The following is a 72,089-nucleotide window of genomic DNA, read 5'->3' on the forward strand; positions in this document are numbered from 1 at the left end:
GTGATCCATTTATAGATGAGTGAAGGAGGTTGGGTCATCAATGATGATGATGAATGCCTTTCAATTTTTTAGGAATTGGTTCCATGAAAGAGGGAGATAGGAGGTGGATGTTTCCTAATTCCTTTTGTCATCATTAGGGGGACTCAGAGGAGCAGGTGGCACTTGAGAAGCTTCTAGAGGTTTCCATGAATAACAAACTCTCCCAGAACATTGCCCAAGCTCTATCATCGCAGGCTAAAGAGGTCCTAAGTGCAATGCATAGCACTTAGTCAGTGTGGTCACCTGCAATCCATCGCACCCTAGTGAAGGGCTTCTTTCAATGATCTCTTTAGAAACACTTTCTGGATGCTTTCTTTAATGGAACTTTTTGGGAGTAAGGCATCTTGATGACTAAGTTCTTTTAGGGTATGAAAAAACTATATTAGGGGTTGATGAACCCTAATAACATCAACATTTAAGTTTGGGGTTGATGTGCCCAAATAAATCTGTAACATTGTTGCTTCACGGTGACCTAGGAAACATGATCCAACTTTTTAGGGATTTTGGGGGAAAACAATCCTCTCCTGAAGGAGGTTTCCCCTACACATTTTTTGTAAATAGAGGTATTTAGTATCCTAGTAGGGATAGTAGAAGAAATATAATAACAACGTAAAGCATTAGGAAGTTTATACTTTAAGTTTTGTAACATTTTCCCATATATAAGTAATTCTTTAGTTAATGAGAGTAATCTTTGGTTTCAATTCTTAGTATTCTTCTCTTGAGGGTTATGAGCTTCCTTGGGTTAGGGTCAATCACATGTACAAAATATCCCTCTTGTAATAGTACTATTTATGCATATGTTTATCTCCAAGTCTTATTTCTAAATATTGCTTTTATGTACAATTACTTAACTAGTTTCTAAATAGACCTTTCTTGCACAATATCTAAGAATTAAATGATAAAATTTGTAGTGGTTATGTGGTCAAATATAATTATTTTTACGACTTTAAGTTCACTTTGATGACTATTATTTATTGTTGCCCATCATTTATTTTTTTACCGTGTCTACATAGTCCCCTATTTCACAGCGACAGGAAACCCTAAAACCATGTATCTTGCTAAATAAATCATACTTCCACTGATGTGATGACTTGAACATGTTTGCCTTATCATTTATTATCCTTTTCTTTCCAACCTTTCCTTTAGAATATTTTTATGTATGTTTAACTATCTCATATAGCAAAATAGAGGCTATTGTAGCAGTTTGCAACTTACTTCCAAAACTTGCCCAAATTTTCATCCAATTCATTATTCACCTTCTTGGATGTGTTAAAACACCCATATTACCCTAAGAATAGAATTTAGAAGTATATAGACCAAGAATATGCCTTGACCTAGATTGTTGTAGAAATTTCTCCTTTTCTGCATAATTAGGGCTTACTATTTGCAAGATTTTACTTCAACACTGTATTTTCTTTCCTTGCAAAATAGAATAGGTATGCTTTCATTTCTTTATAGTTAAGATGTTTTTCTTTCCTTTATTGAAATTAGCATTGTTTTACTTCTTTTCTTTCATTCCCTGTGATTTCAAGTTTTTCCTGTAGTGTAAAATAATTAGAATGGTTTTTCTATAACTAGATTCCATATCAGTTCTTCCACCTATATAAAAGTCAACAAGAAAAGAGATATTTCTTCTTGCACATATATTTCTAACCCCTCTTAAGTTTGTACGAACCCAAAAAATGTGCAAAAATGACTTAATGTAGATATTGAAAAAGTTGAAACTCATTATTAGAAGCGAATAGTTGAATCCAAAGGAGTTGTTATTGTTTCCAAAATGGAGGATGATATGAAGAGAATGAGAGAATAAATGGCACTCTTGAGGTTGGATGAAGTAAAGTTGGATGAAATAAGTAGGAGGGAACAAATTGAAAAAGAGAAAAAACAGCTGAAAAACTAGTTGAAGCATAAACAAGGGTTATTACAAGGGACACTCAGGTTGGAAACTTGGAAATAACACAAGGCACCATGGCACACATCTCTCTATAGGAAATAAATTTTCGAAAGTCTTTAAAGGAATATTCTTTATTCCTGAAAGAATAGTGGTTTTGATTCCAGATAAACATGATTATACAGAAGGGAACCATCTCTCTATGGGAGACTAGGGACTTCATTGAATTCTTCCTATGATGCAGCATAGAAGAAAAAGAAAGGTTATTGAATTTTACCTTCATAACCTTGTGATTCTAGATATGACGATATGGGACCTGAACCCATATTTGGGAGATGCACATTTATTGGCCCTAGCATCTTGGTTAAGGCATAAGGAGATCAAAGTTGAAGAAGTAAAAAATACCATGGATGTAGAGTTAAAAGAACCACATTGGATTAGACCTTAAAATCCAAGTCCATCTATTCTCACATCCACTCATCCAATCATGGAAAAAGATCCTAAAATAGAGGAAAGTGTAGGCCATCCTCCACCTTGAACATACTTTCAATTTATTGGGAGAAGAGAGATCACTTTATTTCCAAAGAAGATGGAAAGAATTGCCTCACTATTATCACAAAAAAATGATCACCTAGTTAGATGATAAACATGATTATACAGAAGGGAACCATCTCTCTATGGGAGACTAGGGACTTCATTGAATTCTTCCTATGATGCAGCATAGAAGAAAAAGAAAGGTTATTGAATTTTACCTTCATAACCTTGTGATTCTAGATATGACGATATGGGACCTGAACCCATATTTGGGAGATGCACATTTATTGGCCCTAGCATCTTGGTTAAGGCATAAGGAGATCAAAGTTGAAGAAGTAAAAAATACCATGGATGTAGAGTTAAAAGAACCACATTGGATTAGACCTTAAAATCCAAGTCCATCTATTCTCACATCCACTCATCCAATCATGGAAAAAGATCCTAAAATAGAGGAAAGTGTAGGCCATCCTCCACCTTGAACATACTTTCAATTTATTGGGAGAAGAGAGATCACTATATTTCCAAAGAAGATGGAAAGAATTGCCTCACTATTATCACAAAAAAATGATCACCTAGTCATTTCTAACTAGGTGGATCTAAATACACCATGTGGATTTAATTTTACCATAGTAAAATCACTTTCACTATGAAAATACTTTAGTAAACCACTTTCATTAAATTATTTTCTGATTTAAATAAAAAACCCCATGAGAATGATTAGATAAATCATTATTTATTTAATTTTCTCTAGGAATTATTATTAAATCATTATTTAATAATTATTCCTTGTCCGATTTGACTAAATCCCTTAGGAATATTTAAATAAATCATTATTTATTTGAATTTCGTTATTTCTATTATTAGAATAATTATTAAATCACTATTTAATAATTATTTTGATTTCACACCTTTCTTGTTTCTCGCGAAATAGTTAATAAATCATTTTATTTGATAATTATTTCTAAATAAAGGAATTTAACCATTTAAAATTCATTTTCCCTCTCCAATAAATACAATAAAGTATTTGAAGTAGTTAGATCTAAATTTGGTCAATAATATTTTATTATTCTCCATTTTCGAGATTAACTCCATACTTTGCTATATAAAGGAGGGTTTTTCATCCATTCTTCACCATGATCATTATCATTGTCAATATTATCGTCATTTTCTTGAGCTCCCATTTGATTTCTTCACTTTGTTTAGGTTTTTCACATGATTGAGAGAGGGAATTCTATTTCTAAAGCATCAAGGATATCAAAGGACCCATCCCACAGAGGGGGACTTACAGACCAATTTGTAGATCTCCTTCATCAGGTGTTATCAATAAAGATTTATTTGTTTAAAATCGTCTTTCCACTGGGTTATTATTCTGGATACATCATTTTGCTGCTATTTGTTTTAGATCTTGTTTTCTTTTACTGCAGATTTTCCATTTGTGTTGCAGATCTAGAATGACAACAACCATCAACTTGTTGTTAGGGTCACTTGTCACCTAGTGACTTAAGTGAGGATTTTTGGTACATCTTCTAGGAATTTTCATACTAACACTCACAACATGAAAATTATAGAAGATCATTCTCTTGAAAAATTACATGTTTCACTTTCCAAGACTCATTTATATAAGAGGATCATTCAAAGGCTTGGGGTCCAATGGATTAGACCTATATTCAGTCCACCCCTACTACTAGGACTTTGGGAACATTAGATTCAAGAAGAGCGGTCCAGGGAATGGAAGTACATTGAAGAGAATGCATGTTTCCATCCAACAAACACAACCACCTCTAGCTAAACATGGAGTGTTAGACAAGTTGTCAAGGAAATGAATGAGGAAGAAAAAAGGAAGGGGGAAGAGTAGGTTGCTCAAAGGGTGAGAAGCAATATTAGTAGGGGGGTATGATGGGCCTCCCAAATAGGTAAAACAAAAGACCTATATAAACCTTTTTAAGAACATAAAGGCTACATTAAACCTCCCTTTTTGCATTTAATAACACTTTCCTAGATTAATGAGTTCTTAGGAGAGTCAAGGAGATTTTTCATGCTTTATGTGCCTAACATGACTATTGTTCTTGATATTAAGGGGATTTTTTACATATTTCAAGGATATCTATCCACACATATTCATGGGGCATATTTCCTACTACATAATACTTCTAACTCGACTAGCTAAGGACGATAAAAACTCCTTACTACTACATGGTGGCCCAAGAAACATGATCTAGGTTTTTCTAGATTTTGGAGGGAAAGAAGATTTCTCCTCAAGGAGGATTCCCCATACCCATTTTGTATAGATAGATGGCTCTAATATCCTATTATAGGTAGTAGAAGAAAGCGAATAAGGATGTAAAGTGTTAGGAAGTTTATACTTCATGTTATGTTACTTTTTTCCACGTACAATCAATTCTCTAGTTAATGAAAGTAATCTTTGGTTTCAGTTCTTTGTTTGCCTCTCCTTAAGGGTTTTTAGCTTCCTTGGGTTATGGCCCACCCCAATCATTCAATAGCCCTCTTGTGCCATTACTATTTATACATTTTTTTATCTCTGCAACTTATTTTTGAATATTACTTGTATGCATGTTTACTTAGCTAGGTTTTGAACACTCCTTTTTTGCACAATATATGAGCATTAGATGATAACATTGGTAGTGGTTATGTTGTTAAAATAACCTTATTTTTATGAAATTACGTTCACTTTGATTTCTACAATTTACTTTTTGTCTATCATTTACCATTTTAATGTGTTTACATAGTCCCCTATTTTACAGCTACATGAAACCCTACAGTCATGTATATTACTGAATAAATCCTACTACCACTGATGTGATGACTTGGATATGTGTTCCTTATAATTTATTAGCCCTTCCTTAGTTTCTATTGATTTCCAACCTTTCCTTTAGCATATTTTTCTGCTTGTTGGCCTGTTTGTTGTAGCCAAAAAAAAACTTTTATAGCAGTTTGCCACTTGCTTATGAAATTTGCCCAAATTTGCATCTCATTCATGATTCACCTAATTTAATGTGTTGCAATTCCCCTGGGACCCTCAAAATGGAATTTATAAGAAGAGGCACCAAGTAGATTCCTTGATCTAGATTGTTGTAGAAGTTTCTCCTTTCTCACTGAAATAGAGTTTACTATTTGCAAGCTTTTACTTCAACAATGTGTTTTCTTTCCTTGCACAGTAGAATAGGTATGCTTTCATTTCATTACAATTAATATGGTTTTCCTTCCTTCATTTCAATTAACGTAGTTTTTCTTGTTGTCTTTCATTCCCTACAATTTCAAGTTTTCCTTGTAGCATAAAATAGTTAGAATGGTCTTTGTATAACCAAATTTCATCTCAGTACTTCCACCTATATAAAAGTCAACAAAGGAAAGAGATAGTTATTTTTGCACATATAGTGCTAACCCATCTTAAGTTTGTACAAATACTAGGTTGATAATTAAAGTAGGGTGATATGGAGTAGGCCTTCAGTGTCAGATGTGGTGTTGCTTCTTTATCCCCTCGATTAGATTGGAGGTGAACTAGGAGCCTTGGTTCAGGGAAAATTTTAGGGGCTAATATTCGCAGGTGGGCTAATTTTCCATGCTTTTTCCAAAGAAAATATTCGTGGATTTCCATTTTTTCTAAGCGCATTCACCCAAAATTTATAGTACACCATTATTTTACTGTAAAATTTGTTGAAATATTATATCGACTAATATAAAATAATTGGAAATCTAAATATTTCTACAAAAATATAACCAAAATTTTTACAATTTGGATATTAGGGTCTAGTGAGATTCGCTAATATTTCTAAACTTTAAGATAGACTTCCATCCTTAAAATTTTCCCTTCTTGGTTTGTTACCAATTCTCTTGGCAAATCAAACTCGTAGAAGATATTTTCCCTAAAAAAACTCAGCCACTTTCCTTTCTATTATTATTGAATTCATTGCCTTCACTTCAATTCACTTGGTCAGGTAGTCTAAGAAAATAATGATGTACTTGTTTTATTTGGATGGGGGGTCAACAGGGCCAATGAATTCCATGCCCCAATTATCAAATGGATCAAAAGGCACCTGAATTTGGAGGGTCATCTCATCCTTCTGTGTAGGTTTCCCCATCCTTTGGCATTCAGTACACTGGGAATTATAACTCTAGGCATCCTTATGAAGAGTTGACCAAATATATCCTACTTACAAGATTTTTTAGGTTGTCCTCTTTGCAGTAAAATGCCCCCCATAGTGTCCATGATGGAAACCTAAGAGGATGTCATAATAGTCATCCTCCCTCACACATATTCTCAGAATATTATTAGGCTCTAACTTGAAGAGGTTTCCCTTAATCCAAGTATAAGAAGCACTCTTGCTGACAATCTTGCTTTTCTCCTTGAAATATAGGTGAGGAGGAAATGGACCAGTGGCTAGGAAGTTTGCTATGTCAACGAACCATGGAGATAGGAGTGTTATGGAAAATATATTATCGTTATGGAGATGGTCATCTACCACTTCTTCGTTTGCAGACAAGTTTATCCTGATTGAAAATTTGCAACAATATGCTCCTACCCAAGTTTGTCAACAATAATCAAATCAAAATGTTGCAATAGTTATAACCACCTAATTATGTGAGCATTCACATATGTTTAATTCATTAAGTATTTGATCATTGCATGGTCAAGGTGCATGAAGACTTGATAAATAGTGATGTAATGTCTAAATTTGTTTAAATAATTTACAACGACGAGAAATTCCTTTTTAGTTACTATGTAATTGAGCTCATCTTTGGACATATTTTTTCATATAAAATAAATTTCATAGGGGATTTTACCTTCAAGTTGTCCGAGAATTTCCCCAGTTGCCTAATCTGAACCATCTACATGGATATGGAAGGGCAAAGTCCAATTCAGACCTCTAAGGATAGGTGTTGTCATTACTTTTCCGTTAATTTCCTCAAACTTATTTTAACATAAATCTATCCAACAAAATTTGGCATTTTTTTTTAGTAATGATAAAGGAGAAGCAATTTTGTTAAAATCTTTGATGAATCTTCGATAATATATGGAAAGGCTTATAAAAATTATAACATATTTCTTCTTTTAAGAAACAATAACCTTTTTTTATGATGGTTATTTTGTTAGGGTCCACTTGGATTCATTTTGAAGAGAGGAAATTCCATAAGACAATCCCCTCATTCATAAAAAATAAGTATTTCTCATGGCTTAGGAAGATTTTCATCTATTTACATTTTTGCAATACTTTGCATAGGTTTGAGAGAGCCTCTTGGAAATCATCCCCATACGATGTAAACTCATCCATGTATATTTCCACCGAATAATGCACAAGATTATAGAATATTCTCAGGACAACCATTTCGAAGTTGGAAGTGGCATTACATATGTCAAATGGAAGAACTCTATAAGAAAAAATCCCCCATGGAAATGTGAAGGTAGTCTGGTCCTAATCCTTCGGATTGATTTGGATTTGGTTGTACCCATTATATCCATCCAGAAAGGAGAAGACATTTCTTCCAGCTAGGACATCAAGAACTCAGCTAATGAAAGCTAAGGGAAAATTATATTTCTTAGTGGATTTGTTAGTATCCCTAAATTGCAATAGGAAAGTCCTGTAATGCTACCGGAAAGCCTAGTTTCGAGGAAAAGTTATAGGTTTAAGGATTTCTTTGCATTTGAGTTAGAGACAATCACCAGGGACATCCCAACCTCTCGCTACTCCATTTCCATGTGTCATAAGTTGAATTTCCATTCACTATTTGTCATTTCTAAACCCTACAAGAACTCAATTACTTGTATTTTCTACCACAACTGCAATAAAACCCTTCTCTGTCACCACCATTAGCTCCTCCATGTATTTTCAAGTCCTCATGCAATTTAAAAAACGAATTGTGATGAGCATGAGGCACCTATGTGATTTCTACAAGAGAATGCATAATCCTATTGTAGTTTGTAGAGAACCCATAGGCTCAATCTGTAAAGAAAAAAACACTCTTGAAGAAGGTTGCAACCTCCAGAAGAAACAAAAAAATCAATAGCTTTAGCAGCATCAACGCAATAACTTTCTCTAATTTTGAAGAGGGAGCTTGAGTAGCTACAAAATTTCCTATAAACTACTATAAGATGGTTTGATCGCCAGCAACACCCTGCACACACCTACAACTACACAAAAAATAGCCTCCAACATCATGAAAAGGTGAGAAATCAAGTATGAAAACCATATAATACTCATCCCATGAATTCATTTAGAGCATAAGGAAACACAATTTATACAAAAGTTATTGGTTTTAAAGACAAATAAACTAGCAGAGGACTAAGAAAAATTTGGAAAGAAATCTCCACTTTGTCTAAAACTTCATTCCACATATGGGAGGGTGAATGAGACAAACTCGATGATTGTTTGAAAAGGTCATAATTATCGTGTCTTGACGGAAAGAAAAAGTGGAGTACAATCCATAAAGGTCGATAGGGGTAGGTGGGACTGGTTCAAATGATGTTGGTTGAGCACTCTTTCATCCACCATTTGGAACCATCTCCACTTAGCTTAGATATCAACCCAAAATTCATCACATATTCTCACTCAAATGTCTAACATGCAAAAATCAGAGATATCCTCTAGGATATGGAGTTTGGAAAATGGTGATAAATTCTTTTGATGATAAACCTTTTTCACAACAAGATCAACCATTGGATGCAATTTATGATAATCTTCACGATTGGGACATCGAGAAAATCACAGATCTCAATACTGCAAGGGAGATTTTGGATAGGTTGCATGCACTGCAAGAAATATGGAGAAATGATTATGGAAAGGAAAAGTAAGTTAAATATCAAGCTCAACTTAGCTCAGTGTTGGCAAAGATAGAGAAAATCTCAGCAGAACATAGAGATCTAAAAAAAATTCTCCAAATAATTGAAGAAAGAGATTACAATTTGAAGAAATAAGATCTAAAGAGGAGAATGGCAGTCAATATCAAAGATCACATCAACCATTGTGAAAAATTAAACGCTGAGGTGGTTCCATCAAGCGAAGATTGTGAAAAGAGTAGATCCAGTTCAAAAGAATCTAATGAATCAATAATTGAAAAGCCTAAAGGATAAGCTTGTAGCAACAATAAAGGGAACCAACATCAAAATTGAGAGCCAAAGAATATGTCAAGTAAAAGTGTTATATGCTTCAGTTGTCAAAAAATTGGACACATTTCAGCTAATTGTAGAGGTCAAAAGATCAAATCTTCCCAACAAAACAAGCTATCGAATAAGGATCATTTTCATAGATCGGTCTCTTCAGCTTTCAGGTATAAAAATATCGTTTATGGCTATTTTTTTTTATAACGATTTTAGGCATAAAGTTGTAGAATGGAGGGTTGATGTAAAGAAGATGAAGAAGATTAGAAGGAAGGTCAACAAAATATCTAAGCCTTTTCCTCAATTTTTTAGGCACATAAGATGTTTTAGATGTGACGGGCTAGGCCACATGGCTAAATATTGCAATATGCCCACAACTCTTAAGGAATCTAGTCAACAAAGAACAATTTGGAGAAGAAATGTAAAATCGAAATGAGATAAAACCAAAAAGCAACATATTAGGGTTTGGAAAAATAAGGAGCATCAATAGGCTTCAAAGAGAAATTGAAGCCAACTCGGTCTTTGGGGTGCATGTAGCAAAAGGAACATAAGTTTAAGGGGATCTTGTCTAACAAAAATAATATTTTCTTATCAGTTCACCATTTTAGTGTAAAGGAATTGTCTTTGTCCTGATATATATTGAAAGGTGTTGTTTATATTATCATCTTTTCATTATGTGTTTTGAATTAAGAGTTGAATTAAACCCTAGATCTTCGTGTGCACCTGTAGTAGACAAAGGTTAAATCAATTCCTAAATATTTAATGCATAAATTAGATACATAACCATTTGGGCAGCAATGTAAAACGAAAACATGAGGCCAATCCCCTAAATGTCAATCGAATACCAGAAAATTGGTGATGGATTGAAGTTTCTCTGTGTTTGCTATCAATCATTGTGTTAATCAAATTATTTATTTTTTCTATTTATCATAGATCAAGTTCAATGAGGTGTTGGGAAAATGTATTAAATAAACAAGAAATGGATCTTGGCAGAGGTAGGATGGAGAGAAGTTTGGCACCTAGAGAAAAGTATTCTTGAAGTATTGCCATGTTCCTCCACGTTTGCATTGGATTTATTTATCCAGAGGATTACCATTAAATAATTTATTTGATCCATGAAAGTTGATTTGGTCCCTCATCGAATTTTTGGGAATTATTGTTATTTGTCCATTAGTGAATGCGTTGAGATATGTGTAAGTTAAATTAATTCCTCAACATTTACAATGTTTGGTGTTCAATGGTCTAAATGCATTAATCAATCTGGTAGTGGACTGATTTGGTATGATTTTTTCGATTGGGTCGACTTATCATGTAAACTCATTTATACCCAAATTGTTCATTTGATCTGGTCTATTGTGGCCATGGAAATAAGTGCATGCATTGAGATATGCCTTTGTGCGGCACATGTTATATACCTTTTGGTCTAGATCATGTAAAAGATTTTTAAAAAGTGGGATTCACGCAATGTCAGGGTGTGCTCTTGAAGAACATTTCTATGCAATTAAATAGTGAGCACGATTGTCTGTTAGACAATGTGAAGGAGAGTATTCAATTAAATGATTTCACTAAGGCCAAGGATAATGACTATTAAAACTAGGTACGAATCATGGTAAATTAATAAAAATAATAATGATAATAATAATTTTGAAGCCCAACAAATGAAGAAAATGTATGGAGGAATTATCCTAAGCGTCTCAAAAATATTGCGTTGAGTCTTTCTGTGGTGTATATGATCAATTACCCGACGACTTCTATGATCTTGGGTGAGATCACCCATTTAATCCGTTGATAAAACTTGAAAATAAAACCTTTCTTAGACTCTTGGAATATTATTTTGGTTGCTATAAAAAGATATGAGGATTTGAATGCAATAATTTTTTCCACCCAAAATCGTTTTCCTGGTTTGAATAACTACAGACAGTGGAATGAAGAAGAAAATAGGTCTATAGTTGATGAATTCCGTAGAGTGTTACTTTGTTAGATTGCTTCGCTGAAAGTGATAAATATTAGAATATCACAACCATGTAAAGAGTTGTTTGTGTGTTCCTGTAGCCATGTTTTATTGTAGAAACTGAAGGGGGCCGACTATTACTTGTGCAATTTTACCAATAGCCCATACACATACACCAAAAATAGAAAATAAAAGTTCAATACATGTGGTGATTTGTATATAGTTATGGCTCCTATCATCTTGTTGTTTGCAAATTGTAGCATGGTTAGGAAGAAATATATGAGATGATTGTAAACATTATATGAGATTGATTTTGGTATTGCCAGTGCATTCAATAACTATGCTCGTCGAGGCATCAACCTAGAATTTTGGGTTAATTGGCAATGGTTGGAAGCATGTGCTAGGACTTCTTCCCATTGGGATCGTCTAGGTATTGAATTTTATTCAATAGATGGGTTTTATGATTGTACATGGTATGAAGCTAATGAAAATTTAGTTTTTTTCATCATGTGGTGATGACAACTTTAAAATTTTTTATATAACACTTCCACCTGTAGCAAATTCTATTGGTAGCTTGGAATACGCAGAGCTCAAATAATTTAATTTCTATTTACAGAGAAGTGGAAGATGCATGGAACAACAATTGTGAAGGTTTAATCACATTCGAAATTCATTTCTCATTATGTTCCTCTTAATGAGGAATGCAGTCGCTGCCACTGTTAATAAGATGAAACCAAATTTTGAATGGGAGGGCATCCGAGCCATGGAAAAAGTACTATCTATTTACATTCATAACTATGAAGAACTGAATTCCGAAGGGGTGGATGTGCCATTTATGGACAAATTGCCACCGAATTTCCATCTGGTCAATAAATTTGAAGGGTTCACCATAATGTTGTTCTGGAAGTGATGGGATCATTTATTTTTTCACTTACATCATTTGTTGCAGTGTTGGATTTATTAGTTGGAGGAAGTTTTTTCTTGATGCTCAGAAGGTTTCCACTCGATGAGAGAAGGTGCAGGAAGAAGCTTTGTGAGGTTAGATTTTGTTCAGAAGAAAAAAAATAGATTTTCATTCTAGATAGAGAAATTTACATTTTCATAGGGTTATATTAGATCATGTTCATCTGAAAAACATGATTGTTCACATGACAAAGTTGTCACTAAAGAAGTACAAGAAAACATAAAAACAGGGGAGTTTGCAGGGATCCCTTCCCAAAAAGGTACTGGCAATAAAATGAGACAAAAATACCGCAACAGAGATGTAAGTTAATACTCAAATGATCCCATACCACAACCTCTACCGACTAAGAACTTTTCAAAGAACATGAAGCCCGGGATCTGAAAAACATGATTGTTCACATGACAAAGTTGTCACTGAAGAAGTACAAGAAAACATAAAAACAGGGGAGTTTGCAGGGATCCCTTCCCAAAAAGGTACTGGCAATAAAATGAGACAAAAATACCGCAACAGAGATGTAAGTTAATACTCAAATGATCCCATACCACAACCTCTAACGACTAAGAACTTTTCAAAGAACATGAAGCCCGGGTGGAGGGAGAGACCAAATCTAGAGAGTGCATCAGCCTCCATGTTCTACTCCTTAAATACATGTTGAAAGGAGACAACAGAGAAAGAGGGGAGAATGTTTTGTATCAACTCAATCGAATTGAAAAGAGCAGGAACCTCAAGAGAGCAACGACCCTGAATCTAGTTGATTAAGACAAGGGAGTCACCAATTATAAGAAGGTTGTCAATTACCAACCAAGAAGAGCACTGGAGAGCCCCCCACAATGCAATCATCTCAGCTCTGCAATTATCCCCCCAACCACCATGCTAAGATAAATGATAGTAGACAACAGGGTCCAAATGAAGTGAGACTCTACATCCGCAAGTCCCATCAAAGGGGGTACCATCAAAGGAACATATAGGGAAAATTCCAGACAAATCAACATATGAGATAGTCCGAAGAGAGTACCTCGGAGTCTAGGGACCAATTTCCTTGAAAAAAACAACAATATCAATAGTAACAGTCATAGTCACAAGCATAATACCTTTGAAAATCAGAGCATCCTTGGCGTGCCAAATCCCCCAAAGGACATAGAGGGGAAGAGTTATATGGAATTTGGATCTAGAATTACATAATCTAAAACATTCGAGAATGGAGAGCGCATCATTGATTTGAGGGACACCCAATATTGTGGCCACCCCAGCCCAAATCTCAACATCAAAGGGGCAATGAATAAAAATGTGGAGGTAGTCCTCGGAGTCCTGTCTACACAAGCAAAACTAGCTAGGACCAAAGAAGCCTCTTCTATGTAGATTTTCTCATGTTAGTATGTGATTATGAATGGGCATCCACCAGAAACACTTTATCTTCAAGGGGGATTCCCACTTCCAAGTCATAGAGGTAATGTTAGAGAAGGGAAACGCTTGGGAAGTGGAGGTAATGTGATTATAAGCTTCCTTTACTAAAATCCGTTCATTCTTATTATGTCCGCTGCACACAAGCACATTAGTCCTCTATGAGATGTTTATTCCCACCATGCAAAGCATGCTACAATACATTTCCCATTTAGCCACCAATTCCTCTGAAAGTCCAATCTGCCAGGTATGTGTCCATGAATGTGTAACCACACGCTGCCTGGACCACTCCCACAAGCTAGCAAGAGTATCTAGCCCCTTTGAGTTAAGGTCATTGATGATTGAAATAGGGAGAAAGTGGCTTCCATTGAGGCCTTTGATGGCATCTAGGCCCACTTTTATTCTCATCCCATTACCTACCCTCTAACATAAATTGATGCAAAGCCAAGGGATGGCTAGCCTGAGGTTGCTCTAGATTTTTGAATGTCTACCAGTTGGAGGAACCCCCGCTACAATCAACTCCTCCATGCTTTCCTACTTGATATATTTCCTGAACATGATATTTTTCCAAAGCCCCTTCATGAAGAATCACATCCATATGCTTTCCACCAGGAAATCCAAATTAAAACTATGGAATTCAATGATACCCCATCCTCCTTTCTGAATAGAACTGACAATGTTCTTTAGTCCCATTTGATGATACTTCTGCACAACACCAACTCCAGACCAAAGGAACATGGCAATTATGGAGTCTATTTTTTTAATGATAGTTTGTAAAATATGGAAGAGGTGCATCTAGTAAGCTAAAATGCTTATCAAAATAACCTTGATCATAATCACTCTTCTACCCAAAGAGAGCCATCTCTTATCCCAACTTGACAACCTTTTCTAGAATTTGGAAATAAGCCAAGCCCAGTCCAAAATGGAGTACTTGTTAGGATTTAATCTACAACCAAGATATTCAAAGCCCCCATACATGGATCTAATTTTGACCCCAAACATATCAGCAATTTCAATCATCACCAAGGAATCTACTGAGTTGGATATCAACTTTTTTTTTCTTAGTTAATTATGAGACTAGAAGCTTTGTTGAATTCCCTAAGAATCTTTTGGAAAGATATCGACACAGAGAGCTTGGCCTCTCCAGTGCACAACACATCGTTAAAAAACATTAGGTGGGATATGTTGCAGCCTCTAGCAAGGTTAACTTGGCATCATGAAGATTCATCCAATTCTAGATCTTGTATACTACGCGTTGGTGGAGATTATTCCTTCAGGATTTCTCCTTTTCATACTCTATGAGTTTCCTCCAAGAATTCCAAGTTTGTACCATCCTTTACTAGGTCCATAATCAACTATTCAACAAGTTATTCAACAATTCAACAAGTAGGAGAAATCTAGGGTGAAAGTTCAAAAGAGTGCAGAAGTAACTGAACCACAAATGCAAGATTTTGAATGAAGTAAATATTTATGTCTCTTTTGCTATTCTGTAGTGGAATGAACAACAGGTTCTACATCTACCAGGACAAGAAATAGATCATGGATTGAAGATGTGCTTGACCTAAATGAGCATCAGGAAAATTGATTCACGCCCATTATCATTGTCTTCTATTTGATATCGCTATTGGGAAATATGGGCAGAAGGAAAAAATTCATCTTCTTACCTTTTATCACCAACAGTGATGGTTTTTTTATTTGGGGGAGGGGGAGGAGGAGGGGGTATTTCGCATGCTTGGGACATGGGTGATAATTTCCATATATTTGGTGCCAACATAGAGAATGAGTTCGCCTGTTGCAAGTACTAATGCAAAAGCGAAGAAGAATTTGAATGATTTACAGGATTTTGAAGGCAACCAAGGATACATACCGAACAAAGCTATCGAAAGGGTTTATCAAACTGATAAAAAAAATAATAAAAAAATAAAAGGGGGTATTCATAAGTGTGTTTTTGAATGCGAAAATATATACATGTGCTTGAGTGTGTTTGAAGAGAGATGAATCTAGCTGAGACTATGTGCACAATCTGAAGCAGATCGAGGTTTGGTGGTGCATATAGAGATAATATGTGTGCATAATTTGTATGGAATTGAGAGTATTTGTCATGTAATAGAGAGCACACAACCTGCACAATCAAATAAACAATTAATTGATCTAGTCTCCATAATAATTGAATGTACTAATTGTTAGAATGTGGCTGATTTGGTGAAGAACATGAAATGATGGCGTTCTGTTTAAATGCATGGCTGTGGAATTTTATAGATACTTTATATAGAGAAAAATAAAATAATTTAAATTGAGAATTTTCTTATATTTTCACTTTAGCGAGAAAGATTGAGAGAATTTGTATTCCCTCAATAGTTGCTTTCTAATTCAATGTATGAGGCATATTTGTAAAAATTTCAATGTTTAATATGGATTTGATATGTAATACTAATTTAAAAAATATTAATAATTAAATGTATACATACAGGAAAAAAAATATGAGGGGGCATATTTTAACATTTAATACGAGAACGTGAATTATAAATAAAATATTTCAATGTCAACTACACATAAATTAATATACCAGTTGCCTAGATCCACCAAGCCCCTCGAGGGATCAAATCTCTTTTTAGTCAAAAATATGTTTGCATCTCAGGAGATTTGATCCCTCTGGGGGCTTGGTAGATCCAGAGTTAAGATGGATCTAGATTGCAGGTTGTAAAAAAGTTACGACTTAAGTTTTTTAAATAACAATAGATTGAATTTTATAAACCAATATTGAATTAGTTAAATTGTATTTTTGAATAATTTATTATTAATAATAGTTTATATTAAAAATTGAATGAGCTACACATTTTCGTAATTTTAAGAACTAACTAAATTATGTTACCTTTAATTATTTTATAGTTGTGAATATTGAAATATTTTACTAATTAAATTAGATTTAATATCAATGAACTATCTAAGCAATAGAAAAATATTTATCGTAATTTTATAATCATAGTTTCAACTATACTAAACTTTGTAATTTATAAAAATATATTTGCATTTTTTTAAGTAAGTTGTTTTGCATGCAATTTTATATATAGAAGTTTGATATAAATTTACCAAACATAATGTATAATAAACATTATTTCATAAAAATAAACATCATGACGATAATCATCTAACAAAGATAAACATCATCTAAGATACACATTCGAATTCACTACCATCATCTAATTATATACACTTTTAGTAGCACATATAAATGTCATTAGCTAGCACACAAATCTAATAATCTAACAGGGCATCATCATCGTGATCACATCTAACAAAACAAAAAAAAATTAATCTAACGTCATCACCACAAACATCATCAAATTAATATAAATCTCATGTCAAATAACTGCTATCATGTACACATCTATCCGCAAGCATATTAAAAGAACATATCTAACATGACCTAACAATATACACATCAACACCAACATATAAATTAAGTACATAAACATGAACAAAAAAAAATGCACCATATATATATATATATATAGATATAGAGAGAGAGAGAGAGAAGTCAAATAACTACATCATGAAGTCAAATAAGTGCAATCAAATATCTGATACAACAAACATAGTAGTGCATGTAGCCTGGTCTACAGTAGAAGACGATGGATGATAAACTACTGCCTGATCAAGTATGTTTGTCGAACTTAGCTAAGGTGGAGGTTGACTAAGAGGTGGTTGGTCTGTAGTAGAAGGACGTGGCTAGTTTGCAGGAGAAGGTGGTTGGTCTTCTCTGTCAGGAGAAACATATGGCACATCCTCTAGCTCTGGAATCTCGACATCATTAGGCGACTAGTGAGCAATTGTACTACTAGAACGATCACCAACACCCTGATAGCCATGATCCGATGGGGTGGCACAAACACTAGAAGAATCATCATCACCATCCTCATCATCATGATCATGATCATCACCCTCATCATCATGATCATCATCATCACCCTCATCATCATCATGACCACCCTCATCATCTGATGGATGTGTTGTTGCATGATGCCCTACAGCCCTCATCGCTTCCAGTGCCCTACTAGCTTCGATGACATGTTGCATAAGAGACATCAAATCCCATAGACAGGTCTTATAGAGATCCAAGAACCTTGGATCTACACTGATATCTCGAGGAATCACAAGGTGGACACTCTGCCAAACCAAAACTATGACCAATCTATCATAGTAGTCCATTTGACATTGCATAGTAGGCCTCCACCCCCGGATGCCCATGCCCCCCTAAGCATATGCCTAACCCTCTTGGGCCTCTCCCATCTCCTCATCTCCTTCAACATCCAGTGGGGAGGAGGCATGTCCGCATTGAATGTGTCAATGTATACAAAATATATAGTAGAGAAACATAATTAGACAATTTCATTAAAAAATTTAATGAAACAAGTTAAAGAATGTGCTAGAATAATAATTCATTAAAATAAGAAAATGAAACTAGATTAATTTAAAGAAAACACTAATATTACCTCTATCATTTGGAGGCTCATTTGTTATGAAGAATATGTTCGTACACCCTCTCAAATCAATCCCTGTGTATGGATATCCCAACACAACAAATGCATGGTCATCCACACTTGCAAGTAGACCCAGTGTATCATCTGAAATCTTGGCCAAAAACTCCAACATGCCCCTCGTGGGTATCATCTTCCCCCGCATGTGCATTTGGGCCTCAATGATCAGCCTAAGAGGGCGAAGATCAAATGTAGGCCTCGTCTCTGGAAACCACTCAAAAAATAAACAAAAAAACTAAGAAGCGAAAGGGAAGGTCTCCCTCCCCTATCTTGACAACGTGCGACATCTACCTAAAGTCGTGCAAAACTACCTCAAAAAAATGGCAGACCATCTGATGCAACATGGCACCTAAATCAAAGAATCAACATAATACAAAAGAGGGAAACTAATGCATTTCCCATCACCACAAGAATGTGAAATGGTGTTGGCTAAAAATGGGAGGCACCTAGCCTCCTCTGTAGCAAAAGAAGATATTTGTAGCTTTCCACCACAAACCTAAAAATCTAATGGATGGACTGCATGAGGCCCAACATATCTTAGAGTGTATGCAAGTTGACTCTAAGATGAAACACCATAGGGGACATCAAGGAACTGGGGAAAATCTTCCTCTCTCATGTATAGGCTAGTGATAAATTATATATCCTCCTCAGTGGTCCTATACCACAACTCAAGATTGTAATGGAAATCTTGTCACTATACATTCCATCGGCAGATGAGATGTGCAAATAAGACCGAGTGCACCTTCATGGATGTACCCTCCTCGTAGTACTTGAGGAGGCCTACATTTCTCAAGAGCACTCGGGTCGTTGCAGTAATGGGGTGAGGGTATAAATCCCTCTCCCTCTCTTTGGTATTCCATGGTCAGACCATATTGTATGGGTCTATTTCCTGCTCATGTTGTTGGTGTTGCTCCCTCTGCTAAAGTCTTTGCTACAGGGAAAATTTTAAAGGCTAATATTCGCAAGTGGGCTAATGTTTAAAAAAAAAAAATTGTTAATTTCCATTTTTTCTAAAAATTATTTTCCCAAATTTTATAGTATAAAATTGTTTTACCTTAAAAATCATGAAAATTGTACATAAAGAATGTATAAAATTATTAGAAATTTTAATATGGTCTAGTGAGATTCACCAAGGTTTCTAAACATTAAAATAAATATCCATCCTTAACATTTTCTTTTCTTTGCTACATGATTGACATATAAAATACATCAGCCTCATACATAAAATACAATTTTTTTAATTAAATGAAACATGTAGTTATAACTATGGAAGCATAACTTTGAATCTAAAAAACAAAAACAAATTGCGAGTGCGCTCAAAACACAATAATGCACTAGCTACGATGCGCTTTCAACTTTAACCACACTGATAACGGTGCACACATAAGTATGACGCACTGCATGTGTTTCAGAAATTTAATTTTTCATAGCGGTGTGGCATAATTGTTCACTGGTGTTCACGTCGCATCTTTCCCAATGTGTTTATATTTAAAAAACACACCACCACAATGGTGGTATGTTATGTTCAAGCACTGAAACACGGTACACCCTGTAAATTTACAGGGTGCACCACTGTCGTTGCAAGCCGAACACATCAAACACACCACGCGTTGAAAAAAGAATTGCAAAAATAATGATGAATTCAACCTGATTTGCAATTCTAATCCATTAAAAACTTAAATTAGAAAGAAACATAGAGATTGCCTAGACATTTGGTTGTCGGGAAGGCATTGTGGACATGTAATGCAGAAAAATAAATAAATAATAATTAATAATTAAAATAAAAATAAAATAAAATAAAATAATAAAATAAAAATAAAATAAATGTAGGTTTTAACCCTGTACAGAAATTACCTGCATACGAATTCTAGAACACAGGAAATAAACAATGTGAGAGCATAACACATAAAACACATAGACACAGAGATTTTCCCCTTGATCCCAAAACCGAGACTACCAGCTTGATGTTTCATATTTTCCTTTCAATGTTACAATACATATTTATATATGCTAAGGCATCCAATACCATGGACCGAAAAACATTGCGTCCAAAACCATGGATCGAAAACCATCGCGTCCAAAACCATGTGCGAAAAATCATGCACAAAACCATAGATAGGTCCACCCAACCTAATATAGGGACCAAAAACAAAATTTTCCAGGGTGCTACCCCAGACCCCATAGAGTGGGGTTACCTGCACCCTTCAAACCCCATGTGACTCCCCCCACTACGTAATCGGCGCAACGAAGGGCGGGGGCTCCGCCGCCCTTCTAACCCCCCGATTAACTACGTGGGCTAGTCATGGAAAGAATATAGCACAACCAAACATTCTCCCACTTGTTGTTTTATTTCCACAAGGGGCCACAAGAGAGCTTAGTCATTTATCCAGCCCTGCAATGCCCATTGTTTCTCTACACCAAGAGAACTTCTCAGAGTTCACAGATTTTGTCAATGCATCTGCAATATTCTTCAAAGTGTCCACCTTTACCGGAAACACCTTTTTGTCTTCTATCTTATCCCTCACAAAGTGAAACTAAACATCAATGTGCTTTGTCTTTGAATGATATGCACGGTTCTTCACCAAGAAAATTGCACTTTGGTTGTCATAGCCTATCCTTATAGCTCCCTGTACTAACCCCATACTTGAACACAATCTCTGCAACCAAACTGCTTCCTAGCTTGCATGAGTGGTTGCCATGTATTCTACCTCTGTAGTTGATAATGCCACTACAGATTGTTTCTTACTCATCCAACTGACTGCACCTCCAAATAGGTTAAAAACATACCCACTTGTAGATCTTCTCTGATCCAGATCTCCATCCCAGTATGCATCAACAAAGCCATGAATATCCAACACTCTGTCCAATCCTGGTCTTCCTTGGTAGCACAAACCATAATCACTTGTGCCACGCAAATACCTGAAAACTTGCTTCACTGTTGTCCAGTGCTCCTTCCCTGGTTTTGACATAAACCTGCTCAATACTCCCACTACATGTGCAATGTCTGATCTAGTACAAACCATCGCATACATCAAGCTACGGACTACACTTGCATATGGAACATGAGACATGTCCTCTTCCTCTTCTTGTGTCTTGGGACACTGTTCAACAGATAACTTTACACCTACAAGAATAGGAACCTTCACCAGTTTACTATCCTGCATATTAAACCTCTGCAATATTGTCTCAACATACTTCCTCTAGTTTAACCAGAGCTTCCTCTTTGTCTGATCTCTTTTAATTTCCATGCCCAAAATATAGTTTGCAGCACCAAGATCTTTCATGTGGAATTTGGAGGACAAATGGGTCTTCAAATCCTGGATAATTTCTTTGTTATTTCCAACCAGCAACATATCATCCACATACAAGATTAGATAAATAACACGGTCACCAGTTAATTTAAAATACACATAGTGATCTTCTTTGCTTCTGGTGAAGCCAAGTCCCCATATAAATGTATCAAATTTCTGATACCACATCCTTGGTGACTATTTTAACCCATACATAGACTTCCTTAACTTTCACACCAATTCTTTCTTACCCTTCACCGCAAAGCCTTCAGGTTGCTTCATGTAGATCTCCTCTTCCAGATCCCTGTGAAGAAATGTTGTCTTCACATCCATCTGTTCTACCTCAAAATCAAAAGCAATAGCAACAGATAAAAGTAATCTAATATAAGTTACCTTGGAAATAGGAGAAAAAATATCACCAAAATCAATTCTCGACACCTGGGAATAACCTTTTGCTACCAACCAAGCTTTGCATTTCTCCACCTTTCCTTCTGCAGTTTTCTTCTTGAACACCCATTTGTTGTCAATGGGTTTCCTTCTAGCCAGCAACTCCACCAGATCCCAAACCTCATTTTTGTGCAAAGATTCCATTTCATCAACCATGGCCTCTTTCCAGAGATTTCCATCCTCTAAATCTACTACTTCGTTCACATCATCAATGATAGATAAAGAAAAATTTGAACAGAAAGCAGATGGACTATACCTTTCTGGCTACCTTCTTTCTCGAACTGATCTTCTCACACCTGGAGTTTGTGGCTCTTCATCTTCTGATTCCTCCTCTGCTGTAGAGTCTGATTCTTCCTCCTTTAGCTCAAACTCTATCTTCTCAGGTTCCTTTGGTTGGACTTCATGTTTAATAACATCTTTCACCTCTTTGAACACCACATCTCAGTTGTACACAACCTTCCTTGTTACTGGGTTCCAAAGCTTATAACCCTTTAAACCATCCTTATACCCAATAAAGATGAATTTTTCAGATTTACTATCCAACTTGGTTCATTTCTCCTTTGGAACATGTACATATGCATCACATCCAAATACCCTCAAATGTGAAAGAGAGGGTTTCTTACCAGTCCATACCTCTTGTGGAGTCTTATCCTCCAATGCTGATGAAGGTGATCTATTGACCAAGTAACATGCTGTCTCCACCACCTTTGCCCATAATTCCTGTCCTAACTCGGCACCACTGAGAATGCTTCTTGCCCTTTCCGTCAATGTCTTGTTCATTATTTCTGAAACTCCATTTCGCTGAGGTGTATATGGAGTAGTCTGGTGCCATGCTATACCACACTTCTTACATAATTCTTCAAATTTCTTACTGCAAAACTCTCTATCATTATCTGTCCTCAGCACCTTTATCTTCTTCTTTGTCTAGTTTTCTGCTAGAACCTTAAATTCTTTAAACCTGTCAAAGACTTCAGATTTCTTCTTAAGGAAATATATCCATGTATTCCTTGAGAAGTCATCTATAATAATACATAGTACACAGACTTACCCAGTGATGGAACCTTCACAGGTCCAAACACATAACTATGCAGAAGCTCTAATATTTGTTTCGCCCTCTTACCACCAGAGGGGAAACTCACCCGATTCTGCTACCCATATACACAATTTTCACAGAAATCAAAATCCAGAGAGTTATTACTCATACCTTATACCATACCTTTACCATGAAGTATTCGAAGGCCCTTATCTCCAAGATGTCCAAGCCTTTGATGACACAGCATGGTCTTCTCTCCAAAGACCACTAGATTTTCTGCTCCACTTTCAGGAACCATAGAACTGTTGCACCCATCAACAATAGTGCTACCTTACAGCTTGTACAGAGTTCCAATCCGAACTCCCCGCATCAATACCAGTGCTCCCCAAACCATCTTGCAGGTATCCTTCTCGAACACTATTTTTACGCCTGCATCATCCATATTTCTTACAGAAATCAGATTTCTGGCCAATGCAGGAATATGTATAACACCCAGAAGTGTTCTAACCCTTCCACCTTGCAATTTCAATTTTACTTTTCTACGACCAACGATTCTAGCCCTCCTATCATCCCCTAAAAAGACATCACCACCATCGTATTTCTCATACTCGCAGAACCACTCTCTGTGGGGAGTGAAGTGAAATGATGCACTTGAGTCAATCAACCATGCCTCATGATCTACATGTCTACTTGAAGAAGCCAAGTACACATCCCCACCTTCATCTGAGGTGATTTTCGCCTCTGCAGAAGGAGCATCATCAAATCCCTTTCCTTTGTCAGGGACTTTAGATTTACAGTCCCTTTTGTAGTGCCCTTCCTTTCCGCATTTCCAACACACCACCTTTACAGGTTTTCCTGGAGATTTAGATCTCCCACTCAATGACTTATTTTTGTTTATGTTCTGGGAACGTCCTCGTACAGACAAGGCATCACCATTCTGGCTCTCCATATTTTTCCATCTCATCTCCTCCGTCAACAAGGATGAGACTATTTCATCAAACTGCAAGGTAGTTGCATTGCTACCTATTGCAATAACCAGACTATCCTATGAATCTGGTAGAGAACACAACAAACTAATGAACTTATCTTCATTTGAAATTTTGATATCAACAGACAATAACTGACTTACCACCATATTAAATACATTCAAATGCTCTGTCACTGAGTCTCCATCTTTCATCCTCAGGTTATACAGTTTTTTCTGTAGGAATAGTTTATTCACCAGAGACTTAGATTGGTACAAAGTCCCTAACTTATCCCACAAAGCATTCATCGTAGCTTCCCCTGATACATTCAGAAATACTGAATCTGAGACACACAATCGTATTGTGCTCTTTGCCTTCCGATCCAACTTCTTCCATTCTTCATCAAACACTCCCGTTGGTTTAGTACCCGGATCTACCGTGATCCATTGATATTTATCCACCAACAGATCCTCCATATTGATTTTCCACAACTCAAAACTCTGACCATTAAATTTTTCGATCTCTATCTTTCCACTACTCGCCATCTTCTTTCACTACTAGAATCGATCCCACAGATCTCCCACTAAACAAGGTCTACCACAGGCCCAAGCGAAACCCCTCAGGCAAAAAGGCGTCCCCTTGAAGCCAAAACAGCTCTGATACCAAATGTACGTTTTAACCCTATACAGAAATTACCTGCATACAAATTCTAGAACACAGAAAATAAACAATGCGAGAGCATAACACATAAAACACATATACACAAAGATTTTCCCATGGATCCCAAAACTGGGACTACCAGCTTGATTTTTCATTATGTTGCTTTCAATGTTACAATACATATTTATACATGCCGAAGCATCCAATACCATGGACCGAAAACCATCGCGTGCAAAACCATGTGCGAAAAATCATGCACAAAACCATAGGTAGGTCCGCCCAACCTAATATAGGGTCCAAAAACAAAATATTCCGGGGCGCTGCGCCAGACCGCATAGAGTGGGGTTACCTACACCCCTCAAACCCCATGTGACTCCCCCCACTATGCAATCAGCGCAACGAAGGGAGGGGCTCTGCCGCCCTTCTAAACCCCCGGTTAACTACGTGGGCTAGTCATGGAAATAATATAACACAACCCAACATTAAAAATAAATAAAAATAAAAATAAAAAATTGCACCGTTTGAAAAAATTGGAAACTCAAATAGTGAACACAGTATTGAAAGGTGGTGAGCAAGAGAAGAACCGGTGTCAGGGCACTTGCACATGGAAATAGTGGCACTGGTGCTTCAGAGCTCTCTCGTACTATAGATGGTAAAATTGAAAATTATGGCTGGGAGGGTTTTTTTTATTTAACCTTCCTCTGGTGTGCGTCTCAAAGTGCATCGGGGCAGGCTATATCCAAAAGCACCATGTTTTTTCAAATTTAAACTTATCGTGGTGCTTTATCGAGATGCACCAAGGTTTTGTATTACTTGTAATGCACTGGTTCTTGGTTTTACAATAGTACAGATCTTTTTTAGAAATTAGAAACAGTCTATCGCTACGCTTTATATGATGCCCCTGGGGCGTTGTTATACATTTTCCGCTCCAGGATGTCAATTTTGAATAGCACCTGTATGTTTTACTATATGGAGTCTGGTGCTAGCGAATATTCAAGTGCCAATGTGTTAGGGTATTTAACGCACCGTGGTTTTTGGTTTTTCAAAAAAAAACATCTACAGTGCACCATGTTATATGGAGCTCTGGTGCATGTATTAATAAGAAATCATTGGTGCACTTTAGTAATATAGATGCATTGTCAAAGAAACATATGCTAAAATATCTGCCTGCCCACCTTCGCTAGTGACCTCTATTACAAATGTATTTTTGGCATATTTTTATAGGGGCCTCTAAAAAAACCTTTGCTAGAAGGTATTTTCCTTGTAGTGGCTTCTCTTCCCTACCACACTTTAAAACCCTATCAGACATAAGTTCTAGCCATTGTATCAACTACACATCCAATTGTTGAGGTGACACTGGGTGACTAGATGTAAGAGATAGCCCTCTCTGGGTTGGAAGGGCTAGCCTCCAATCTAAAAGTTTTAAAGTCTGGTTCAATGGTTACCTCAATAATTTCCCTTCATATGCAGGGTAATTTTTTATTGATAACATTTTGGCGTTGTTTCTGGGGAGGCAAAGGCATCAAGTCAATTTTCTTGGAAGAATGGCCATGTTCAGATTTGATTTTTAATAGTGAGCATAAGTTAGACATAAAAGAGGTTGTGGATCTTTCACCAGGTGACTCCATTAGGAGTGAGATCAAGAGGTCAAAGTGTTAATGGTGACTCCATTTTCCAAAGAAGATCCTGGTCACTCCACTGGCCTTAATAATCAAGGTGATTTCACTGGGAAGTTTTGGCTTCTAGAAGAATCTACACTAGAAGGAATCCAAACCCTAATCCACCAAAAATACTTTCAATCTAGAAAAAAATATTTTGTAAATGAAAATATAAAGTTGAAGTAAGTAATGTTAAATATGAAAAATCTATTTCATTACCTAAAGAGGTCAAAAGTATAGAAGATATCACTTTTGATATTAAATTAGAGTTTGATCTATCAGAAGCACTATTTGATGAAAGAAGGTTTAGGTCTTATATTCCAAAGTATTTTTTCAAGAGCCTAGATTGTCATAGCAAGAAAAATATATTTTCTAGAGTAGCCTGATCTCCAAGCTCAAGGAACAATTGGATTATATAAGAACCCTTAGTCTGGTTCAATGGTTACCTCAATAATTTCCCTTCACAAGCAGGGTAATTTTTGAGTATAGGTAATAGTATGAATCATTGGTAAAAACACTACATAACTTGTCCTCACATAGTCCATGCATTTCAAATTATCCATTATGTAGTAGAGTTATAAAATATATATTTTGCATTAACTTAGGGTTTTGATTTGAAATGAGTTTATTCAATTAATAAGAATAAAATAAAAATCTACATGTCTCTAAATTTCTATAAGATATCAACTTAATTTCACATTTTCTTAACCATCACTATATGTCATTGCCAATAAGACATCCCACCAAGACATATTTTTGTATCTCTTCACTATTACAATGAGCACATATTTTGTATCTAAATAAAAGGTATACTTCAATAATATACAAAAGAATATAAATCATATTTTTTTGCAAGGCATGATATTTGTCATAGAGCTAAGGTCCTTTGTCTCTATATCCTACTCTTGGAAATATGTTACTTCTACATATGTTCATTTATTATTTTTCTTTGTAACTAAATAAAGATTGATTTCATAAATGCATCAACAAGAGCCTTGTAATTAATATTGTACTCCATATTATTATTGTAATATTCTCAAGAAATGAGGATTTATTTCATAAATTGATCATCAAGAAATTTATAATTTTTGTTGGAAATAATAGCATCTCTAATGCATTCTAATTATAGTATTATTATATCTTGTTGTCATATGAAGCTTTTTAAGGGTATCACTTTGCATTACCATTACATCAATGTTTTCATTTAGAAACCAAGGTATTGACTATTGGGAATCACTTTTTGCTAAGTCACTAGGCCTAGGCAATATCACACATTTTGAAATAGGGTTTTACTCTTCTGAGCCAAGTTGCAATGGAGTCAACATGATTATAGATTCAACAACCGTTAACTTTTAATATCTTGTAAGGATGTTTCTAATTGACATTTTTTATGTAAATAATGGACAATGCTAAACTTGATTTATGGTTTAAGATATATTAAATGACTTATCATGAATCATATAATATCCCATCATAAGCTATAAATATTCCATGTATTGTATCCTAAGCATTAATGAAAAAGAAGTATTATTGTAACATTGCATTGTAAGAATCATGATAAGAAAAATTGTCTCCTAAAATAGAACCATGCATCCATATTCATCAAACAATTGGCCAACTTATACATTAATTAATAGAGATATGTCCACTCGTAGTATACTAATCATTGGAAAAGTTTCTATATGAGTTGTCTTCACATAGTCCATGTATTTCGTATTCTCTATTATGTGGCAGAGTTGTGAAATATATTACTTGCATTAAGTCACACAAATTTTAAATGAAGTTTTTGAATTATTCATAGAAATAAGGACTACGTATTTCATATTCTCTATTATGTAACAGAGTTGTGAAATATATTATTTGCATTAAGTCACCCAAATTTTAAATGAAGTTTTTGAATCGTTCATAGAAATAAAATAAACATTTGCATGTTATTGGCTTTACAACCCACCATATAAATATTTGTTCATTTAGTCAACTAGTATATTTGCAACACAATTGTGAAAGGACTTTTTTCAAAAGCGGAGTTTGAAATTTGCATTGTAATAGTTTCCATAAGATATCATCTTAATTTTGTATTTTCTTATTTTATTTTTATATACTATTATTTTGAATTGCTTGAGCCAAAAAGAGGTTGAACAAGGTTATCACTAACTCTACTTGGATCAATGATTATTTTCTTAAATATCAATGGTTCTACTATGTAATACTTGTCAGTAGAAGGTCAAGTAGCATATAAATGGTGTCTAGTTTATTTTGTAAATATGTATTGTATGTCATTTGTGTTGGGATAAGAAGTAAACTGTACAATACAGTCTCTCTAATAGTACATTGTACAGTATTGTTGTTGATGATTGCATTTAACACAATCAATCATTTTGTCTTTTATCCATACAAATGCACCTAAAAAATAGCTAGTTTCTATTTTCAAATGTCGATTTCTCATATAATTCAAGTTCACCATCCATAACCAATCATTCAATTTCTCCAAGATCTCAAATCCAAACAGAATGAATTACAAAATTCACTCTAAAACACATCATTTCTTAAAATAGGATTGAATAGCCATTGTCTACCATGAAAGGCCAAATACTGCACATAACTAGAGTTCAACAACCATAAACAATCAACAAATTTCTCATAAGATCTTAAACCCAAATTGCTTCTCAACTTATAATAATTGAAGTTCATTTTAAACAAAAAAATTAGTTTTCTTTAGTGGTAGAAAATATCTTACCATTAACCAGCCCTTAGAAAATAAAACTAAGACCACAACCCACTTCAATTCCCAATACTCACCACACTATACACGTTTCTATTGCTTCTGAATCTACAATACTTGAATGTAGAAAGCCAAAATATCCCTATAAACATGATGAAAACTTTAAAAGATAACATATATGTATCTTAAAACAATTCACTCTACAACAATGATTTTAATCTCAATGCTATGTCATATAATTCACAATCCATTAATGTACCATCGACAATTCACTTGCAGGGTTTCTTTTTCTTTTTCTAGGTTCAAGCAGAAGCACAAATCATGAAAATTTCGACTATAACATAAATTCTTTTAGATCTCTACTACTTCAAAAGATCTATCAGAGAACCAAATAATGTGTACAACCTATCCAAACCTAAATTATGAACATCAGTTGATTAGCATCAATCATTAATGGTTCTAGGAAATCCACATAACAATTTGAGAATGGTGACATAGTTTATGAAGTTAATGTTAGAGAAAAAAATTAATGCGAGGACGTATGTCCTTTCTAAACTCACTTCATTTTCATTTGCATCTAGCATATGCAATTTAGCCAAACTAAAGTGATGAACAATAACATTATTAATCGCTAAAAATACAAGAATTAACTTGTAAATGCCTCTTCACATAATAACTTGAATTATTTAATAAGCTTGACTTCATACCAAGATTCATATCAAAAATCCATGGGGCCACATTGTTGGGACACTTATGTTGTAAATTTCAAACACTAGGCAATGAAGTAATGTATTAATTATGTAAGTGATTCAAAACATCAAACAATAAGGCCTTGAAAATCAAGTTTTTTATTATATTAAAAGATATATATCTCTATTTCCTATGTTCAACATTATAATTGGCACACAAATAGAAAGTGAATAGCAAATTTATATGAAAGTAAAAAGAGGGAAACTCATCACTATAGTCCCTAATGCGAACTAATAACCACATAACAAATATCATTATCCACCATCATTAATTTGATGTACAACCATTTACAAGAAACATTCTCCTCAGATAAGATATTTCTAAAAAGTTAATAATCATTCAACAATTCTTGTATATGAAAAAGGATAAAGAATACTTCCTTAAAACTAATAGCTAGATTTCCTTTAAAAACTTCCCCTTTAATACCATCCTGATTTACCTACTTATTGATGCAAAAATAGGTAATTAAAAGTCTCGCTCTTAAATAAAAAATTAAGTGACCAAAGCAAATTAGTTATATTACAGTGCAAACAAACGAATAAAAAATCGCTAGGATAAAATTAAGTCACTAAAGCAAATTAGTTATATTATAGTGCAAATGAACTAGTAAAAAATTACTAGGATATTTGAAGATTTATGTGGAATTGATCTTGATTCTGAGAGATTAGAAATAATCTCTCACAGCAGACATTTTTGACTCTGGACGAATCTACACCAAAACTAGTAAAGACATTTTTGACTCTCGGCGTTTGGATTCTACACCACAACTTGAAAAAGGAAAAAAAAAAAAGATGCGAATGAAATAATAGTCTACTCTAGTAAAATCATCTTCCACATTGCCAAACTTAAACCATCAATCCTAATATACTTTAAAAAATAACATCAGACGCAATTCCTAATATAAATTGACAAAAAATAGCTACATACAGATCCCCAAAGCCTGCTTTAATAGACCAATCATGCTCATAGTGTACTGCGAGATGCTTAACTATTAAGAAGTGTATTCTACTAAGAGACGTTTAAATATTTAGAAATCTTTGGCATAAATCCCATTTATATCTCTACTCCTCAGCTGTGAGATGCTTAGCATTTGGAAGCATATTGATATAGATTTATTTGGATTTATGAAGCACACATAGCATAGCCTTTTGCAATTACGACCTTAATAAACCACTTATAACTATACTTCTTTAGTGTGAAATGCTTGGTTATTTAACATTCTATCACTATCAATTAGATCTATTATGTCACGATCCTATAGACCCGGCACAGTTACAATTAAATGCCAAGAACATCAATATCTAAATTTATTATACACCATGAACATCAATTGGAAGGGTTTATTTTTGTAGTTCCTATGGTTTAAATCATAATATAAGGAAAGTTGACTTCATAATGCACTTTGTGTCAGTTGACTTCATAATGCAACGAAAGGCATTACTTTAGTATCCTTTTTCGCTTTACTAAATATTATTTAATCAATTTTGAAATTTAATATTTATATTTTTTTATTATTCATATATATATAGTAATTAAAAAAATTAAGTAATAATGTTATTAGGTGAAAATTAATTATAATCATGATCGTGTTTCATTATTTAAAATATTTTGAGAAAAGTTTTCAGCGGAAATCACATAATAATATATTTGCCAAAGGTTTCAATTGACCAGGAAACAGCTATATTTGACCAAGAAACAGCGATATTTCACTGAGGGATAGGGCCATTCAATTAATTCAAAAGTTTGTTTTGTTAACTTTATTACTATATTGGAATAAATTTAATTGTTCATATTAAATGAGTATAAACTAATAATAGATTTATTATTATTATTAAAATTATATAGAATAAATATATACTAATATTAAAAGGCAACTTAGTTAGATATTAAATCAAAGGACCTCACAGAATTGACTAGGTGGCAATTTCTTACTAAAATTATTATAAAGTTATTAGTTAAATTCATTTTTGAATTCTTATTCATTTATATTAAAGATATAATGGGATAATTAGCATCATTCATTAAATTTCTTCATTAAGGTGAAACTTATTATATTAATTATTACACCATACTAATAATTAACTAAGGCTTAATTTGACTTTTAATAAATTTATTATTACTATTAAAGCTATACAGATTAAAAACAAAATAATATTATTAATATTAAATGAAATAATAAGAAAATTATTAAGGGTCAACTTACCTAGTTAGTTAGATAATGGCAATTTCTTAAAGTTATTGAGGAACTTAAATCATTAATATTATATGAAATAATAACCAAATTTTTTTAATAAAAGTTTATTTAAGTAGGTTAACTAATTGAACTCATACTAAATTAAAGAAATCTAATAGTATGGAATATGAAGTAAATTTTTCTAATTAAAAACAACTAGGAAATTAAATTAAAATCAATAAAAAATTAATGAGAAAGAATATAGTTATTTCTAATAGGTTAGTTAATTCATTATTAATTATATCCAAAGGGGTTGGTAAGATCAATAGTTCACAACTTTGAAATTCCTTCATCAATTTTCCTCGTCATTTATAGCCATTGGATGATATGCTTTCTCTATTTAAATTGTTGCCATGATCTGGTTCTTCAACTTTTTCTAACGATGAACCACATTTGTTGGTTCGAAGATGAAGATGAACCACACTTGTTGGTTCAGAGATGAACCACCACACTTGTTGGTTCGAAACACGTCGACAAATGTATTATTATGTGATTTCCGCCGAAAACTCTCCTCAAAATACTTGACATGGATCACATAAGCCTAAATTCAACTATTTAAAATATTTTAATAAAATTTATTTTAATTTATTAAATATTAAAAACATTTATGGTAAATCTCAATTTTTTTCACCTCTATTATCTCATAAATATAAGTTTATATTTTGTGTTATTATTTGTTTCCTAAAATATAAAGAATTTTTAGATATTATTTAATTTTATTTATAACTCAATATAAAGATGTGTAATTTCTTCAATTTTTAATTTTAAGTTAAATGTTGTTTTAAAAAAAAAAAAAAATCTAAACAAAAAATTATATATATATATATATATCATTCTTCTCATTATGTTCACTCAATAAGTTTTTGATATTAAAAAGAGATGTAAAAATATTTTTTTTTTGCTAAGTAAGTTTAATCTATTAAGAGAAGAAAAAAGATATTTACAGAGTGGTTCTGGCTGTAAAGGAAAACAGCCTATCTCAGCTTGCCGAAGAACTAGTTCTAAGACTGCCCCAACAGAGGGGAAACCAGTCTGATAGTGCGGGAATTACAAAAAAGAGGACATCATTGAACATTTGCCACAGTTTTCTGGAAAGTGCTAAGAAAACAACATAAAACCAGCAATTCATCCTCCTGGATGCGCCTACGTGGACAAAAAAGAAGTAGAACCAAAAGTTAGATGAAGTGCCACCTGGCATTGGTAATTTTGTTGATGAACTCCTCCGTGGCAGGTTCCTCCACTATCGGGCAGCTCCAATCTTCGCGGTTGTCTGGCTGAGATTGCTCGCCTTCTCCTCTTCCTTCAACCAGCTGCGTGTCCTCCTCGTTCATCTTGCGCTTCTCCATGGCTGGCGTGGCAAGCTGAGGCTCTGAATCCTCATGCCTTTCCCGCACAACCTCCTTCCCTTTTCGTTTGGGTTGTCCACCATGCGCAATTTCCTTGTCTTTGTTTGCATTCTGCTAAGCTCTGTGTTGACTGGGTTCTGCTTTAAGCGTATCGCTCCCGGGGAAGGGCATCTGGGTGCTCTAAGCCGCTTCCTCAGAGAAGGAGATGGAAATGGTTGCCGTGATAATTGGCTGATTGAGAGTGTTGCGGAAGTGGAAGAGCGTGGTATGGGGGGGTGATGCTGGGGCAGAGGGAAGGGAGCTGAGCATAGGCCTGCTCTACACCATCCGCTTCTGGTATTGGGATAGCGAGGATTTTCCGCAGAGGAAGAGGGAGAGCCCAAGGTGCTTCCCCTCCTGACCTGTTGTCGAGAACTTCCGCCCCTCGAGCCGCCCCTTCTACTGATCAAACGTTGTCGCACCATGATGGGATAAGGAACAGAGAGAGCGCAAAGGTACTCTGAGAGTGGAAAGAAGAGCAAATTAGGAGCAGGCGGAGGGCGCGACTCAAAAGCCAAGCATAACCCAACAGCCTCCCATAACCCACCTTCGCCAAACCATCGATGCATATGGAGCTTCTAGACGAGTCTGTTGCAATACATGAATTTAACTTCAACCGCCTCTCCTCGGCTATCCCCCGCCATTACTCCTGCATTGAATGGAGCCGAAGCCCAACTTGGCCTGAAGCATGCGGAGGTGATGGTCCGTTCCGTGTTCAGATTGTGCATGTCGTCTTCCCAATGCGTGAAGCCATGTGATCTCCCCTTCCTCTGTATTAGACGCGTCCCTTCCTTATCCAGGTGGTGCTGGGCTGGCAGGTGTCATCCAGCTTTGCCGCACCCCTGTCCCATCACCTTAACTGTCAGTTGAAGCACCCGCATCCGAGGGAGATGTAAAAATATTTCATTGTAACTATCAACCATAAATAAAATACTTTGACGTTTATGTAAAATAACATAATTAACCTTGAGAGAGTTATTTTAACTGTTGTTAAAGCACCTTTGTTATAGAGAGGTCATGGCTTGATTGAGCCTATAGAAAGTGATCCTTAATATTCTCCTCATTACGTTCACTCGATAAGTTTTTGATATTAAAAGAAGAAGTAAATATATTTCATTGTAACTATCAACCATAAATAAAATACTTTGGCGTCTATGTAAAATAACATAATTACCCTTGAGAGAGTTATTTCCACTGTTGTTAAAGCACATTTTCTATAGAAAGATCATGGTGTGGTTGAGTCACAGATCTTAAGGTCCTTGAACCACATAGGCAAAAATGTAAAACAACATAAATACCCATATATATATATATATATATATATATATATATATATATAACTTTAATCATCATCATCATCATATATAACTTTAATCATCATCATCATCATATATTCTAATACTTCAAAAGAAAAAATAATTGAAAAAAAAAAAAAAAGCAATTACTTCTTCATAATAAGAGGGAGATGTGTGATTCCTTTAACTTTTAATATAAAATTAATATGTGGTTTAAAAAATATTAATAATAATGAAACAAATTCAATGTGTCATAAATAAAATATTTCAATATACAAAGTTAAATAGTATTGAAAACATGAACTAACTAATATTGAGGAGCAGCTCTGCAATAAATCAAATCTTGCACTTTCATTCAATTCTGTTAAACACACATGGACAGCAAGGACAATATGAATGATAAATCATGAGAGTACAATTTTTATTAACAAAAGATATACATTTATAGTACATTATGTGACTCTTGGGTTTCACATCCCAAGGTCTCTTGGACTACTTAGTCTATTCAGCTTCCACACTAACCCATTTAGGATTAGGTGTCCAACATTCCCCCCCCTTAATCCGAAGGGTTATGTATGAGTCCAAGAAGAGAGCTGTAATACAAAATGTGCAAAAAATGCATGGCAGCACAAGGCTGAATGTGCTCTCTGAAATGTTGGTATAAAGGGTGGTGGTTTAAGGATGACCACCAACACTGGAACGCTTAGTGCAGTTCCCGGAACTCTTCCAAAACTGGCAAGAAGCTGAAGTCTTCTACTAGAGGAAGTGATCCTATTGTTTTAAAGAGGGAAACCTTCAACCATGAAAGGGAGGTCTCACCCCGCATAAAAGGGAGAACTTCAACCTGAAAAGGGAAGTCTCAACCTGTGATGGTTTAAGGATGACCAACAACTCTGGAATGCTTAATGAAATTCCTGGAACTCTTCCAAAACTGGCAAGAAGCTGGAGTCTTCTGCTAGAGGAAGTGTTCTCAATTGTGTTCCTGGAATTCTTCCAAAACCGGCAAGAAGCTGAAGTCTTCTGCTAGAGGAAGTGTCCCAGATTGCCAACTGAAGGCATGTTCAGGGGCATCTTTTCTTCTGGCTACAACTCTGAATCTGGTATGGCAGGTTGTGGCTCAGGCTCGCTTGATGTGGCTTTGAAGCTTGTAGATGACCATCATTTCCCCCCGTGTCAGATACAAGGTGAGAGGATGGAGAAAACTCAACTGCAAGACTGTTCAATATTCTGGAACAAGTTTTGACATGTGTTTGGAATATCTTCTTGGCTGTTGATGCCCATTGCCAAGAAGTGATCCATCCAAGATGAATCTTTGTTCTTGCAGGACGTTTGTTTCTGAAGCATTTGTGTGAAGAATGACTGGTTTTATGACAGTGCTTACATGGATGAAGATCAAAACAGTGATCTTTCAAATGGCCAACTCGGTCATAGTGTTGGCATTTCACGATTTGTTGTTGTTGTTGTTGTTGTGGAAGAGGGGCAGAATCTGGAACAGCTGGAGGTGAACTGTCATGAGGAGCAGGTGAACTGTCATGAATGAATCCAGCACTCTGAAACTGAATGGGCTTGGCATGGTCTGGAATATGAAAGGACAAGTCCTTGTCATATCCAAGACCAGTTTTGTGCTTGTTGTGGACAAGTTGTTCCCAAGGTGTGATGATGGGCTTGGGAAGTGCTGACTGAGTTTTTGCATCTGCATGTACAACTGCTGCTTTATTTGAATGAACGGTAACATTATTGACTTGCTGTTGATGGGTTGCAGTCTCAATGTTCTGAACAAAAATAGGTTCAGAATGATGTCTATTTTGATGTAGCTCTTCTTGTTGTAGCTGTGATTCAATCTGCAAAAAATCAATCTTTTCCTGTGCATTTTGTAGACATGTCTGAATTTCTGAGAGAGATCCTATGTTGATTTGTAATGTGTCATCAACAGTAGATTGTATAAGAGTTTTCATGAACTCTAATACTTCACTGATTCTGGCCATTTTTCTTCAATGTCAGATTTACACCTTAAAAACTGATCACAATTATTACTTAATGCAGAAAAGTAATATCCACTTACAGTACTCAGCAATATCTTGTATAAATGTGCAGCAAATGAATCAGGGAATCAATGCATATATATGTAGACAGAAACTATAATGGGTTTTAAATACAATGGCACAATTGGGGCAGCAGCAACTGCAAACTTGCTTGAATCCTTCAAATACTCCTTCACTTTCTCGGCCAGTGGAAAAGAATAGTCAAGTTCAATAGCGACTGTAACCATTCATGACAACATGTGGAATAGCTACAATTGTGGGATTACAAATTCCCAGAGAAAGAATTGTACATAATCTCATAATCTTATGTGGAACAATGCAGATATATAAACCAAGTCAACATTGCAATTTCAAGGGTTTCATAGTATAATTTCTCCACCAGCTGATATAACTACCGACCAAAGATACTTGACTCACTACTCAACGCACATACCAGAAAACAAACCCGTCTTGTGGTAATGATATTAAAAGCTCTTGGTCGCTTGCCTTCAGTATAAGATGAGAAATGCTACCAAAAATAAAAAAAACTTTGATATCCAATGCACCACATAAAAATTCAATGCGCCATGGCAGATTCAAACTTCATTGTGGACTCTGCAAGTTGTTTACTTCTCTCCCCTTATAAACAACAAATATTTTCAGCGGGCAGCGATGAGTCGTTGTAGAAAATACAAAGTTGGCCTATGCAGGTCACGAACCAACTCTAGAAAGATTGCTTCAGGCCTGGAACCAACTGTCTTCTCAAATTAAAGCCACAGGACTGAAACGAAGTTTCTGAAAATGAACAGGCAAGAACTCCTCGACTTCAATCACCAAAAATCATTTAACCAATTCAACGTGGCATCTCTAAAAGAGTCTGCTACAGCAAAGATAATATGGACTTGTGGAAAATACAACTCATTGTTCGATGCATTCGACCTTCCAACAATAATTTATCAGCCACCAAAGTATGCACTCGGCCTTTAGATATCAGTCCACCCTTATCAATAATGTTTAGTACTTATTTATTTGCTTCACACAGAGATATAACTAAAAAATAGCGATATCTGGAAACATAAGAGAAAACGGTACTGAAATATAGAACCTCGGTAGAAGTTTCAACTATATAAGATGAAGATTTCCCACTTTTGCAATACCCAGAAATTGTACCCAAGAGCAACCTTTTCCTTTGACATTGTACAGTAGTTGTTTCAACCACCTGAGTATGACAAGCTCGGTCTTCTGCAATTTTATGCCAATACGAGCTCCTAAATTCCACAAGGAACCCCCAAAGACAAACTCCCACAAGCCTTCAAACCAAACTTAGTCTCAGTTTATTCTGTCCTGGGACTTACGACAACAATTTTTTGAATCGTACCAAAATGACTAATGCAATTATACTTATGGTCTTCATGGCACTTTACATACCATAATTATACATATAAGGAGAGCACACTTGCCAACGAACTATTTCCAACAAACTCTGTAGATTGTTTTCAATGGAACGCGGCCTTAATAAGGAAAATAGCTCTAAAAAATTCAATGTGCCAGTCAAATATTTACGGCAAGACAACCTTCAAATGGTTGTCCATAAAAGCTTCAATAGAGAGCTTAAATTTTCACAATACCACCACTCAAATCAATGCATACCATGTCAGGAATATTCAACACATACTAGTATCTAACGCAATTCACGGTATTTAACAGGGACTAGCGATTAAAGGAAAAGCTAAGTTGAAAGCAAGCTTGTCGGAAGGTGCGATCTAGAATTGATAAAAGATTGATGCAATAACGCTGAATTGATAGCGTGGATGGAAGTGTTGAAGACGCAGTCCATTCTCTAGCAGAGCTCTGAGAATCGATTGGCAATTGAATCGATTTGCATCATTCGAATTGGTTCTGTTTATAAAACCCAGAATTAACTTCTTCCATTACATTAACCATTGAAATCGATATTCATACCATCTAAACAGATTTGGATTTTAATTCAACAGATTCAGTATTCCTCTCTACACGATTTCTTCTGCGTCAGGCAACTCCAGGTGTGAATTCACAGCATAATGCTCGCAAACAGAAATCGACCCTTTGAATGGCTGTCGGTGCTCTTTAAACAAAGCAGCGGGCAGAATCTACACGTCCCTTTTGTGGAAAGGCAGAGTCTCTTTACAAAGTCAAAAGTCATGAAGTCCCTTTTATAATATTATATATCATTCTTCCTTTCAAACCGTTCCTTTTCATCGTGCCAGAGGAACACGCATATAACACCAAAACTCCATAATAAAGAAAACAACGCACTGTCGTCTTCGCCTTCTCTCTCAAAAGCAAAAAAAAGAGAGGGCCAAGCCTACTGAAGCAAAAGCTCATTCATTTGTGCTATGAATCGAATCAACAGCCGCTTTGAATCACTTTCATATTCTCAAAATCCGGTGTCATATTCTTCTATAGCGTTCATGAGCTACAACAACAATTCCCGTTGCGTGTCGATGGATGTGAATAGTCATTCATGTGAAAAAAACAGCAGCATTGATACGCATTCATTTGAAACGCATTGAAACAGTCATTCATTTGAAACTAGGCAGCATTGATACCCATTCATTTGAAACGCATTGAAACAGTCATTCATTTGAAACCATTCGAATTGATACGAATTGATACCATTACATTCGGGCAGCATTTATTTGAAAAACGCATTCATTTGTACAAATACTCAAAGCAGCAAACGTATTTCAGGCAGCATGAAAAGCAGTTATGTCAGACGCAGGTGTCAGCGCATCCAGATGAACAGGCTACCAAAGTTTAGCAGAATGCAGGCTACGGTTTAATGCTAGGCGCAGGTACCATGTCAGGCGATGGTTTAATGGAATATGCAGAACAACAAACATTTATGGACAGACCTTCAGGCAGTCAGAGAGCAAATTATTACAACTGAGAAGATTCAGAATGGCAGAGAGAGGCCAAAAATGGCGCTGGAGAAATGACAAGTTAGCTGAGAAAATATTCATGAAATGATCTGCACATACACATAAGGGCCATAAAACAAATGGCTCAAAATAATTATGCAGGGCAGGAATACGCCTGCTCTGATACCATGTTAAACACAGATGGACATCAAGGACAATATGAATGATAAATCATGAGAGTACAATTTTTATTAACAAGAGATATACATTTGTAGTACATTATGTGACTCTTGGGTTTCACATCCCAAGGTCTCTTGGACTACTTAGTCTATTCAGCTTCCACACTAACCCATTTAGGATTAGGTGTCCAACAAATTCAACCATTTCTAGCACTATTGATATTTCCATCTCATTTTGATGGTTCAGTTATGATTTTTCTACTTCACTTATAATTTACCAAATCTTGATTTTTCTACTTCACTTAGAATTTCTCGCTTCACATTTTTCTACTTCACTTAGAATTTCTCACTTTGCTTACTTTTACCATAAAGGATATTAGTTGTCTGGTTTCCAATCTAGTAAATCCAAGCAAAAAAATGATATTATTATTTAATATGGTATAAGTCTCTTGAAGTTTATAATCCTCAATAAATTTCATTTGTCATATCTAATAGATCCCACCAAAAAAAAAATGATATTATTATTTAATATAGTATAAATCTCTTAAAGTTTATAATTCTTAGTCAATTTCATTTGTTATAAAAAAATTGATATTATTATTTAATATGGTATAAGTCTCTTAAATTTTATAATTTTTAGGCAATTTCATTTGTCATGATATGCATCACATTTTTGTAAAAATATTCAAATTTCTAATAATTTTGTATGGTCTTCTTATAAAATTTTGGCAATTTTCTTTTAGAAATAATGGAAATTAACAAATTTATTTTTTTAGAAAAAACATGGAAAATTAGCCCATCTTCCCTCATTAATTTAATAAAACAAAATCTATTTACCAAAAAAAATTAAGATATATTTAAAAATGATGATGATGATGTTTAACGTCCACTGAGACCAAACTTTGGTCTATTGGACCTAAAGAAACAAATTATTTAGTTTGATTTAAGATATTATTCCTATGCTCAAAAAGCTTGGAGAGAAGCCTCCCGAGCTCACTATAATTTTTACATTGTAGAAGGCTAGGAAGGTCAGTGTTGCGACAGAGATCATGAAACTGAGATCTAATGTGGTTGTACGCAGGGCACTCTAAGAGGAAGTGGTTTTCATCCTCGATGTTCCTATTCTCACAGAGATGACAGATCATTTCCATCCATGGTGCTTTAGGGACTGCCCAACAACCTGTTTCACTATGGAGCTCATGAGAGTTCGTTCTAATCTTCACTATATTAATTTTCTTCTTTGAGCTAGTTAAAACAGAGAGATACTTTTGATCTTCTAGGGTGGGGTTGATGACCTTCTTATAATAACTTAATTTTCTTTTAGTTGCTAAATCTTTCTCGCACCACATTTTTTCTTTGAACTTAAAAGTAACAATATTTTTGATGTTATTAATGTTTTGCGATGCATCATTCTCGTTGATCTCCCCATGGTTTAACCAGGCCCTCGTGTCTTTATACTACCCCTGCTTGAGCCTTAGGTGGTTTTGGCTGGAAGTTCAAGCTAGCTTAGGAAGTCTATGATCTCATATGTTATTGAGTTTGTGCTTGTACACCAGAAGCCTAGTCATAGCTAGGCTCTTGATAGGGGAAAAACCTACTTCTATCAGGAGAATAGGATAGGGTGTATTGCTTTTAATTTTCAGGTTATACGTTATAAAACGCTTCTGGATTTGCTCAATCTTTCTCCAGGATTCTCTAGAGACGTTGCAACCCCAGACCTCACATCCATATAAGATAACAAGAGTGACTAAAGTTTCAAAGAGGAAGTTCTTTTTATCCCACACTACGAGGTTTGTCGTTTTACAATTATTTTCAAGACCAAAATAAGCTTTCCATCCTCCATTAATCCTTTTCTCAATGCTATAGTCCCAGTTGAGCTTGTGATGAATATCAATTCCTAGGTACTTGTAAGAATACACTTTTGCCAAGTTATTATTGTCATACATAAAAATAGCCTAAGTGTCCTTCTTGGATTTGATAATCATAACTTTTGTTTTGTCAGTGTTAACAGTGATACCTGTGGTAGAGCAAAAATCCTTAAGAAGCCTAAGTTGCTTATCAAGATCAGATGGGCAACTTGCGAGAAGAACAATATTGTCAGCATAGAGAAGAAGGATGATGACTATCCCAACTAACATCGTGCCAGCACATCCTGCTTACTCTAAATAACCTTCAAGCTTGTCGATGTAAATGCCAAATAGGGTAGGGGAGAGGGGGGCAACCTTGTTTAACTCCGATATTACATTTAATATCTTTCGACCACCCCTCATTGATTTTTAGCTTGGCAATTACATTCTTGTATAACCTTATAGCGGCAGCTCTCAACTCGAAAGGAACCTTTAGCTCTTCTAATCTATTCCAAAGGTTGTTTCTAGGAACCGTATCGAAAGCCTTTCTAAAGTCCACAAAGCAACAAAAGAGGTTGGATTTATCATTACGACATTACTCCACAATGATCTTAAGCATAACGAGGTGGTCTGTTGTTGAGTGATGCCTTCTAAAACCTACTTGGCCTTTAGCCTGCTTACCTTCACTTTCAAGCCATAAGCTCAACTTCTTTTCCAAAATAATACCATATAACTTGGCTAAGAGAGGGTTGATCATAATTGTCCAATAATTAGAGGGGTTATTTGTATCCCCACTTTTAAAAATAGGGATAATGAGGCTCTCAGTCCATGGTTTAGGGAACCCTTGCTTGACTACTTGATTGAAAAGCTTGTGGATGTGGGGGATGAGGACAAGACCTCCTATTTTTAAGATTTCTACCTAGTAACCTTCAATGTCCTTAGCTTTCCCATTTGCCAGGCAATTAACCCCAAAATCAATGTCTTCTAATGAGAAAACTTCTTCCGTTGTGAGCAGGGTTTCAAAGTTATCCATGACATTTGGAGATTCATAGATCTTTTTAAGATAGGAATTCCAATCACGTAAAGCAATTTTATTATTATCATTAGTTTTCCTATTCAGAATCTGCCTCCAAAATTTCTTAGGAGCTACCTTAGAGAGGTGTAAGAGATTCTCTTGTCTTTTACGAATGTACTACCTCTTTTTCCTTTTAGTTAGGACTTTGTATATTTTTATCTTTCCCATTTTAAGAGATTCATCAACAACAGCCTTAATTGCTTTCCTTGCACTTTTACAATCTTTGTCATACCATGGGTTGGTTTTGCTATTTCTTTTATTATTTGAAACTTCAATTGAGAACTTGTTAATAGAATATGAGAGGGTTCTAGTAAAATTATGATATAGGTCTTCTATGTTGTCTATACTAGATAAAGGAAGCAAATTAGTTTTTAATTCATTTATAAAGATATCGTTTTTATTTCTATCAAATATTAAGTTCTTTTGGCTATAAGGATTATTTTCTATGGGATCTCTATGTATGACAAAATTGAGAGTTATAAGTAAAGGCCTATGATCAGAGTCATGCTCCTGGTCGTTTAAGATGTCAAAATTTATTATTTCATTGTATGAAGGGAGATCGGGAATAACATAGTCTACCACGCTGCTACCAAGCCCATGGATGCAAGTCATCTGGCTAGAGTTGGGCTACTTCTTTAGATCGTTGCAAATTATGAGATCCTGAGCACTACAGATCTTGACTAGCTCCGACCCAAACAAATTCTCCCCGAGGTCTTCAGAGCTCCTTTTGTACCTACTAGCCAGAGTAGGGTCTTCGTCTAACCAAGTCGATTAGGGTTGGAATGATTGCTTAGAAAATAGCTTGGTTGCTTGAAGTTCGAGCATTAAAGTCACCTATTAAAAGGATAATACCTTCATTCCTTAGGCCAGAAATATAATTCTCTAAACCATTGTAAGGACTATTTTTATCTAGATTCTTCTTCTTATAGAAGTTAGAATTGATGGGGGGGAATAACATATTGCTATATAGGTATTTTTATTATTAATGTCAGTGATCTCTATCCAACTATATTTATTGTAAGAGTCATTTTTATAAATCCTAGCATGGGGGGAGATGTTCTTCTTAATGTAACAAGCTATTCCCCCAATGCCTCTACGGGAGGATCGCTTGTTCTAGGTAGACCATAGCGTAAAGCTATCTATGTTAGGAATCTTAGATTCTTCGTGCTCCCAAGTTTCAACAAGCAAAATAATATCAACATCATTTGAGATTCAACATAGCTTGGGGCCTTTGTTCCATGGAAAACCCCGGCAGTTCCAAGAAAGAATCCGGAGCATGTTGAATTGCTATTTAGTACTATCTTTTTGGTTTCTATCTCGAATAAAGGCTTTTCTATTTCTGATTATTGCCCATTTTCCTTCCTTCCTAGCTTCTTTTACCTTTTGAACCTCCTTTCTTAATTCTACTTGATCTTCTGGAATAAGATCTTCATTTATAAATATTCTCGTTCCTTTTAGACTTAAGGTTTTTATTAAGTATGTCATACTTATGATCAGTAGAGCTCACCTTTGTTCGGATCAGTCTTCCTTTATTCTCAATTAATTTCCCCAACCTTGTTGCTTCTGTGAAACATGTTGTTTCAATTTGTAATCTATTATGTATTTGTCTGGGCTATGGCTAAAGTATCTTCATCTACCTCCTCTTTTAAACCGAAGATTATAAGGTTCAAGGCCCTTTTGTTATGCTCATGGTCTAATTCTATTAATTTTTTCATTTAATCTTTAATTGGTTTGATATCTAATTTATCTACCACATTATTTAGGGTGAGGTGGCTATTACCTTTTTCTTCTAGTTCTTTAATCATGTCATTCATTTTAAGACTCTAAAGTATCAGCATCTCCTTGTTGGGAAGTTTGGTTAGTATCTTGGTTTTGTTTTTCTATAACCTGCAACCTAGTCTCCATTGCCACCATTTTATTTTCCAATAGTTCTATTTTATTTTCTATTTGTTTTTGGATCGTGTCTTCAAGAGATGCAAATTTATTTTCCAGCATGGCTTCTAACTCTTTTTGTAGCTTGACTTCTCTTTCTTCTCTACGATTCTCTAAAGACTCTATATACTCATAAAGGCCTTGTAGAGTAACTGCGCTAGGTCTGCCTTTGGTAATCTTTGGTAGCTGTGGTGAAATATTCATACTTGAAAATATATGAGCAAATATGTATTAGAAAAAGATAAGGAATGTGTGCAGCTAATATCAGCAAACCTGACTGCAGATTGCACTTGCCCCAGCTTGGATTGGCCGCAGATCCAAATGTAAAAACCCACGAGTTTCTTTTGTGTCCAGGGCTGGCTTGAAGAATGACCAGTCAGACAAACATACCAAGAGACATTCCACTGTAGAACTCCACCAGATGTAAACCAAAAGAGAAAGGGCTTGTTCCAAGAGTGGGCTTCAGGATGATAACTCAGGCCTGTGATGTCCCAATCAAATGATATCAGACGAGACGTTGTACTGTTGCTTCACAGGTCACAAGTGAATAGTGCACAAAGGTCGGCTCAATTAGATGTACAAACAATAGGTGTAAATGCGTATATATGGTCAAGGAGACTGCTGCAACTAGACCACTTCTTCGTTGGTCATGGAGGTAACTCGAGCCTCAAAACCTTCAATAATTGATAACAACCATTACCACCTCTTACTACTGTTGAGGTTATTGATTTATGAATGCTGGAGATAGATACAAATTTCCAGATTTGCAAATTTTTCTGACTTGCGGATTGAGTTGCAGCGATTAGGGAGAGACCTAGAGCTAGATCCCAATCTATAGTGCTAAACTGTAGCACTTACAGGTCGAAACTTTTAATACACCCACACCACAGGAGCTATAACACTTGTCGAACCTCACGTTGTCTTTGACTTAGATCTGCTGTAGAGAGTTGCACAGGATGGAAGAGATTAACACATGGTCGTTCACACCTCAGCCTCGGAATGCGAACCTTAAATTCTAATGCTCCGAATGCTAGGAACCGGAGCGGATATATAGACACAGAACCAGAGCAAGTATATAGTTTAGAATTGGTTTTAGACCGCCAAGTTCAGAAGATATATATACCACGTCGAGTTCAGAAGATAGATATGTAATGATGCGATCTGCGAGTTCAGCAGATATATATGTAATGATGCGACCGCCGAGTTCAGAAGAGAAAAGATCCGAAAAATTAATCCCAAACTCAATATATCCGAAGATTCGCACTGTTTATATACCCACTCAATATATCTGCACTGCTTATATATGAACCGCAGAAGATTCACACTGTTTATGTATGAACCACAGAAGAGTAATGATGCAACCGCCCAGTTCAGAAGAGAAAAGATCCAAATTGTTAATAACAAAAAAATAGACAATATAGTCAATAAATAAAATACTTAATTGTCCAAAAATAAATAAAATATTTCAATATCAATTATGTATATATAAAATATATATATTATATAATAAAAAAATTGAAAAAATATAATCTAAAATGACAAATTAATTTATACATTTAAAAATGCAATGCAAATTATTATTATAAATGTATTTGAACTTTTGATTTTTGTTCAAGTGCATTTAAACTTTACCGAGATGTCCTCAACCTCAGCTTTGGAGCAATGATTTCAAAAATGCTCGGAGATGTCCCAACCCCAGCTGCAGAGCATTCATTTCAAGTCTGTTTGGAGGAATGTAGATCCTCTATTTACATAGACTGCCAGTTAAAATAAAAGATTCTGAACAAACTATTGCAAAACAGATATAAGATTGCGAGACCTGGATGAGATAGCAGCTACAGAGGCATCATACAGCGCACACAAATTCAGGAATTCTTCCTTATCAATCCAACAATTGCTGCAAAATATTAAAAGGATAATTTCTACAACCCACAGAAGATGATAATTGAAGGCTTGCCTGCCTGTTTGTTGGCTTCACTGATCGAGCATACTGCATATCAATTGACCTAATTCAAATTCCCAAAATGCATTGATCCCAAACCATTGAAAATTGAAAATTTTGTAGGGACTTGATGAGCATTGATCCCAAACCATTGAAAATTGAAAATTTTGTAGGGACTTGATCACTGTTTAGGGACTTGATGACAGTTTCCAAGATGTTGTTGGCAGATTTCAGGGATGTTCCACGCAGATTTGTTGGCAGATTTCAGGGATGTTCCACGCAGATTTGGGGAATATACTAGATATGTATCTTCAATTTTTGGCAATGGACATTGTTGATATGATAACACATTGTTTTAGGATTATGTTCATTATATGCATATTTTTCTTGTTTTACATTAATTTAAAAAAAAATTGTAAGAGTTGCACATTAATTTTAATTTTTTTTGGTAAGAGTTGCAACTCAAAATATGGGTTTTGTATGATGGGTTTCCATTTAGATTTATGGTGACTTAAAAGATTTCAACTCAAAAACGCAACAATTCAAATTGTTAATTTGATCCTTCTGGTCTTGATTTTGTTCTTCCCAGTTTTGGACTCATCTCAAATTTTAATTGTTAATCTCAAATTAATTGTTAATTTGATCTTTCTGGTCATTGATTTTGTTCTTCTCAGTTTTGGACTCATCTCAATTTGATCCTTCTGGTCATTGATTTTGATTGTGTTCTTCTCAGTTTTCTGATTTTGTTCTTCTCAGTTTTCTTCTCAGTTTTGGACTCATCTCAGGGTTTCCATATTGAGCATAGGTTTCAGAGAATTCTAGGTTTCAGAGAATTCTTCTGCCATCTCAACTGATCTCAGGGTTTCTATATTGGGCATAGGTTTCAGAGAATTCTTCCACCATCTCAATCTCAAGTATTGTGAAAACATTGAGATATATTGGGCATAGGTTTCAGAGAATTCTTCCACCATCTCAATCTCAAGTATTGTGAAAACATTGAGATAGTAGTAATTCAGATCGAATATTAGTTGCAACTCAAAACCCAAAACATGGGATGGGTTTTATATGATAGGCTTCAATTTAGATTTAGATTTATGATGACTTGGATTTCAACCCAAAAATTCAATTTGTGATGACTTGGATTTCAACCCAAAAATTCAACAATTCAAACTGTTGATCCTTGTGGTCATTGCTTTTGTTCTTCTCAGTTTTGGACTTATTGCTTTTATTCTTCTCAGTTTTGGACTCAGGGACTCATTGCTTTTGTTCTTCTCAATTTTGGACTCAGGGTTGTGGTCATTGCTTTTGTTCTTCGCAGTTTTGGACTTATCTCAGGGTTGTTCTTCTCAGTTTTGGACTCATCTCAGGGTTTCCATATTGGCCAGGGTTGTGGTCATTGCTTTTGTTCTTCGCAGTTTTGGACTTATCTCAGGGTTGTTCTTCTCAGTTTTGGACTCATCTCAGGGTTTTCATATTGGACATGGGTTTCACAGAATTCTTCCACATCTCAACCTCAAGTATTGTGAAAACTTCCATATTGGACATGGGTTTCACAGAATTCTTCCACATCTCAACCTCAAGTATTGTGAAAACCCTCAAGTATAGTATTGTGAAAACCCTCAAGTATTGTGAAAACATTGAGATAGTAGTATTTCTCAACCTCAAGTATTGTGAAAACATTGAGATAGTAGTAATTCATAACATTTAGTATTGAATAAATTCTCATTCCACATCTCAACCTCAAGTACTGTGAAAACATTGAGATAGTAGTAATTCAGATCGAATACTAAATGTTATGAATAAATTCTCATTTCAATGTTCTATAGACTTTCTATCTTCTGTATTTTATAAATTCTCATTTCAATGTTCTATAGACTTTCTATCTTCTGTATTTTATAGACCTTTTATGAACTTGTTTTAAAAGTTGCCGTAAAAATAACTCTTCAAGTTGCTGTAAAAATAATTCTCTTTGCTTTATTGCAAATTGGAAATAGATAGACTGAGTTGCGTTTTTAAATTAATCGAAATTTTTAAGAACAAATTTAAAGATAGGCTCTAACTAATCCCAAGGATACATCCCACTCAAATCATTCACAAATCTATATATACATAACAAAGAAACATTAAGAACCATTAAAAAATGAGAAATCTCAAATTTTCACTATTTCTTATCAACCCACAATATCAATCATAAGTTACATAATACCAAGCAATTACACATACATATATAAAAAAAAACAACCTACATAAATTCAACAAACCAACATAAAATCATCTTAAATAATCTTAATTAGGATATATTCTTTAACACTAGAAATTTGCCTAAGGGGTAATTTAAACACTGAAAATTTGCATATCAATAGTTTTTCCATCTTAATGTTTAGCATTAAATCTGGAGTATACACTTCCAACTATGATATTTTGACACAATTCCAGCTATGATACAGTTACCACAATGCTCTTTCACTATGATGAACAATGCTTTTATAGATGATGGAACATTATCATGAAATGTTCCAACTGCACCGCAAACGACCAACAAAATGGCATTTGTTTGTAGTGAAATTAGCACTATGTTAATATCTTAAAAACTGTATCTGCAAAGCAGAATCAGAACATAAATTCAAATAGACCTGAAACATTAGAGGGTAAATGAGAATCAATCCATCCCAATATAAGCCAATATTCAAATATGCATTCTTTAATATCTATATCTGGATTAAGTTACAGAGTAAAAAATTCAAAATAAACAAGAAAGAAGGAAAACCCTACTGCTACTTCCTGCACCTTCCTAAAAACTAATCGAATCAATTAATATGAGGCATTGATAAAAAAATCTTTAGTCACTTCACAATAAGTACTTGCCCTTCACCCCATAGAGTAACCACTTGAGGTCTTTGCAAAGCACCGTATTCTTTTGGGTCAAATTCATGGATCTTTGTAATTGCAGAATACCACTTTCTTTGCTTTCAGCTCTTGTGGTGATTTGTATCCTCAACATGTCAAGGCCAAGAACTCAATTAAAGATTGTTGCCTCATTTAGCATACTAAAGATCAATGCTAGAGATCGACCTGAAGAACTCAATTAAAGATTGTTGCCTCATTTAGCATACTAAAGATCAATGCTAGAGATCGACCTGAAGATTTCTGGGAGCAATTGCAATATCAACGAGGCACACAACCTTTGTGCTGCAGAAGAAACCCATATATACATAATGGAAACCACCATTGTTTCCATTATAAAATCCATACCATCATCTTCTTCACACCTGCTTTTCCTTGCAATTCAGACTACACTGATGACATTGCTGCTGGAACTCAAACTACTGCTTTCATTGAGAGATGGTTTGGCCTGAAAAGCTGATTGTCTAGAGGGGGGTCTTCCATGTAATTTGAGTGACAGTTCTGAGGGTTTCATTGCAGAAGCCGCTGCAACACCGCCGAGGCTTAACTGGGATAACCCTGTGCATTCGTCCATTTTTATTGGAGCAGTTGGCATTACAGCTGTTGGCTTATAAACATTGGAATTTTGTGATATTGTGGGTCTAAAAGTGTGCCATATGGGGAACCCGTATGGTACATAAGGGGTAACAAAACCTGGGAACACTGTCATATCAGCAGAAGCTGTTTCATCAACCTGAGGAAGAAGAGTTTCTACATCTGCAGAATTTGCAGAATTATCACCTGATTCGGCTTCTTCTTGATCAGAGGCCGACTGTGATGACAATACAGGCAAGGCAGGCGAAGGTAATGGACAACTGATAGGTTCAGCAGTGATATCGAACAGGCTAGAACGTCGTTTCCTTCTGGTTAGATTACTCTGCCTAATAAAATACTTTTGTGCATGACTAGCAACCTGAGTAGGAGTTCTTGTCGGCACAAAGTTTCTTGATATACCTCTCCAATCACCCTTTCCAAGCTTTTGAAGGCCAATAAGAAACATGCGGTGTTCCTCTTCAGTCCATGGAACCCCTGAGATCATGAGATAGTATAAACATTGAATTCTTTAGTAATCATTAAGCAAGAAATAAACACAAGCAAATTAAACTTTTTATGGCATCAGGTTAAAAGGGATTACTGACAATAGGAACATATTTTCTCAGACAAAATTTATGATTAAACATTAAATTTCACAATTCAAATTCTAGAGACCCCAGGAATGAAAACAAAAGAAAATGCCAATAGGAACATATTGTATAGTTAAACATGAAATGTCACACAAGAAAAGAGCAACAAAACTGAAGGGCTAAGAGATTGTCTGATTTCAAGGAAAATCTAGAAAAATTCACAGCTCAAACTTCTTAAGCGCAAGAAAGAAGACAGTGCATGAATTTTGTTCAACTCAGACTATTTGCTGATAATCAAGAAATTCCAGAACAAAAAGCTTTGAAAACGATTGGAGCAACAACTCAAGCCCATTCCAGGTTTAAAGGATGGCCAGTAGGGAAAGGCATTGATCTTTCAGGGCAAAGGTGCATGGTTGAAATCTCATGGAACCCTCCCTCTGTCAGAATGGGGCAGAGGTGCAAAGTTCAAATTTCTTGGAACCCTCTACTATGGTAGAGATCAAACAAAAACCATTACTTATCCAAAAAAACAAAGACAGGGAACTCAAAAGAATTGAAGGAACAGAAATCATAGCACTCTACAAATTTAAAATACTGAATAATTTATGAGAACAATCCCACAAAGAACCAAACAATTCAGAACCTCCTGTAAAATCACATACCTACTTTTTCACAAAGACAAAATCATCAAGAATATAACAGTAGAAGATAAAACATTAGGCTTTGAGTCCCATAAATCACAAGATAACAACCAAATTGAAATTCAAGGAAGTTACTATAAAGATTTAACGCAAAGCCAATAAAAATTTCTAAGCCAACACAAGACATGAGAGGAATTCAAGAACCCACTGTGTATTTGGGGAAACTCATCAAGAGAAAGCCAAACAATTTTAAGTTGAGAATCAAGAACCGGTCGCCAAAATACAAAGGGGCAAATCGTAAAGCTAACAAAGAACGCAAGAACTTGGAATTTTTATGCGAGAACGCCTAAAAGCTTGAACGAATTTTAAGAACCCAAGTCCTAAAACAGCAAGCGTATCGACCTGAACCAAAACCAGGCAAAATCTTCAACTGGAATTAAAATTCTGTGCTTCAAAATCGAAGGAACCCAAATGATCATAACAGAGAAGAAACCTGAATTCTTCTCAAGCCCACAAAACTAAAAGTCTCGACAGTTTGGAATCCAATGTAAATCTTGTACCTTTCTTCCTCTCTCCTCGAGAATTGTTATGAACGAGGCCATCGGATACATAACCATCTGCAGAAGCAGCAGCATTAGCAACTGATTCGCAAGGCTCCATAGCTGAAGCTGAGGCCGGGCTGTTATTAGAGGAAGAGGCGTTGTTGGAATAATGCAACAAATTTCCCATACTCACACTCTTGCGTATCGGCCCATCAGTTAGCCGAACTCCAAACAATTTCACACCACGGTTGGGGCATGTTCTGGAATTATGGCCATTGTGCCCACAGTGCGAACACTTCCTTGTCATGTTTACCGGCCTTGGAATTAATTAATCGAAAGCCAAGAGACAGACCAAAAAAAAACCAGACAGAGCCCAATTCGTACCAAATTACAGAGATGCCAGGAACCAGAGAATCCAAAATCCAAAACTGAAGGCAGATCCAAATCAGAGATCGATACCTAATCTAATTATCCAGATACAGACGCTATATAAAAGTCAATAAAAGGGGGAGGAGGAGTGTAGTTCTTTCATTCAATCAATCGATCGAACCGCATTGCCAAGTGTTTCACTGCAGTCCTCTCCCAGAAAAAAACTACCATGGCAACTGGCAAGAACGGCGACACCTTCCCTCAAGATGCCTTCTTTACGACATGCCAAGATCCTAATTTCCCTTCATCTTCCTCTTTAATCCTACGGTTAAAAACCCTTCCGTCAGTGCCCTGGACTCTGGACTCCCGTCAGATAAGTGCATCTAGTGCAGGACTTAGACCCCGTGCTGTCATACCAGAAAGATTTGATGATGCATCCCTCTGTTTTCTGTTTTCTTTTTTTATTTTCTATGTCGGCCAAAACGGACGGTGCTCCTGGGTGCCATGTGGACATGCCATAGAATGGATGTATATACATCAAATATGCATGTGCCATGTATATCTATGTATATATGTCCATGCCCATATCCATATTGGATTGGAGTAGGTGAACATTACATTTCTCTTAATATAAAATCTGAAGGGACAGGGTCAAACACTTCCAATTAATATATTATATTATTATTAATATTTATCTTCCACTTAATATATTTGTGGCATTGTTATCTTCCTCCAAATACTATATATATTTATTCACTCCCCTTGTGTTTATGTCCCCATCACATAGTGTTTGAATAAAATGAAGTGAGCAGCAAGCAAGAGTTACTTAAAGTTGTTATTTGCAAGGCAATGACCACTTACCAAATCTATTATTAAATACTTGCATTGCAGGATAGCCAACCACATCACAAAGAATGATGCCTTGAGATACCATTTATATTAAAAATTTAGGAGAAATTCTGCCCCCCTATATATTAATTATATTTATAATCATAATCAGACATTAAGTAATTTTGATGCAATTCTTAATTAATAATATTATTGTGTGGAGGTAAGGAAAGTATCTTTTTCCAATAAAATTTACCATAAAAGGAAGGTCTAGATACACTTCTAAAAATTTAATAATGAAAGGGTGGGCACAAATAAGGTAATGTCAATCAAACAAAACCAAAGATAATAAATAAGTTAATATTATAAAAGTAAAAGAGTTATAAAAACAAAACCAAAGATAATAAATAAATTAATATTATAAAAGTAAAAGAGTTTTCAAAGTAAGGAAAAATCATCCTTATCTTAATTCCAAAAAAATAAATACATCCTTACTTATCCATGTCAAATAAAAAACCCATTATTATCTTCAAAGTCTTTTCATTATTATCCTTATTTATTTTGTTATTCTGTTAAAAATAAAATAAATGATCTTACTTTAGACCAAATAAATTGCATATTTAAACAACTAAATTAATATAACATAAAATTCTTCGCCCTCGAAAAATATATTTACTAATATTAAATAATATATTACATAAATAGTTAAAAATTGGTGAACGGCAAAAATAAACTAAGATATTAACAATATATTACATAAATAGTTAAAAATTGGTAAACAGCAAAAATAAACGACCTTAGTTGAAACAAAAAGAATTACATATTTACACAATTAAATTAACAAAACATGGAATTCATCGCCCTCCCAAATACGTATATTTATCAATATTAAATAATTTATAACAATACAGTGTATAAATAGAATCTGTTATAAGGAAAATGAGATACAGTAAAGAATTACATATTTACACAATTAAATTAACAAAACATGCAATTTATCGCCCTCCAAAAATATATATTTATTAATATTAAATAATATATAACAATACAGTGTATAAATAGAATCTGTTATAAGGAAAAAGAGATACAGTTAATTGAATCTGTTATAAGGAAAAAGAGATACAGTTAATTTTCTTTGTGTACATATTTTTTAAAATGTCTATATATAATTTAGAAAACAAAAATTAAGTTGATATTTTTATAATATAAATGATTTTTATTAACATGCAAATGAAAAATCTTCTTAATATGAATTATTATTATTATTATCATCTAATTTTAAGGTCACTGTCATGTCATATTGGTGTATAGGACAAGAGACTTTTGATAGTGATAAAATAAAAATGAAAATGAAAAATCTCTCAACATAAATTATTATTGTTATTATCCAATTTTAAGGTCGGTGTATGAGACCCCCTAATGAAATAAAAGATCTCTCAACATCAATTATTATTATTATTATTCAATTTTAAGGTCGGTTTATGAGACCTCCTAATAGAAAGATCTCTCAACATGAATTATTATTATTATTATCCAATTTTAAGGTCACATTGTTGTATGGGATAAATGACCCACCTCCAAGCAATAATTTAAACCTCTTAGGAGGAACCACACGCTCTTAACCATTAGGCCCACTCAAGCTATATATTTATAGAAATAAATTAATAAAACATAGCATTCTGATGCAGGAGCATTCAGCTCAAGAAATATCATTGTATTTTAGTAAACATAGGGGGTCTTGTGTTTCAAGGAAGTTGGTTTCCTAAGTATTGAATTAATGTAATTATTAAGAGTTTTGAGTGATTTTAATGAGAGAAGCTAGAATAGGATTTAATTGAATATAGTGAGGCATATTTGTAAATATTCTCGAATGTAGGAGAATATGAGAGATTTAGGATAGTTGAGAGAATGAGGGATTTGAGAATTGATTGTAAAACTTAGATTAGGAGTTAGTTCATGATTTTGTGGATTTGAGAGAATTCTTAGGGATAAGGAAGAGATTTTAAGATTTTGTTGAGAGGTTTATGGATCTAAATAAGGAATTGGTTTTAGAATCTTTTTGTATAAATGTAAGCCTAAAAGGCACAGACAGGGATTAGATGGGGAGATAGTTAGACAGTTAAGCTAACTAGAGGGTGACTATAAGCCTACGGGCAGATTGTAAACAGTGGCCACTGACATTATAAGATCAGGCCAAAGATCGTGAGACTGTGTAAATGTTTGTTTATATATACAGAGACTAATTGCAAAATTGTATAAGTGTGTGGTTTGAGTATCGAATGTTAAAGTTATGTATGAATTAGAGTATTGTGTATAACATATGTGTGCAGGCAAAGTCCAGGTGAATACACAGAGGAGAAGAATAATACATAGGAACGTAATGGATCGCTGAATCCATTCGAAGAACCCAAGTAATGGTTTGGAGCGATCTTGATCAAAGAAACACATAGAGTTAAGCTCAGGAGGAGTCGCGCAGCGGAATAATGGAAGGACAAGAACTGTTGAAATAACCGAAACCATAATGAACCATTGAAGAATGGTGTATAACTCAAATAAAGAGATGAACAAAGAAATGAAGTGTTAGTGTACAGGAGCCGTCGGATCTGGAAGATCAATGGCCAGGATTAAGTCATAATGAAGGGAGGAAGTTGTGTCGCATCGTAACATATTATAGAAGTGGGTAAACCCCGGCCGTAAGCGAGTTTTGATTACGAAATGCGATCTTATTGTTAACCGTTGGATTGAGCGCTCAGATCAATGGTGGAGGACTATTGTTAAATCTCACTTCGCAATATTCCAAAGGGAGGACTTAACCTTGGGCCACAAGTCTTGAAACATGCGAAATGCGATGGGTGATTGCGATTTCCGATGCGATCGGAGATTTGATCGCATTGCAAGTATTCCATAGTAGATGTGCCATGACCCTTAACCCTTGCAATATGCGACATTGTGATGAGCGGTATTGATCGAGCGAGAGGATTTGCAGTATGCAATATAGAGCGGATCTGAGAAGGTAATGGACTCAGGTTTATTGTAGTTTGGAATCCAATGTGTTATCGCATATCAGATGCGATGGAGGAAGTCATGTGTTAGTGTGACCTACAGAGAATTACGATTGCAATTGTGATAAAGGAAGCCTCGAGAAATGTGCTGAGTAATGAAAGAACACAAAAAGGTATGTTTATGCATGGTTTATGTGGATTCTATTATAAAAGGTTTATAATAGAATAAAGTGGCGATAGGAGGTTTTTATGGGTTAAGTCCAGTTATAACTAAAGTAAGAGTGGGGATTGGTTACATATATGCAATATTAAAGATTAAAAAAGGACTATAAGAGTCATTAAGTCCCGATGATGAAAGGATTGATTAAGGGTTGATCTATGGTTAGCTTGATAAATCATTCCACCAAGTTTTAATAAAAGGGGCCTTAACCATTATATAATGAAGATTTGACCCGATAGGTCATATTAATTCCTGGGGCAAAATGGTTTATGCATTTCAATATGCATACTATGGGTAAAAGCAGGGTTTTCCTGCATCAAAGTGGTATCAGAGCAGAAGAAGATTCTGCGTGCAAAAGAAGGGACAGAGTATTGTTGACAGTTGGTGATTTCGACCAAGGTAAAGCTGGGAGATTGGTAAGAGGAATACTAATCTTGTAATTTTTGCATTTTGATAGAATGTTCAGATTTTGAGAAAAGTAGAGCAAGTGATTTATGGCCAATGAATCCGTATAATTGGAATTGTGAAATGTTTGAAATTGAAATTGGAGAAGAACAGTTAAGTTCTTAGAGGCAGGTGAGTAAGAATTAAGAAGAGATTGCAGAAACATAAAGAATCCACAACGATGTTTTGAAGAATGGAGATTCACTCGAATGTGAAGAGTGGATGGAGACTGCTTGTGAAATCATGTAGGTATTGTTTTATTTAACTCTGATTTGAGTTTTGTTGGATAAAGAAATAGATTGAAGATTGATAGTTGCAGCTAATGAAGTATCTCAGAAAAAGAAGATCAAGCCTTAAGAAGTAGTAATGAAAGAAACTGGTAAGAATTTTTGAGTGGAAGAAAACTCAACGAAGGAGAAATTGTTGCTGACAGTTAAGCTTTGCCAAGATAAAGCCGAAAGATTGAAAGAAAGAACCAGATTCTAAATCTAATAAACAGTAGCTGAATGTTGAGAGTTTGTGCAGTGGAAGCATGAAGATCTATTGAAACAAATTTGCAGGAGTGGTGAGATCCTGAGGACAGGCGAAGGTATGCAAATTTGTCTAATGATTAGCAGATATTGAATGAGTGAAATTTTAGAGCAAGATTACAACAGTTAAACTGTAAGAGGGATGTTTGCAAGTTCTTGAAGTAACAGAGTTGGAATATATAGCTGAAGGCTAGTGAAAAGAACAATCCATTCAAAGTGCAGGTGAATGGAGGGGCAAGATCAGACAGAGATCTTGAAGGTAAGATGATATGGTTTTATTTTAATTTGATTTGAAGATTGGAAAGTTGTGATATTTGTATTGATGTAGAGGTATTGTTACAACTCACAAAGGCAATTCAACTGAGGATGTGGGTAGAATTGCTAAGAGATAAAAGAAGTTGTTAAGAGTTTCTGAATGAAAGCAGAATGTGGTAGAACCTTGAGGAATTCAAACAGGGATTGGATAAAGAGGACAGTTGTGTTCTTAGAAGATGCAGATGAGTTGAAGCCTAGAAGGAGCAAAGAGAAGTGCTCAAAAGAGGTTCCAGAGATAGAGAACCAAGTGCTTGCCAAAAGACCAAGTACAAAGGAGAGCTTGGTGAGGTAAGTGGTAGCAAGGAAGACTTGTTGTTGTAGAGGCTTTAGTGCAACTCATAGTGAAGTGAGTGAGGAACTCATAGAGATGGAGAGGATGATGACTAGTGACAGTCATAACAGAGGTTTTGAAAGAGATCATAGCAAAGGACAAAAGGAGAAGGATGCCAAGGCAAATGGCATGAGAATGAGTGATGAAGAATATGATAAAGAAATGGTTGAGATAGCAGTTCAGCTTGAAGTATTAATGGAGATGTTGCAGGGAAATGAAACGGACCAGAAATATGGTTATGTCATGAGAAAGAAAGTGAAGTGGCAGAGGCTATAAGAGAGGAGGAATCAGTGGGTGAATATGTAGTGAATAGAGGAACTGAGGAAACTTGAACAGATTTTAGATGCCAAATTGGAGACAGAGAAGTTCGAAAGAGTTGAGCTACAACAAAAGGGAGATGTTGAAGAAGATGTTGAAGTTTTGATATGTGAACCAGAACATGGACCATTACTTTTTGAAAGTGATAAAGAGCCAGCAGAGTTCGATCATATGAATGATTGAGAGCATCCAGAAGACTTGATGACTGGAGCCTCAAATGAGACCGTAAGGACTTGTGATTTTAAAACTGATAATTTGTGTATGGTTGCAGGTTTGGAAGAAAATAGGAAATCTTTTAAAACTGTCAAAAACATGAAAGAATACCTTCCAGAAAATGAAAGTTTTGAAGCAGAATATGACAAGGATACTGGAAAAGAAATAGTTCGCTACAGTGAACAAGCGCAGAGAGGCATCATTAAAACAGATGGTGTTGGAGCGAGACTTGCTGACAGTCTCAAGAGTTCTTTGAGTTTAAATCAGCATACTGATGTGCTGATCGAAAAGTTAAAGGGGAGATCAAAGCAACATACCGAAAGGTTTCCAGAAGAGGAAGAAGAGGTACAAAGGCCTTATATTTTTTATTTTGATAATTGTCTTATGAGTGTAGATTTTGTTGCAGAAACTAGAACATATTTGGCATAGGTGGACAACCCAATGAAAGAAGAAGAGGAAGAACATTTATTGAAGGATGTTAAGAAATATTTAGCAGAGGAATAAGGACCATGTGATGATGGGTCAATACCAAATGAAGAAATGGGAGATTGTGTAAAATTTCCAAAATTTACTCCAAATAAAATCATTGAGTTATATAGAGAATTAGACTTTCAAAGGAGGAAGTTGGAAGAGTAGAGGATAAATGTTCAGGATAATTGCTGATGAAGGATGACAAAGAAGTTGTCATAAATTAAAGACAAGAAGAAGTTGACAAGTACAAAAAACAAAAGCAGAAAATTGTGCTAAAAGACAATATGACAGTAGTTGAAAAGGTGCAAGACAATAGTGAACAAGAGAGAAAGGATAAAAGAGTGGCAGTAGTAACGGAAATTCAACGATTAAGAGTTGAAGACAATCAACAAACAGAGGATATATTGGATAGGGAAATTGAGTTGATAAGAAGGTTAATGATGAAAGTGTCTCAAAAGAAGACAACAACAAGAAAGGAAAGGAGTGACAGCAAAAGGAAGACAACAGTAGACTATGAAAACATGGCAAGTGGAGCATTACAGAATAAGGTATGGAGACTTGGAGAACAATAGCAATAGAAAAATTGACAAGCAAAGATAGATTACAAAATAAAGTCTTGGATCCAGGAGGAATCAATTATCCAAACTTATGACCAGGTGGTCATAAATTTTATTACATAGGGAGTCTTATGTAGGAGCATTCAGCTAAAGAAATATCATTTTATTTTAGTAAACATAGGGGGTCTTGTGTTTCAAGGAAGTTGGTTTCCTAAGTATTGAATTAATGTAATAATTAAGAGTTTTGAGTGATTTTAATGAGAGAAGATAGAATAGGATTTAATTGAATATAGTGAGGCATATTTGTAAATATTCTTGAATGTAGGAGAATATGAGAGATTTAGGATAGTTGAGAGATTGAGGGATTTGAGAATTGATTGTAAAACTTAGATTAGGAGTTAGTTCATGATTTTGTGGATTTGAGAGAATCCTTAGGGATAAGGAAGAGATTTTAGGATTTTGTGGGAGGTTTATGGATCTAAACCAGGAATTGGTTTTAGAATCCTTTTGTATAAATGTAAGCCTAAAAGGCATAGATAGGGATTAGATGGGGAGATAGTTAGATAGTTAAGCTAACTAGAGGGTGACTATAAGCCTACGGGCAGATTGTAAACAGAGGCCACTGACATTAGAAGATCAGGCCAAAGATAGTGAGACTGTGTAAATGTTTGTTTATATATACAGAGATTAATTCTGAAATTGTATAAGTGTGTGGTTTGAGTATCGAAGGTTAAATTCATGTATGAATCAGAGTATTTTGTATAACATATGTGTGCAGGTAGAGTCCAGGCGAATACATAGAGGAGAAGAATAATACAGAGGAACATAATGGATCGTTGAATCCATTCGAAGAACCCAAGTAATGGTTTGGAGCGATCTTGATCAAAGAAACACATAGAGTTAAGCTTAGGAGGAGTCACACAGTGAAATAATGGAAGGACGAGAACCATTAAAATAACTGAAATCACAGTGAACCATTGAAGAATGGCGTATAACTCAAATAAAGAGATGAACGAAGAAATGAAGTGTTAGTGTACAAGATCCGTCAGATCTTGAATATCAATGGCTAGGATTAAGTCACAACGAAGGGAGGAAGTTGTGTCGCCTCACAACATATTATAGTAGTGGGTAAACCTTGGCCGCAAGCGAGTTGTGATTGTGAAATGCGATCTTATTGTTAACCGTTGGATCGGGCACTCAGATCAACGGTGGAGGACTGCTGTTAAATCTCGCATGGCAATATTCCAAAGGGAGGACTTAACCTTGGGCCACAAGTCTTGCAACATGCGAAATGCAATGGGTGATTGCGATTTCTGATGTGATTGGAGATTTGATCACATCGCAAGTATTCCATAGTAGATGTGCCATGACCCTAAACCCTTGTGATATGTGACATTGCGATGAGCGGTATTGATCGAACGAGAGGATTTGCGGTATGCGATATAGAGCGGATCCGAGAAGGTAATGGGCTCGAGTTTGTTGTAGTTTGGAATCCGATGTGTTATCGCATATCGGATGCGATGGAGGAAGTCATGTGTTAGTGTGACCCGTGGAGAATTGCGATTGCGATTGCGATAAAGGAAGCCTCAAGAAATGTGCTAAGTAATGAAGGAACACGAAAAGGTATGTTTACGCATAGTTTATGTGGATTCTATTATAAAAGGTTTATAATAGAATAAAGAAGCGATAGGAGGTTTTTATGGGTTAAGTCCAGTTATAACTAAAGTAAGAGTGGGGATTGGTTACATATATGTGATATTAAAGATTAAAAAAGGATTAGAAGAGTCATTAAGTCCCGATGATGAAAGGGTTGATTAAGGGTTGATCTGTGGTTAGTTTGATAAATCATTCCACCAAGTTTTAATAAAAGGGGCCTTAACCATTATCTAATGAAGATTTGACCCGGTAGGTCATATTAATTCCTGGGGCAAAATGGTTTATGCATTTCAATATGCATACTATGGGTAAAAGCAAGGTTTTCGTGCATCACATTCATACTCATCCAAAAATGTTTTTATTAATATTATATAATATATAATAATATATTAGATAAATAGAATATCTTATAAGGAATACTAATAAATGAAATGGTGCATTTTTTCTAGGCAATTTTGTGCAAAATCTCTTAAATATTTTTAAGAATCATAAGTGGCTCATGATTTTTTACGGTGTTAAATTCATTTAGAAGAAATCACTATCTTACTCAAAATTATATTGCCAGATTTTCTGCCAAAAAAAACATTTTGTATATTAGTTAGTTTATTTATAGGCACATTTTAACCAATAGATAAAATGACTTTTCTCACAAAGATACAATTTCTAGTGAGATTGTGATTTTTTTGTTATTTAAAATAAGTTTTTGAATGTTTAAATTGATTCAACACCCTAGAAAACTTTGAGAACTTAAACTTGAAGCTTTTAAAAATCTACACCGGATTTTGGTTAAAATTGACTAGAAAAAATGATCAAAAAAGGTCATTTGATCTATTGTATATATATATATAAACAATCAATTATATAATTTAAAATAAAATAAAAATTAATATAATATATTGATATAAATAATTATAATTTAAAAAATATGGTCTTTTATTGCATTCACTCACCATAAAGAAGCTTCTAAAAAATTCTCTAACTTTGTTGTAAAAGCATTCGTTTGAAACCTCAGGTGTGGCCCTGTCTTTAGTGATGGCTTCAAGCTCAAGAGGGTATGCTCCTCCCAAACCCCCTCCTTTACTTGACATTGCAACTTCAATGCTCTCATATCGATCTAATTGTGTGCAAAAAATGGGCCATGCCTCATTCTGAAGAAAATAGACAATATTCCAAAGATCTTCGTAAATGTCAACTAATCTTGAGCTATGGCCGTGAAATTGGAAGATCAGGATATGATAGGGAAGTTCACTAGGCTTTGGCCCTCCACAGGTCTTTGAATCCATTGGTAAATAAGAACTTGCATCCTCTCATCTTGGTTTCCTTTTGTGGATGAGGGTTTTACACTTTTCTCTTTGAGGAGAAGGTAAATAGAGACCTCATGTTCTGTAGTGGGCTATCTTTTATGGGTGTCCAAGGGCTATATCTGGAAATGTGGAATCCATATTTCAACCATAAGAATGATGTTCCCTCAATTCTTCTTGTATGGCTCAAGTTACCCCACTTTTTGCTTCATTAATGGAATGAAGAAACATTTTGAAACATAGGGAATACTCTAGGATGATATATTGATCATGTTGACCCACGGGAAGGGATGTTTGTGTGTGTAAGGATATGTGTTGAAGTTGATCTAAATAAGGTCTTACTTGAAGTTATGCATCTCAATCTAGATAATTGGAATTTCCTCCAATAGGTTGATTACAATCAAATTCCTTTTAAATACAAACCATGCCACGAGTATGGGCACCTTGCAAGGAATTGCCTAAAGTTGGAAGATCAGCAAAAGTAGCATGAGGCAAGTGAGAAATGGAAACAATTGAAGCTTAGAAGAAGTCCAAAACATCAAAATGCAGTAGCAAAAACCTAGAGGAAAATGGTGTAGGATCAAAGACTGCACCCTTGTCAAAAAAATCAACCAATATGCAAGCTTCTTCCTCAAAGGGTCCTTGTCCTCAAGGTAATAAGGTTGTAGTCACAGAACAGATGGAAGAAGAGGAGGAAAATCATATTAAGGAAAATGAAGAGATCCTCGAAGACCCAACCTCTAACAAAAGTGTTGGTAGTAGCAATGAGGATATTCATCAACTTGAAGATGTGCCAACCCATGAAAGAATAGTAGACAAAGAAGATTCCGAAGAGGAGGAGGTTTTCCACTCCCTTAAAAACCCAAGAAACCCCCAGGGGATTTTTTCCATCGAATTAGCACGTGAAAAATTTGAAGGAGAATAGGAAAAGGACCCCAACCAAGGTGGGACATATAAAAGAGTAGGAAGAAAGGAAAATAAGGATATACAAAATGAGTTGGTAGATAAAGAAAAAGATATGGAAACAAAACAAATAATCAAAGTAGAACTCAATAGAGGATAGAGGAATACTTAGAAATGAAGTGAACCTATTCAAGGGGGGATTTCAAAAACCACTAGTAAATGATGAAAATAATCTCTTGTAATTGTGAGGGATAAAGATCATAAAGTAAAATGTCAAAAGTTAAAAGCATAGTTAAATAGGAAAAAACCCTAATCCTCCTCCTCCATGAGATGAAAATGGGAGAGCCGAAAATCCTCAGAAAATTTGGAAATTTATGGCAACGTCGTAGGATGTTATCTGTATGCTCACGGGGCCTCAAGAGGGCTACATACTCTTTGGTCCTCTATAGCTTTTTAGTTGATGTAAAAGATTAGATATTTGCATTGGTTATCAATATATTTACTTCATATCCCAAGTCAAAATGGTATGTAGTATTATTAATGTTTATATGCCTTTCATCAATCAAGAAAAGGTTTCATGTTGGTCATCTCTAATTAATCTTAGGGAATCTTAATACATGCAATGTGTTATTTATTGTGGGGGGGGGGGGGGGGGCGGCTGGGCGCACTTAACAAAACTCGGGGAGTATCCCACTTCATGATCCAAGATAATTTGAAGGATCACATTTTTTCTTAGGAATTGATAGAAATTAAACCAAATAATAGTAAATTCACTTGAAGTAATAAACGAGTGTGCTCAAGACATATTGTTGCAAACTTGGATTGCTTCATGATGGTATTTAATTCTTAGAATAATGTTTCTCATTCTCCTTACAAACTATGGATTTGGGTGGATCATATCATCATCTGATTTCAATATCCCTCCTTCCAAATAAGGATTATGGACCACTTCCTTTTCATTTCAACCCTTACTAGCTGAAGAGGTGTGGATTTCATGACATGGTATCCAAACTTAGAGAAAATGGATTAAAAGGCCTCTTATTTTTCTACAAGAACAAAAAATTAAGGAATCCAAGCTAGCTATAAAACAATGAGAAAAGGAAAACTATTCAGACTAGGAGAAAGAGGTAAAACAATGTTAAAATAGATTGGAAGAAATTCAACAAAGAGTGGAGTAGGAAAACATATGCTAAGTAGTATTGCAAGAAGAAAGGATGGAGTTTTCTCTTTATCACAAGGCATTGAAGGAAGAGGAGGAATTTTGGTGTTTGAAATCATAGAGTTTATGGCTAAATTTGGGAGATCAAAATGCAAAATTATTACACAATCAGGCTAAAATGAGGTAGTGGAAGAATAATGTTAAATATTGTATTCAATGGATTTTTTTTGAATATGCTAAAATTAAAGAGGTCACTATATAAAATCTCAACAAAAAGATCCATAAAATCATGGAGTGGGCTATTAGGATCATGCTAGAACATAAACAAAAGAAGGTTGCCCAGGTGGATAATGATTCTCTTCTTTGGCCAATTTTAGAAGGAGAGGCATGGAAGACATTGAATTCATTTGACCTGGATGGGTTCTTGACTCACTTTTATATAAAATGTTGGAATGCGATTAGGTTTGATCTCTACAGGATGATAGGTTTTGTTCACAAGAATTTTAAAATGGAAAAGGAATAAACTCATCCTTCTTGGCATTGGTTCCCAAAGAACTGAACCCCTCTTCCTTTGATAGGTTAATCACCAAATTTTAATTGAGGTAATGAACAAATTTGGCTTTGAGGACCGTGTCCTCAAATGGATATCTTCTTGCATTGTCGGCACATGGATCTCTTCCTTAGTTAATGGAAGGTTGACTAGATTTTTCAAAGCCTCTAGGGAACTAAGGTAATGTTGTCTTCTTTCTCATATTCTCTATATTCTTATGGCAGACTCAAGTAAGAAGTTAGATCATGAAAGAAGAATAGAACTTCACCTAGACATTAGATATGTAATAAAGATCAAAAACATCAATTGTTGTAGTTTCCTAATGACATATTGCTATTGGGAGGTGTGTTATAGATATTTTTGTGCACTACAACCCCAATCATACATGTACATAAACCAAGGGCTCCTAAGTCCCTAAAAGTGTTGTTTCACACCCTAAAGGAACAAGGTCAGCTGATTACATCATCTCCCAGAAGTTCTCCACAGAAAAATGCTCATAATTGGTCAAAGCTGGACCATACAGACTGCCCAGTGCAGAGGGTGCGATGCATCTCACCTGCTCAGTGTAAAGGGTGCGATGCATACTGGAAAGCTCTTCTATAGGGTGCGATGGGCAAGAATAGATAAATGGCAGAGACAGTTTGCAAGGTGGATCGTCATGGAATCTTCCAGAAACTTCTCCTGTGACACTTGCCTCTCTGAATTTGCCCAAGGATGAGTAAGAGATCATCAATCTCCAAGTGGAATCAAGAACTATCAGAGAGAGGACACTAGTCAAAATCCCAGAAGCTGACTCACCCCCCTACAATCATCTATATATGGATCCCTCATCCCAGAGATCCAGAGGCTGGAATTTTGTATCTTGTAAGGAAGTGTTGGGTGATCTAAGCTTTTCATGAAGTGAAGAAGGGCTTTCATGCTGGGAGGATGACGCTGGGTCAAATCAATGGGTTGTAATCCTCTCTTCTAATCTTTATATCAATAAAGCTATTCAAGTTTTCCTCCACATTCTTGTATGTCTGATAGTATATGCATTTGTGTGGTCAATATATATCTGGTCCTATATTGTTTATGATTGTAGATCTCTGCACTTTGAAGCTATTATGCTACTTTGACTTTATAGGTACTCTTTGAAGCGGAGTGGTCAAGGGAGAAGCGGCAAATACCTGTCGGTGAGGAGAAGGGACAAGCGAAGAACCGAGCGAAAGATCGAGGTTGGTATTCTTTGATCCTCTCCTATCTACTTCTCATAAAGGAAAATGAAAGTAACTTTAATCTGTTTGTTTCTAAGATAGCTACCCATCTTAGTGGGACTAGCAGCTCTGCATAGACACTAGATTTCCCGATAACAAAATGGCGACTCCACTGGGGAGCGAATAGCTTGTTTGCTTGTCTATACTTGTTTGCTTTATAAACTTACAGACGGAGCCTGAAGTTAAGCCAGCTAGCCTTCGAACTGCATTTTCTATGCAAGTGCAAAGTAGATCAATGCTGCTTCAGTCTATCTCCGGGTTTTGTTTATAAACTGAACAATCAATTTGCAAACATCCTAATTGCCCTAGTGGTGGCTCCAGTAACCTCATTAGATCAAGCACTGTGATTTCTATTTACTGACTACCATTAGCTCGGCCTAAATCCTTGAACTAAGCTGTAAACTATGACCAAGAACCAAGTTGAAGTCTTGTCCCTGGACCATCGCACTTTCTCCTCTTGGGAATCTGGATGCATCGAACCTCTCATGTGCAATAGATGTGCTGCATCACACTTTCCCTGTGTTGCAAGTGCACTGATCAGATAAGACCTCTTCTGCTCTCAGATTTTGGTTTTGTGTTCACTCTCTTCAGCTTTATTCAGGAGTTTCGCTGTCCATGATCAGTATACCACTGTGGAAACTCCCTTCCTTTGCATGATTCCACCTCCATAGTACAAAGAATTGTGAATTTTTTTATGTATTGTGCGCCATTTACAATTCTCTTTTACAAAAAGTAGCATAATAAAATTGTCGTCTTTTGATTTGAAAGTGTCGCAAGTGTCGTTTTCAGTCAAAGAAAAGAATTCTATAGTTCTTGATGGTCGATTATATGGTTACTCTTGTATTTGATTTGAATTAGTAGTTTTTCAAGTGTCGAAAGCAGTTTTCAGTTCAAAATAGCAAAGTGTCGTCATTATCTTCCTTTCGTTTTTGAAGAGAAATTTGTTAGTACTGTCGCTTTGAAAAGATAATTCAGATTTGTACTTAGCATTCTTCTTGTCATTCACACTTTAAGAAAGCTGAAAACAAATACATGCATGTGCATTTGCATTTAGACTGCTTGTTGGTTTGGTTTAGGACAGTGCATCTAGTGTGTGCTCTCTGCTCTATGTTGAAAGAATATCATCTCTCTTTCTTTAGTAGCTAGTATTTTCATTGCAAAAAGAAGATTAAACGATTGTTTATCATCTTAGATTGCATTTTAGGAATTGTATATCTATATCACGCGGTGAACCTGAAAGGCAAATTTCTTAAGAAAGATCAACTGTAAAATAAATTTAATGAACATAAAAACGCTTTGGAACCTAACGCACAACATCTAGAAGTCTAGGCTAGAGATGTATTCCGGCGTCGTAAAGCCTGGTAACTGTCGCTTTCATTGTTGGTTGGGTGATTCCTCCTCTTTGAGACGACAAGTGCTAGTACGAACTTGTGCTCCCACGTACCATCGAGTATATATTGGGAGACCACAATAGGCTATATCCTTTATCCATAGGAAGCCGTGTCTGCCGCCCTATCGATCGCAATGCACTGAACACAACATTCGGGAAGATTGACTGCCGTACCGTAAAAAGTATTCTACAGTTTTGCGATTGGTTTGGTAATCCCTCTGTCTAGATTTCTAGAGTAGTCTCTTTTGTTCCTTTTTAGACTCCTTAAAGGAAAAGGTCCATCTGAGCACTTGTCACTTCAGGCTCATTAAAAATCGAAGGCGACTAGAGTCATATTTTGTTTTTTCTCGACTCTTAAAAATTGAAAAAACAAGTTGTGCCAAAGCGTCTAAAATTTATTTTAATCGGAATAATATCACCATTCCTGTGTTGGTCTTAGGTTGAGAAAAATGGAGTCCACCAACCAAGGATTCCCCTTGGAGGAAATCCTAGTCCTTTCTCCTCTTGGGGAGATGTTCGTGCACCTCATATGGCCACATTGTCACTTCCAAGATTGACGATTGGCTTGCCAATATGGCTCTTCTCAACCTCCGTCGTTCAGAACACCCTGATTTCTGAACAATCAAGTCAGCAACTAGATGATACTAAAGTTACCCCCCAACCTTCTACTTCGTCTGATTGTCCCTCTCCTCCTTCCTCTTCACTTGATGAAGCTCGTAAAGCCAAAAATCAAGTAACTAAGAAGGAGAAGAAGGGGAAGGAGAAGAAAGAGAAGAAGAAGAAAGAGCCAAAGGCAAAAAGGGGTAACCGGGCATCGTCTAGTGAAAATCCACACACTGCACCGTCCAAGCCTAAATCTCCATGTGTCATTTGCAAAGGAGACCACTATCATCGAGATTTTCCTTGCATCCCTCAGATCTTAAGGGACTAGTCTCCTCGTTTGCACAATCCGGTGTCATCAACCTCTGAAGATCATGTTGAAAGTACACCATCAACTAGTGAAAGCGAAGCATTTGGAAAGAAAAGGAAATGTAAATTTCCTTGTAAATTGTGTGAAGGCGATCATGTCATCCACTGTTGTCCCTTCCTAGATGAAGCTAAAAGAGTCTTGGATAACCGTCCTGCTTCACCGCTACGGCTTCCTCCTGGATACAAGAAACTCTTGCCAAGTCCATCACTAGTTGAAAATCCGACTGACACGCCATTATGGTCGGTCAAAGCATCTATCATTGAAGATAAACTCACTGAATCCATACCAGATGAAAGTCAAAAGGTTGAGGCAGCAATCGACCCAGTCTTGTCTTCGGAAGGTCCATCTTTAGATGATACAATCACCGAAGAGAATGAGAATGACATTGTTCAAATTCTTTTTGTAAACACAGACTCCGATGAACATGGGGGCAATCTACCCTTTCCTTTACCACTGGAACAAATTTCATCAGAGTCATATCCGGCTGTCTATTCGGTTCCACCTCCAAGTAACCTAGTCGTTTCCTTCGATTGGAATCTACTAGGCAGACCCCGTTTACTGGCTAGTGTACCATTCTGAATCATTGTACAAGCTTACAAAATGGTCATGGTCGGTACCATCATAGATGAAGGGGCTTCTGTGAGTATCCTTTCCTAAACTGCTTGGAAAGCGCTTGGTTCACCATCGCTTCTGCCTGAGATGAGAAATCTGATAGGCTTCAACAAAGGAACCAGTCGACCGTTAGGGATCCTTCCCAATGTACCTATAACGTTGAGAAGGAAAACCGTTTATATGAACGTAATGGTAGTCCAAGGACCTCTAGATTATAATCTACTCCTTGGGCGCGATTATATTTATAGCATGGGAGCCATTGTCTCCTCACTCTTTACAGTAATGTGTTTTCCGCATGAAGGCCAAGCGGTCCAGCTCATAGACCAGCTTTCGTTCCCCGGCTCACACATAGCTAATAGTCAAATGCCATCCCTAAATGGTCTTTTCAAGCAAGGGATGTCTCATCAATGTTCGGTCCATCCACCTAAAGAACGCGAGTAATTCGAAGGGACATGACTGAAACCCAGGGGGCATGCACCCTGGTCTGCTTCAGCAGGGAAACTTCAGGTAAAGGGTAGGTTTCTACGAAGGATATATGACTGGTCTGACCCCCGTCCATATAGGAAGAGGGAGTTAGATCGGGATAAGATTCCTTCATCAAGGTTAGATGATTGGAGCCTTTGTCCAAATGGACTAAGCCAAGGAAGTGTTTATGTCTGTTGTGCAGATGGAAACTATCTTGCGAGCGCGAGAACTTCTAAATGGTAACCTAGAAACTTTACTTCACTATACCCGGGGGCATGCAAACCTTTTATGAGCAAGTGAAAAGCGACCAACATAACACTAAATCTATGGTTCCGCTGACTTCAACTGCCTAAGTCGGGTGAGTGGTCGAGTCGACCATTCGTATTCGCAGGAGCCAGATGGCACTAGCAAAGTAAAGGAAAAATTTTCCTACCTAACCTTGGTAGTGATCTTGGTAGTTAAGTAGAGGAGCATAGTTGGTCATTCCTAGCTTGCATACGAGAGGCAATAGAGCATAGCTCCGAAAGGTGCAAGCTCCATAAAAATGGAATCTATCAATGAGACATCCTTAGTATACGACTGGCACGAGCAGTTTTTATGTGAAGTTCAAGCTCGTTAAAAATTAAACCTAAGCAATGAGCAAATGTTTCCCGCAGAGTTTAAGATCATTAAAAAATGAACAAATTTCCAGTAAATAACCATTGTGAATGCATTATCATCAGCTTTTGAGCCCTGGTCGTGTTCTCATCATCACCTCCACTCTGTTTTAGCCGATCATTCACCTCCATTTGATTTTTTACCCCTTTTTGAGGAACAACTGCAAAGAGTGATCCTGTTATCCATCCTTGTGACACTGCCGTGATTGGAAAATTCCAAACCTTACCTGGAATCAGCTACTACCTGAAATTATCACTTGTTCCTCAAAAAACGAGTCTCCTTTAAGCTCTTTTCGTCTGACTCATAAAATATGAAAAGATTGCTGAGAAGTTGGCCTCTTCGGCTTGTTAAAGCTACCAGGAGTGCTATCCCTCCTTTAGATTTTAATCTTTTTGGACCTGATGGATTATTACACAAAAAGATCGAGCGCTTGTTTTGTTTGGCTCGTTAAAATTATCGAAAATTCATCCCTTTCGTATTATTTTATACTTTTTCGGACTTAAGGGATTATATGACGAAAAATGATTATTGGAGTTTCCTTTACGTCCCTTTCATACTTCTCTAAAATTAAAAAGGACTGAGTTATCTTTGTCATTAAACTCGTTAAAACCAATAGCGACAAACTTGTCCATATAGACAACAGCGAGTTTCACTGTCGCTAGGCTCGTTAAAACATAGCGACGGGTTTTCCCCAAGGGAAAATTATAGAACAAGCATATGTTATCCTCCTCAAGCTTGATAATAATAAAGAGGTACTGGTTAGCAATGACTGGGGAAAAATTGGGAAGAAAACTTGAAGAAACTTTATTGGTAGCAAGTCGCTCTTGAACATGACACTTTCTCTCCACGTCCAAGTCAGGTTGGGTTATTCTGTTCACCAGTCATATCACCATTGGTCCATCGCACCATCCATATTTTGGGTTAACGCTACCAATCCATGTCAGTGTTTCTGGTATGTTCAAGAGAAGTCGCTCAGAGAATTCACTTGTGTCTCATCTGCTGCAATACATTCACGCTCCATTCTTTCATGACCACCACCCTGAAACCTGTATCATCAGATCATTTTCACCTCCAAAATCATTTACTCCGTTCCGTGTCGTAGATGTGGGATTCATTAAGGCCATCCTATGACGGGTCGATTCTTGTCGACATCAGCTCATTATCCAAGAAGTCTACTTAGGAACAACCCTTTCAGTACTTTGAAGCTTGCATGCCTTAATGGCAAGTTTCTCACTTCAAGCGATAGGTTTACATCAATGGCATTCGACCGAAAGATTTTGCATGGTGTTCGACGCTAAGTCCCTTTTTCACACCACGCGAATTGTGCTGTAGAACCTTGAGGGTCATCATCATTATCGGTGATTCCTCTCGCGCCTGTTAACAGCTTATGCCATTGGCTGGTAATCAGGCGATGTCTTTCCATGTTCGGCTCCAGAACATCTTTCACATGGATCGACTTGTACTCCGAGTGAAGATTGGACGAGTTTGAAGACCCCAGATCTAGTTTCATCCATCTGGGTTGCGATATATTCAGGAAAATAAAGACATCAAATGTATAT

The 72,089-nt window shown here is 35.7% G+C and overlaps 1 protein-coding gene across 1 annotated transcript; it reads right to left on the minus strand.

The window, feature by feature from the left end:
• Positions 1-49,441: 49,441 nt before the first annotated feature.
• On the minus strand, positions 49,442-52,767 carry LOC149169340 (transcription factor MYBS3-like). The gene is made up of 2 exons (XM_089428666.1): positions 52,035-52,767; positions 49,442-50,738 (listed from the first exon to the last, which is right to left on the minus strand). The coding sequence occupies exons 1-2, from the start codon at positions 52,321-52,323 to the stop codon at positions 50,053-50,055; spliced, it is 975 nt and encodes a 324-aa protein (XP_089284792.1). The 5' UTR covers positions 52,324-52,767; the 3' UTR covers positions 49,442-50,052.
• Between the last annotated feature and the right edge of the window lie 19,322 nt (positions 52,768-72,089).

This window comes from Pinus tabuliformis, chromosome 4_2 (genome assembly GCF_031772625.1).
Source record: "Pinus tabuliformis cultivar Carrire ecotype Pingquan chromosome 4_2, CPIR1, whole genome shotgun sequence".
NCBI classification, from domain to species: domain Eukaryota; kingdom Viridiplantae; phylum Streptophyta; class Pinopsida; order Pinales; family Pinaceae; genus Pinus; species Pinus tabuliformis.

What these genes read in the sequence shown, in the direction of transcription:
- LOC149169340 (XM_089428666.1), bottom strand. Translation starts at nt 52,323, where the DNA reads ATGACAAGGAAGTGTTCGCACTGTGGGCACAATGGCCATAATTCCAGA. An exon ending in TCGAGGAGAGAGGAAGAAAG is followed by an intron (nt 50,739 to 52,034) that starts GTACAAGATTTA and finishes TCATGATCTCAG; the next exon opens with GGGTTCCATGGACTGAAGAG.